This window comes from Oratosquilla oratoria, chromosome 4 (genome assembly GCF_046742065.1).
Source record: "Oratosquilla oratoria isolate Oo_2021 chromosome 4, ASM4674206v1, whole genome shotgun sequence".
Lineage (NCBI taxonomy): Eukaryota > Metazoa > Arthropoda > Malacostraca > Stomatopoda > Squillidae > Oratosquilla > Oratosquilla oratoria.
The window spans coordinates 4,192,697-4,245,196 of record NC_134780.1 but is presented as its reverse complement, the minus strand read 5'-3'; the positions used below and the strand labels follow the sequence as shown (position 1 = coordinate 4,245,196).

The window sequence follows — 52,500 nt, the reverse complement described above, 5'->3', positions numbered from 1 at the left end:
ATATATATACAGTGCTCGTCACGGCATTACACCGTCCGCCCCCCACACACTAAAACACAAAGACATACCATAAATATTTGCACACTTGCCGGGCCTCTAATGCTTGGTGCTGCCTCCCTTACGCTTCACCAGGTCCCTGAGCCGTTTGGGAAGACTCTGACACAAATTCCTGACGGTCAGGGGAGGCATATTAATCCATGCCTCATGTACAGCAGACTCGAGCCGTGGAATAGACCTAATATCCTCGCCCATCAAACTTTGCTTCACTATTGATCACAGTTTTTTCAATGGGGTTCAGGTCAGGAGAATTCCCTGTCCAATCATTGAAGAAGTTCACATCACAGTCCTTAAGTCACCCAACTGCAGATCTGGCGGTGTGACACGGTGCGTCGTCCTGTATAAATGCCGTAGCCCTACGCTTGTCAAATGCGTCAGGTATATTGTCACACAACACCTGCAGATAATTATATTGGTTCACATACTTCTTTTTTTTTGGGGGGGGGGGCACTATGAGTTCACCAACACTCTGAGCATTGAAACACCCCCAAACTATGAGAGATTCTGTGTGTTTGGTGGTCCCACAGATGTACTGGGTCTACCTCTGGCCCGGTACACATATTCACCACGGTTACAGGTGACGGTGAATGTGGCTTCGTCATTCCAAAGTACCTCAGACCGCTGTTGAGGAGTCCAGTTACGACATTTAAGTGCAAATTCCAGCCTACGTTTCTTCTGCCGCTTGGAAAGGATGGGTTTCTTTACCTGTCAGTGGCTACTATATCCCAGCTCGGCCACCCGCCTGCTGACTGTTCTTATGGACACCTCAGAATGCAGAAGTGGTATTTTTTTTCTATAAATTCTCTAGCAGTTATGGTGGGTGTACTTTATAGCTTTTTTTTATAGCACAGTCAAAATACATACAGATATCTTCTTCGAGGAGCCAGGCCGAGGTTTAGTAACTCGACACTACAGTTGGCCTTGAAACGCCTCACCCAGTTCCTCACAGATCACTCGCTCAGACCAACATTCGCCACCATTTCTTTTGCCTAGAGCCCAGCTTTGGGAAACCCTATGATCTGAGTTATAGTTACAAGGTAACCCAGGCAAAAGATGGGGCGAATGAGAGAACAAGATATGTTTAAACTCATTCCATAAAAGGGAAACCCAGACAAAAGATGGTATGTGGTGTTTGTTGGGAGGTAGTGACGTCATGCTAATGACTGGTACCCGGCATAATGCCTTGACGGGAAAAGACTCCCTTGTACGGTAGGCCATTGTTCTTCGTCACGGCATTATGCCGGGGTACTCACCCGGCATAATGCCATGACGAGCGTTATATATATATATATATACATATATATATATATATATATGTATATATATATATAATATATATGTATATATATATATATACATATATATGTATATATATATATATGCTAATAAGAACACGGGTACGTGTGTTCACTTATGCAAAGTAGACCACTTGGAAGAAAGAAACTAACGAAGCAGAGCGCTATCGTATATTACATCTTCAGTGCAACAAGTACATAGTGATAGGAATACATAGAAAATATATACACGATACAAAGGAACAAGGACAGTTTGAATAAGCGTAGCGACCAATTACCCCCTGGAGAGCGGAAGGTCATTGTCAATTATCTTAAGATGGTGGGGCGACATCAGGTCACAGTCGCCAGGGTCACTGTTTCTACTAATGATATAGGGCGACATTAGGTCAAATCGTTGGGTTACATTTTACCTGATATTATCTTACTAATTTCTTGACAAATGAAATTATCAAGTTTGTAAGCCTTTATGTAGGTTGGTATTTTGATTACTGGTGGTATGAATAAAAAAAAAAAAAAAAAAAAAAAAAAAAAAAATATATATATATATATATATACATATATATATATATATATATACTGTCTGTATAGACACCTATACTCGACACCTCAACACAACCCGGCTGATGAATCAAGTCTGGCAACATCCTTACAAACTCAATACTTATTTACTGCTATTTTCAACTTTTCGGAGACGCCTCTAACAAATCCAATAACAAAAAAACAAAAAAAACAAAATACTAGTGGGTTTGGGGCCCCACTAGGGAAACCCTCAGGAACCCCAGGGGTCCATAGACCCCGGGGGAAAACACAGTAATGTATTTGTCATGACTTGCAACCCAAGCAAACTTTCATTACTTGCCTGTAAAAGATCATAGAGGGTGAGACTCATGGAATATTTAAGAACTCAGGAATGCAAATAGTAAATACATAAATGAATATGTAAACAATTAAAGAAATGAATATTTAGATAAATCAATGAATTGATAAATAAACAGACAAGTATATAAACAAATAAATTAATAAGTAAATGAATAAAATATAAACAAATAGGATAAGTATGTAAATCCACAAATAAGTAAGTAAATAAATGAAGGAAACAAAAAGACGAATAACAAATGAATAAACTATAAGACCAACTTTGAACTTGCTTGCCCCGCCGTCCTCCATGCGATACTGATTCATCCGAGGAGGCGAACTCGGGACAAATGGGGTCTACGTGGATCGTTTGGTCTTACCCTTCCACCATTAGATGTAGTTTACAAAGGCAAAGGCAAAGGCAAAGCATGCCGACAGGAGACCTTTTGATCCATATCTAGGTCGGATGAAAAAAAAAAAAAAAAAAAAAAAAAAAAAAAAAAAAAAAAAAATTAAAAAAAAATAAAAAAAAAAAAAAAAAAAAAAAAATCATATTAATAATAAATTAAAACTATATCAATGTAAATAACAATTAAAATACATAAATAAATGCATTGGTATAGTTGAATAACAAACAAACAGGTAAATAGTAAATGATAATAAATTGACATATAACTAATAATAAATGAAAACCAGACAGACAAATTATAACAAAACAAAAACAAATAATATAACATAAATTATAATAATTACAGCATCTTACTTAGGTATTTATCTAAATGATTCTTAAAGCTTCGAACTGAACTACATTGCACTACCTGTGCAGGAAGTTTATTCCATTCATTAACTACACGGTTGGCAAAGTTGTTTCTACCTACTTCCAAATTGAATCTATTTCCGGACAGTTTGAGACCATTGTTTCTTGTCTGATTCTCATTCAATGTGAAAATTTTGTCACTTTTGATGTTGTCAATTCCCTTTAAAATCTTAAAGACCTGTATCAAGTCACCTCTGAGTCTACGCTTTTTTAGGGAAAACAGATTCATGTGCTTAAGTCGATTTTCGTATGATTTATTTTTGATATTTGGAATCAGTTTTGTGGCTCGCCGTTGTACCTTTTCCAGTCTGTCAATGTCTTTAATGAGATTCGGTGACCATACGGAAACAGCATATTCCAAATGTGGACGAACTAACGATTTATATAGCTTGTTAATGAGTGATGGACTTTTGAAATCAAAAGATCGCGCAATCAATCCCAGAATCTTATTTGCTTTCTCAGAGGCTGAAATACACTGCTTGGATGATTTGAGGTCGTTACTGATAATTACGCCGAGATCTTTTTCACTATCCACTTTTGTTAACGAATTTCCAAATAACTTGTAATCGTACTTACTGTTATTTTTACCTATGTGCATTACCTTGCATTTACTTGTGTTAAATTTCATTAGCCACTTTTCAGACCATTGCTGTAATTTATCTAAATCTTCTTGAATATCTAATTGGTTTGAGTGATCATTTGCCACTCCGCACAGTTTTGTATCATCAGCAAATTTGGAAACAGTAGATTTTAGTCCATTGTCTATATCATTTATATATACTATGAATAGAAGTGGCCCAAGAACGGAACCCTGAGGAACTCCACTTGCAACATTTTTCCATCCAGAAGTTTTTCCATTTAAAACAACTCTCTGTTTTCGACCTTTCAACCAATTACTAGTCCAACCTAATAGGCTACCACTTATTCCATGCAAAGCTAATTTAGTAAGTAGTCTTTCGTGTGGGACGGTATCAAAAGCTTTTGCAAAGTCTAGATATATTAAATCTATATTGTTTCTTTTGTCATAATTCGAGATAACTGTGTTGTAGAATTCGAGTAAGTTAGTCACGCAAGAACGTTTCCGTCTGAAACCATGCTGGCTATCATTTATCATCCTCAATGGTCCACTGCATGACCGGTCTATCCTCTGAAGAACTATACAGCCTCTGTACTACCTCACCACGGTGGCAAAATCCGGATTGGTAAGGTTGTAGGTATGGTGGGAAGTGTATGTGAATATTTTTTGGTAATTTGGGGATAATGGCTGTGGTTGTGAATAAAGTCTGAAATCAGGTTGACCATACTGATGGGGTGCTGTAAACATATACATTGAACACTGACCTACTGCACCTCTGATGCCCGCCGTTTGGAGTGAGCGTGGTTGGAAAACCATGAAAGTGCTTTCCACTTACCGGTGATCGAACCCGGAACATTCATGTTTCGAAGTTGATAAAACCACCTGTCGACAACTAAAGTATAAACAACAAAGCTCATCACCGTATTTATTATTCCATTTGTTTTATTTTATGTTATTAATTTATTTATTTGTCTATTATATATACAAATATAAATATATATATATATATATATATATATATATATTTTTTTTTTTTTTTTTTTTTTTTTTTACAGACCTCCCCAGAGGGATGGAAGCGCTGGTGAATTGTCAGCGACAGTACCCTCCCATCTTCTGACAAAAACTTTTACAAAAATCTTAGTTTCCTTAATTTATTTGTATTCTAATCCGTTTTTATTGTTATTATTTTTTTAATCCTCATTATGGTTCTTCAATTAATTATGTGAATTTCGTTTTTTCAATTTCTTATTTGTGTGATAATTATATTAATCATGTTTATAATTTATATCTTCATTTATCACTTACATTCTTCAATTATGTAATATTTTCTAATCTTTTTAAAACATCACTAATAAACACGCACGGGTGTATGTCTCCTCTTAATTGGATATTGATTCCTTGGTCAGGATGTCGATCAAGCGGAAATGTGCGTGACATCCCACAGACCAAAGGTACCTGACCTTTGCATCACGTGACCACTATCCTGCACCTCTCAAACCACGGCCGGAACCCCCCTAGTTTTATCTATACGCCATATTAAACATTATATATATATATATATATATATATATATATATATATATATATATATATATATATGTATGTATGTATGTATGTATGTATGTATGTATGTATATATGTATCAGTAAATTTAGGGAGTAGGTTTTCTTGAAGACATTTTCTGTTGAATAATACAGCATACTCGGCGTTAGTAATATTGTTTTTGATACTTTCAATCCTTTTCGCTTTCTGTAGGGGGAAGGGAGAACACTACATTACCAAATGAATCCATGGTAAATTTGGAAATAAAAACAAATACATAAGTTACAACATTTTGCCTATACTTTAGGCATCTTCTGGTAATTTTATTTTCATACATTACAGACTGTGATTATATATGACACTACATGAATCAATGGGTGGAGTGCCCCATATATTTCCGAGGTTCCACACATACTTTTTTGTATATCTATTTCGAGCAGAAGATATCTTATCAATACTGCTTCCATACATTTTAGTTTTCTTTTATTGTTGTCCTTTGCCAGTATTGTTGTGTTTTCATTCAGGTCCTCCCGCGAAATGCTAGTTTTATGTACTTTTGTGATGTGGGATTTTATTGCCCCGTTTTGCCTATGGTATGTGAGTCTTTGTGATAAAGTTTGGGTTGTGTGGCCAATATACTCTTCATTACAAAGTGCACCGTCTTTGTTAAATTTACACGAGTATTTGTACACGACATTACTATGTTTTAATTTTTCTTTGACTCCTGCTAAGTTGTTGACACGAGATAATATATATTTAATTTCAAGGTATCCTCTTGTTTCTTCGGTTTGCAAATCTTGTGTATAATTTCTTTTAGTATTTTCTCATCTTTTTTGTAAGCGGATGACAATATATTTTGATAAAAAAAAAAAATGTTAATGTAATTCTTGGAAGCTTCTCTTTTACCCTGACCAGTGTGGAATTCCTCCATTTTATCTCAAATTTCTCTATTAATTTCTCCCATGAGAAAGCCGTTATTTGTTCAAATTTGCCTGACTCTATTCAATTCTTTATGGAGAAGTTGCCAATTTGAACATATTTGGAATGCTCTTGAAATATATGCGCGTACTACACTGGATTTATATTCTAAAGGACATTCGCTTAACCCATTTAAACATCTTCCAGAATTACTAGGTTTTCTGTACACACTTGTATTGAATTCCCTTCTGAAGCATCTATCAATACATCTAAGAAGGGGATTTTGTTCCTTATAATTTACTGTGAAACGCAGGCAAGGGTTTTCTTCCATCATATTCTTAAGATTTATAAGTTGTTCTTTTAATTCAACGTCTACGAAAATGTCATCAACGTATCTAAAATATATATTTGGCCTCGGATCTACGGGATCAGAGACGGAATTCTTAATGTGACACATATATGCCCGGGCAAATAAGACACCTAGGGGGCTACCCATAGCTACACCATCGATTTGAAAAAAAAAAAAAAAAAAAAAAAAAAATGCCTGAGGGGCATCTGAAAGGTGCTTCTTTTGTGCAGACTCTTAGGATTTTCTCATGGGTAGGACGTGGTATTCTTGGTGTAGGCAAGCTGTCATGGTGAAATACACTGTTGAGAATAATATGAATAGTTTCTTCCACAGGAAGATTTGAGAAAAGACTTTCTACATCAAGGGAAGCTAAAAGTCCTGGAGGAGATGTGCTCCTGAGTATATCTACAAATTCATTCAAAGGATTACAAAGGATTACAAAGGCGGAGCATGCCGACAGGAGACCTTTTGGTCCATATCGTAGATCTGAAGGTACGGAGAGTTGGAATGTACGGAGTAATGAGAAAGTTGAGTTACTTTGCCAGTTGGTAAGTGAGAGTAGGTATCTATGATATGATGGGTCCAGGTTTGGGAGTTTTGACATTACCATAAAAGTATCCTGGTTCATAGTGTCCTTGTAATTGGTGGAATTTTACTCCGTTGATCACTGCATTTGCGTTGTCTATTAAAGCGGTAACTTTTTTACGGATTTCGTCTACTGGGTTCCTTTTAATTCGTAAGAACTTGGACGTGTCCTGTAATAGATTATCTACCTTGTCTAAGTATTCTGAGAGGTTGAGTATAACGAATAAGTCTGATTTATCCGCCCTACGAATCACAGTGTCTTTGTTTTCACGGAGTTCTTGAGCTGCATGACATAACTCCGCTGTGAAAAGGGAACCACATCAAAAAAGCTATATACTTGGTACTTTCAGCTTCCAATTGTTCCTTCACATTTGGGTTCGTGTCAATTTTAACTTCTTTTTCCAGTTCACACAAGTTTCTGTATAAGTATTCTAATTCACCGGTTTTCTCGGCTTTCTTGAATTTTGGGCATGTAATTGCATTTCAATCCTAACTAAAGGAATTCTTTCTGACTGTCGGAGAGAGGGTAGTCTGAAATATTGACTCTCAAAGTTATGTAATAATACAGAGAGATTAAAAAAAAAACGAAAACGACAATACGAAATGAATATCACTGATAAATCCAAAGAGAATCCCAAAGAATTCTATAGTTACATTACAGGTAAAAGGATTATTAGGAATCACATTGGCCCACTATTATCTGCTGACGGTCAACTTGAATATTCAAATGAAGGAATGTGTGATATTCTAAATAACTATTTTAGCTCAGTATTCGTGAACGAAACACCTCAAAGTGAACTCCAAAATGAAACCTGTGAAAAATCTAGAGTGAACTTACTACGGTAAATATAACAAAGTAAAAAATTAAAAGGTGTATAGAGAAACTCAAAATTAATAAAACGCCAGGGCCTGATGGTTGGCATCCAAGAATCTAAAAGGAAATGAAAAATGAGATTGTTGTTCCATTAGAAATTATCTTAAAGAAATCCATTATATCCGGAGAAGTCCAAAGAGAATGGAAGCTAGCTAACGTTACTCTTATATTCAAAAAAGGTGACAAAAAGAAACCAAATAACTACAGGCCTACAAGCTTGACTTTAATCGTAGGAAAAATGATGGAAACTGTCATCAGAGATGCTATCGAACATCATTTAGAAAGTAACTGTTTGATAAATGATAGCCAGCATGGATTCAGACGGAAACGTTCCTACGTGACTTACTCGAATTCTACAACACAGTCATCTCGAATTATGACAAAAGAAACAATATAGATTTAATATCTATTCATAGTATATATATAAATGATATAGACCACGGACTAAAATCTATTGTCTCCAAATTTGCTGATGATACAAAAATGTGTGGAATGACAAATGATCACTTAAATCAATTAGATATTTGATAAGATTTAAATGAATTACAACAATAGTCTGAAAAGCGGCTAATGAAATTTAACACAAGCTTAAAGATTCATTTAGATAAACACCTAAACAAGATACTGTAATGCCTGCCATTCATTTTATATTATTTGTTTATTTGTTATTATTTGTTTGTTTATCATTATTTCCTTCTTTTTCATTTATTGTTAGTTATCTGTCAATTTATTATAATTTACTATTTTCCTGTTTATTATTTAACTATGCCTATGCATTTATTAATTTTATTTATTATTATTTATATTATCATACTTTTTATTTATTTTTATTTTTTATTTATCTATCCTTATTATGATTTTCTCCGCATCCGACCTAGTTATGGACCAAAAGGTCTCCTGTTGCCATGCTCCTCCTTTGTAATCCTTTGTATAATAGTTTCAGAGGGATCAGCTTAAGTGACGTTGGGAAGGCTTATGGGAGGGTCTTGATTGAGAGGATCAGGAGAGGAACAGAGGGAGTAATTGGTGAGGAACAGTGTGGGTTTAGGACAGGTAGGGGTTGCGTAGATCAGATTTTTGTGGTAAGACAGATATTTGAGAAAGCTATAGGAAAAAGTAAGGATGTTTCTGGGCTTTTATGGATCTGGAAAAGGTTTATGACAGGATAGACAGGAAGGCACTGTGGGAGGCATTGCAGATATATGGGATAGGAGGAAAGCTTTTGATAACAGTCAAGAGATTTTACGAGAGTAGTAGAGCATGTGTTAGGATTAGAAATGGAGAGAGTGAGTGGTTTGAGATAAAGGCGGGACTTCGTCAGGGATGTGTTATGTCACCCTGGCTGTTCAATTTATACATGGATGGGGTGGTGCGAGGGATTTGAGATGGTTAAAGAAAAAGGAGAAAAGTGGGAGATAAGCCAGCTGTAGTCTTCTGACGACACTGCGCTTGTAGCAAGATCAGAAGAGGGGTTGAGACAATTAGTGACAGATTTTGGGAAGCTGTGTGAAAGAAGAAAGTTGAAGATAAATGTGGGTAAAAGTAAGGTGTGAGATGTACAAAGGGCAGCAGACTGGAAGTGAGCATTAAGGGAGAGAGACTGGAGGAAGTAGATAGTTTTAGATACGTGGGTGCGAATGTTGCAGGAAAAGGTGGAGTGATGGTGGAGGTAGAATGTAGATTGAGAGAAGCGAGTAAATGCCTTGGTGGATTAAAAATGTAATGAGGAATAGCCGTTTGGGAATGGATGCTAAAAGGAGATTGTATGAAGGAGTGATTGTGCCGACAACACTATATGGGGCAGAAACATGGGACATAAGAGAGGAAGAGAGAAGGAGTTTGAATGTGTTTGAAATGAGGTGCCTTAGAAGTATAATAGGTGCCATTAGGCTGGATAGAGTGAGAAATGAGGAGGTGAGGAGAAAAACGGGGTTGGAAAGAGAGTTGGGAGATAGGGTTGATGAAAAAGTATTGGAATGGTTTGGACACATGGAAAGAATGAGTGAAGAAAGATTAGCAAAAGAGGTGTGGAAGGCAGAGATAGAAGGAGTGAGCATGAGGGGTCGACCTATGATAAGATGGATGGATGGGGTAAAAGGGGCAATGGGAAAGAGGGGGAATGTCTGTTGAGGAAGGACGGGAGAGGACAGAAGATAGGGGTGAATGGAGAAGGGTTGTGTATGGATGATGTTGTGATGCATGAGGAGTGGGTGGGGGGAGGAGGTGAGGGAGTATGTATAAGAAATAAATTTGACGCAGCCCGAAGGGATTTCTCCCCGTCTTCTCCTTTCCTGCATGAAGGGACGGAGAGGGGGGGGGTCGCCGATTTAATAAAGCGGTTTTGCTGTGGATGTGCTTTGTCTTGCGACACTGCTTCTAACCCAGGGCAGTGGGCGAGATGCAGGGATGACCCGTCATCCAGGAGGTGCCAAGATAAAAGGGAGGGAAGAGGGTAGAGGGGAGTGGAGTATGTTAGGGAGATGGAATGGGAGGGAGTGGTTTTTATGCCCTTTTTTTTTTTTTTTTTTTTTTTTTTTTGCTACCTCTATTGTAAGGTGAAAAAAGCCTTTGGTATATGTATGCATAATTATTATTATTATTATTATTACTATTATTATTATTATTATTATTATGATCATCATTATTACTATTATTATTATTATTATTATTATTATTATTATCATTATCATTATCATTATTACTATTATTATTATTATTATTATTATTATTATTATTATTATCATTATTATTATTATTATTATTATTATTATTATTATTACTATTATCATTATCATATTATTATTATTATTATTATTATTACTATTATTATTATTATTATTATTATTATTACTATTATTATTATTATTATTATAATTATTATTATTATTATCATTATTTTTATCATTATTATTATTATTATTATTATTATTAATATTATTATTATTATTATTACTGTTATTATTATTATAATTATTATTATCATTATTATCATTATTACTATTATCATTATCATTATTATCATTATTATTATTATTATTATTATCATTATTATTATTATTATTATTACTATTATCATTATTATCATATTTATTATTATTATTACTATTATTATTATTATTATTATTATTATTATTATTATTATTATTATTATTATTATCATTATTATTATTATTATTATTATTATCATCATCATCATCATCATCATCATCATCATCATCATCATCATCATCATCATCATCATCATCATCATCATCATCATCATCATCATCATCATCATCATCATCATTATCATTATTATTATTATTATTATTATTATTATTATTATTTTACAAAGGAGACAATCGTCATGGATGAAGTTATGTATGTTTTCTGATACTTTCTTCCAGACGATTTCATGCATGTGAAATCAATAAAGCCTCCTAGTCCCGGTGTCAACCTTATCGAATTTATTGTGGTGGGTACTGGATTATTTGATTATTCAACTGAACAGAATAAAACAAATTCAACACCATCATGAAGTTGTGAACACAGAAAGTTGTTCTTCTCAGCTGAATATATTCACCTGACGGCGCTCTAAGTTGTATCAATAATCAAGATATCCGTAATTTGTAAATGGCATATATGATATACAAAAATAATATATGAATAAATTATGATTAAGTAAAGAAGTAGAAAAAATCCAAATTTTGTGTCGCTTAGGGAATCAGAGATCAAAGACTGGAAATTCGTCTAATAAAATAATTTGTAGACATAAGTACAACATACAGAAATGTTTCACATGAAGGCTGAAGTGATTGATGAGTTACATATGTTGATGTCGTGTCTAAAATGAATTTCGTCCATCCCTTGACCTTGTATATACACTTGTTATTTGAATGTGCAAGATTATGCCGCATGCTCATTTAGAAAATGAATATGAGCTATACAAGGAAAATCTATGTAATTGATATTTTCATTCATAGAAAAAATACAATCGTCCCTCGGGTATCCGAAAGAAGATTGCGTTCAGGGTCAAATTTAGAAAAAAAAATGAATAAACATTTTTAATTTTGTAATTGAGTATCATCAGTATAAATGTAACTTTAGCTACAGGCATATTAGACAGATAGATATATCATAACATTCTATGACTAGATACGTGTAAATTTCCTTATACTGGATGTATTCCATATGTAAACACCTAATGAAACTTGTGTACATTCCCGCTAAATACATAAATATAGTCGCCCCTATCCAATAAGAGAAAATGCGTTTAAAATATTATGGAACCATGGCCATTTTTATAGAATTTTAATTTATCTAATATATTTTTCGATATTTATTTTGGTAATGACGTGAATGTTATATTCATCAGAAACAAACTGTACTGATCAGTTACCGGTGATCCTGCCATCTGTCGGCCGATTAGAGTTGCGCACCAAACGAAGCACAAGTGAAGTGGGTCGATTATGATAGTGTTTGTTGATATTGGCATAAACGTAAGCATGGACGTTGTATGTGGAGATTGAAGAAAATAGACTCTAGGCAGACTGTTATTGTGATTTTTTGTGCAAGAATCGTAGTTTAAAAGGGACTTATACCAATGTGGAAGCAACTCCAAATGGGCCTTCGCGCTTTCCTTCTCCTGGCCCAAAAGATATGGAGCTTCGTCTGCTATGTTTTAAAGAAGCAAGCTCGCACGGTAAGGCAGAATTCTGAACCTTATGCTCAAAGTACAAGTGCTGACATATCTTTCGTGCAAGATGTCTAGGTGAGGTGACAAATATTTGTTGCACATAGAACAGTTTTTGACTGTTGCATCAGTGTGTGTTTATGTTTTGTTGACACGATCAAGGAGTTCATTCGCGGACGACTGAGGAAGATTGAACAAATTTACTCGAATATTTTGTGTACTGGGAATAGTTTTTTAAAGTTGTCCTGATTTATGGAAGTATCGGGCCATTTTGTCTGTTGATACGCGTATTTTAGGCCTTTTAAGATTTCTAAATTTGACACCAATGCTGTTCACCCGTGCAGAGCAGTGTTTATTTTTTTATTTATATTTTTTTTTAGAACTTCCCTTGCTTCAAGATAAGACTTATATGGGCTGTTTAGGAATTGGGTAGAGATCCTTTGTTATTATGTCACGATTATGGATATGATGTTGAATTATTGCATGAGGTAAATTAACCATGTTTTGTATTTTATATTAAGAAAATATGTGAGTGCAAGATTGTACTTTCAAAATTTATGAAAGTTTTGCCATATTGAAACATAGAAATTTGAAAGGAACTTCAATCTCTCATAGTTTTTCATAACATGTCATAATTATGAAGGATAAGAAATAGCCAAGCAATTGTGAATTGGCTTATTGGTGCTGTGCTACCATAACTGTTAATTTACTACATCAAAAATAATAGAAAAGGTACTGATTTTAGTAAAGATTTTAGACTTGTCATTTGATGAATAGAATTTATTCTAACCCAGCTCCAAATAAGAAAGCATGTTCACATTTGTGGGGCTCTCAATTATATTTTGATATCTAATTGTGGGTTTTCCCGTAGCTGAACAAAATCACCCGAAGATGAATAAAAGAATATCAAAGGACAGCAGGAACTGTTTAAAGGTTTTAAGATATATTTTAACTTTAATGAAAATATTAGGATTTAGTAAATAAAATAAAGAGATATGTTGATAGAAAAACTATTTGATCTATCTCATTTGGCTTAAACAATTGGTGTCATAGAAGTGTTAAGAATTGCCATTTCCTTTAGCACTCAAGAACATTAAAAGTGCCATGACTATTTCCACAACATAGGATTATACGAGTTTATTTTATTTATTTATTAATATGTTTTTTTAATACCAGCATATATACTGATCAAGAAAATTAAAAAAGCCTTGTTATATGTAGAAAAATATGACATCGATGTCCCTGTTGAATTTTGTGCTATAACTGTATTGTGAGCCATTATTTTCTCTGAGAGGAAGTTAGTCTTTTTATTGTTAAAAAATTATGTGTAGCTCTGGTCTATAGAAGTATCATTAAAGTCCCTTAAATACTTACTATATATGATTCAGTATACAGTTAATGTAAAAAGATTTTTCTCTCTCCTCTCTCCTCTCTTTTTCTCTCTCCGGAAACTGTCATCACATCAGCAATGTTGTCATCTGTGGTTCTGGTTAAAAATAAGTGATCAAGCTGTATTCGGACATGTGGAGATGGTTAAAAAAAACGGAAAAGGTGGTCATTCCTTCACACAAGGGAGATGATGCCTGACAATCCAATGCTTTTGGATTGCCATACAAGCAATATAATGATTGTATGGGAAAAGTAGTGTACCAGTCTAAAATAACCATACAGAAGTTAAAAAAATATATATAAAAGATGGAATCATCTTATTAAGATTAACAGAAGTGAAGGTGATTTTTACATCCATGATGTTATGTATATCCTTTTTCAGATCTTTTTCAGATTTTATTTTATTTATTTAATTACTTTTTTCCTTAACAAGCTCCTTCAATTGAACAGTATTAACAGGCAGCAGTCTTTATAATTTATTGTATGTTTTACGGGCAGGTAACAGTCGTTGGGTACCTCCTAGATCACAGAAAAGGAGTTTTGGACTGTTGTCTGTGTTGTATTAGTGTGGGACTATGTCTATGCCATCAGCTTCTGTTAGTAGGATCTCTGACCCTGACATATTTCTCCACTAGCTTGCAAAAATTGTCCGTCTAGTGGAATCTCAACCTTTTGTAAGCTTTGTAGGACCATGACCGCTCACAAAGCCCTTTCTATTTCCACATTAGTAATGAGTGGTGTCATATCAAAGCTGCCCATCTTATTACTTTCAAAATCTAGTACATTAGTGTGTCTGATAAGGTCACAGGAGTTTGGAGAGCAAGCCTCATGGCCATGAATTGAGATTTGAGCCAAATTATTTGCCAGTGTGTGCATGTGGGGGCTACTTGTAGTAGCTGATGTAATTGGGTGGAGGGAAATGTTTGATTTATGTGTCTTGGGTAGTTCCTTCATGTTGGGGTTCCTTGAGTTCTCCAGGATCCACATTAGCCTCTTGAATACCTATTTATGCATCATGAGCCATGAGTGGAGTATAGAAGAATGCTGGCATTGGCTGATTATATTTTGTTGTAGCTGAGTGATCCCCGTATTCTGTGAACAGGATTGATCCCATTTTCTGTGACATTATGTTTATTCAGGGTGAAAAAATGAGTATAACAGCAGTAATTTTATATTTTGTAATGCGCATATTGTGATGCATCATTGTACATCAGGCAACCTAATGTATGTGTGAATATTTGACTCGTATTGAAGAGGTTAAACTTCCTCCAGATGATCTCATTAGGATAGAGTGTGCTCCCTTGTTGCACTTGGCTGCCACCAGCTTTGCCATCTTGGTGAGCATCTTAGTGTAGGTCTTGGTACTAGTCAGTAGGTCTCTGATTCTGTCATGGTAATCCTTTATAATTCATGACAACTGTTACTACCTGTGTCAGGTGTCGTCACTACTATTTCTTGGTTATGCCCTGATTCCTTAAGGATCTCAGTGTACCTTCACAGGATGGTAACTATCATCTGGAGATTATGTGCTCTACAGTTAGGATCACTTTGTGACCCTTTCTTCCATGTTATCATTGTGACAGACATTCTTGGCCAGCTAGGTGATGTTAACCTTCCTGTCTATGCCTCTCTTGAATTTCAACCCATGGAAAAAGAGTCTGAGAGCTGATATTTTGAGTGGGTGTGTGAAGACATGAACAAAGCCAATGAAATTGTCAGCAGGGGCTCCAAGAACAGAGGACACCAAATACATCATATTATCATATGGCACATTCAGAGGCACATGTTTCCCTGTCCTATTCCTACACCTGTTTGTACAGTGTCTTAAAATTTAATTGTGAAACTTGCCTATGGTTCTGCTGATATAGAAATGGCCCAGGAATTGGTGATGAATTACAAATGTACAGTTTCTCTCTCTCTCTCTCTCTCTCTCTCTATATATATATATATATATATATATATATATATATATTGCCTATAACAATTTGTATTCATATAATACATCATAAGCGATAACTGTATTCCTGAATATTATGGCATGTCAAGTATTAATTAGCTCATTTCCAAAGAAATTTTTACTGATTAGAAAAAAATTCAGAAAGTAAATGACATGTTATAAAGTTGAATACCAGTCAGTTGTTATTGTAATACTTTTGTATTATAATCATTTGTTCACATTAAAACTATGTTATTGTGGTTTAACCATATGAACTGATAGACCTGAGCCCTAAAAATAACAACAATCTACGCACTACTTCTGGGCAGGTGCTGTGCTTTTTCTGGCATAAGTTGGCACTCACAAGCTCTGATGACATTCTTAAGTCTCATGCCAAAGTTAGGCTCAGTAGCCTATCATATCATTACACATAGTTGAAGATATATACTGCTAAAGCATTGTGTTTGACTGGATATATATATATATATATATATGTTTGTGTTTAAAACATGTATATGTGTGTGTGTACATATATATACACACACACACATATATATATATGTATGTCTATATGCGCCCACATATGCATGTGGGCAGATGGGTGAATTGTGAACCTATTTTGTCAGCACTATGCTTTGCCTCTTTGTGAAGGACACTCTTCCATTGTCACAAGTCTTGGCAATGCGAGAGGGAAGCAAGAGTCTTCTCCTACCACATTAGTGGACATTGCCATGAATGCCCACCTTACATATATACAGTTTGTGAGTTACATACATATACCAAAGACTTTTTCCCCCTTGCACGGGGGGTAGCCAAAAAGAAAAAGGCATAGAAATCACTCCCACCCATTTCATTTCCCATATATTCCACTCTCCTCCACCCTCCTCCCTCCCTCCTATCTTGGCACCTCCTGGGGGGATGGGGTTAGGAATCCTACTACCTGTAGCCCCAAAAGGGGACATTACTAAAAAAGAAACTAAAGGCATAAGGGGGGTTTGTGAGTTAGGAGTGTAAAATAATTACCCAGTTCACATAAGATCACCACTTTTGAGTCCTGGGAAAGGGCAAATGGTACTGCCTTTGTAGAATTTTATGCCCTTGTCAGTTTTGAATTTACATACATACATATACCAAGGCTTTTTTCCCCCTTCCAAGGGAGGTAGCCAAAAAGGGAAAGGCATAAAAACACTCCCACTCATTTCATCCCCAAATACACTCCACACCCCTCCCACCCTTCCTCTCATCTGAGCACCTCCTGGATGACGGGTCATCCCTGCACCCCGCCCACCGCCCTGGGTCAGAAGCAGTGTCGCAAGACACAGTACAAGTGCCAAAGAGGAACATTGTACCAAATGAACTTTATTTGCAATTATGTCTGTAGCAAAAGCTCCTTTATGCAACATCCAGAGAGTTAACACTGAAAGAGGGAAAAAAATACATTCCATAGTTTGAATCCCTTTCATTGTATTATAGTTGCTTTGGTGGCTTTCAGTGGATGTCTGATCAATACTTCTTCAGTCTGCTATTACTTAAATTGTTTCAGTCAGCTTCTGGTGTAATAGCCAGTCTGTATCACTATTTAACCATCAATTTTTGTCATGTCAAAGGAAGTGGTACAGATAAGGATCATCCTAACTCTTATAGACTTTAAAAGATGTCAAGCCTCAAATATTTGTGTATTGGTTGTATAAACTCAAGCCCTTGGTAAGATCAGCTACTGGGGAAGGGCAGGAGTTTTGTGGTTTCAGAAAAGGTGAAATGAAGTAGACATTTGTCTTTGAAGTACTAAATGTGTTGGGTAATTCAGGCAAATAAAGAAGGAGCAAACAAGGAGTACATGACTGGATTAGCATTGGTCAAAATGTGCCGATCACTGTTAAAGGCCTCACAGCTTTCATTACGTGTGGAAAGCAATCCACCAATGTGAACATCCTTTGTTATCAGTCTTCACTGGTTAAAATGAGTTTTTGTTGCTATGAGGAAGAGGAAAAGTTAAATGATATGAAAAGTAAATGAAGCAGTTTCCCTCTGGTTTCAACCACAGACCATTCAACCTGTGACCTCATGTTTTGTCACTCACTTATTCCCTCAACTTGTAACATCCATCCATCTGTTGCCTACACCAATACAAAAATACATTTAAGTCACAAAACAAGCACTTCAAGACCAACCAACAAACGTCTTACTCCATAAACCCCTCTAGACATTATCTCCACAGAAAAATCCCTCCCAAGAGAAGCAAGAACCATATTTGCTAGAATTCATTCAGGTTGTCATGATGCACATTGCCAAAACAGTTTACACCATTACACAGAAGACACTGAAAACACCTCATCTTACATTGCCCCATCCCACCCATACCATAACCATACAGCACAATATTTCTCCCTTGAGTGACTTATGGGTCAGTCTGGTGGTGGTTACTGGTTACATGAATGCTTTGGGTCTCCTGCAAGAGATATCTGGGGCAACAAATTGATTGATTGAACTTTTGTGGTGAACTGCAGCTCCCAAGAAGTCAGCCACAGCTACAAGTGAAGAGGTTGCGTTGCTGTCAGCATATTAGTTTTCCTGCAGTTAATCATTATGCCATTATATCTATGTTTATTGATTACCTTTGTATTGTGGTCCATGGGACACTGTTGATGTAATACAACTCTACTGCAGAATGGTATGGAGAGCAGTTCTGCCCCATAATCTTAAAATGTGACTTTAGGTGAGTTGCAATTTTTCGTGAATTGAGTATTGATTTGTTGTTTTCTATTTCTGCAGGTTTTACAGCACCAGCCTGTCAAATATGAAGTTCTTCCCCTTTCACCTTTATCCAAACATAGATTATGTAAGTCTACACATCATCTTTAAAGATAGCATTTTGTGCATTATAATTTCTGAGATATTGTTTATTCTATTGGTGAGTGTACTTAGTGTTTATATGTTCATTACAGGCCTAGTGAAGCGGAAAGTGCTGGTATTAGATTTAGATGAAACTTTGATCCATTCACATCATGATGGTGTTATTAGGCAGATGGTTAAACCAGGCACACCACAAGACTTCATACTTAAAGTCACCATTGACAGACATCCAGTACGTTTCTTCGTACATAAACGCCCACACGTCGATTATTTCCTTGATATAGTAAGTAATGGTTCTTTGTAGACTTTTTACATGTATAATTTATTTTCCTTTGGTTTATGGTTAGCTTAGGTTCTTTCAGAAACTGGTGCATTCAAATAACTGTGTTTCTTGGTGTCCTTTAGACTTTTCAATTTGCACCCAGGACCTCTTGCCTCCTTCCTGCCCCAGATTTTGAAACTTTCTCTATAAGTTGTATCTATTCTTTCTAACAAGTTGAACATTACTATCAAGATGTCTCCTTTGCTTCTTTCTCATAATGATCTTTTAATCTCTTTATTCTCTCAATCTTGTGTACATTCTATATAGACCAGGGGCAATGGATTTATCATATTCTAATCAAGGGTGAATCAGACGTTCACACTGTATGTATAGACAGTGGTATCCCTATATACACATATATATATATATATATATATATATATATATATATATATATATATATATATATATATATATATATATATATAAATGGTGTGCTATATAAACAAATTTAATGGTAGAATTTATTTCTGGAAAATTAAATTCATGTATCAAGGTGAAATTTGAATTGTGATCCACAATTAGACTGCACATGCATTTAAGTAGCTGGGAGCATTCTCCCAAAATTCAGTCATAATATCATACTTATACTGTGTCATAAATCATGAACTTAGCTCACAAATTGTCAAGATTTATACTGAAATTTGTTATTTTTTCATTCATACATATACCAAAGGCTTTTTTCTCCCATACAAGGGAGGTAGCCAAAAAACAAAGGCATAAAATTCAATCCCACCCATTCCATCCCCACATATTCCACTTCCATCCACCCTCCTCCCTCCCTCTTATCTTGGCTACTCCTGGATGATGGGTCATCCCTGCATCTTGCCCACTGCCCTGGGTCAGTAGTGTTGCAAGATACAGCACATCTGCAGCAATATATATATATATATATGTATGTATATAATGTATAATATATATATATATATATTTTGACATTTACTCAGTCACTTGTGTAACAATCATTTTGGTTGACAAATAGGAGGGGTAGAATGAAATTGAGTAACAGAGATCATAGGCCCAGTCCAAACACTGAGTGTCAGCCCCTCAGGGCTGCACCTCCAGACAGAATTGAGGAAGTTGATGGGATTTGAAGACTGGTGTCAAGAAAATAGGGACAGTTCTATTCCAGTATCACTCAAACACATTTTTCACTTCTTTCTTTATTGCATTTTAGAGATCTATTTCTTCTATGGAATCATTGTTAGGTTGGGAGCTATTGGACAAAGCAAATTTCATGTTAAAAATCTGTGTTTGCGTGATTCAGGAATTTGACTGAAAATAGGTCTCTGGTGTCCTTGGAGGACCACTACCAGTTTTTGGTCCTTCTTTAGATTATTGACATACATGAAACTTGTGCAGTTAAATATCCATAGGATACTTTCACATAAGGATATTTGACAAGTAGTGACTGCTCCTCACCTACTGTTAGAAGCAGTTGATACATTGCAAGCCACTGTGAGGTTCCATGTTTCCAGTTGGTGAAACTCAAGTCAACACTTATTATAAATAGGTGCATGGTGATGAGCATTGGGAAGTGGGCATTATACAAATTGAAATACAGTTTTAGCATTGTTGTGGAGTTTGGATGTTATGGAAAGACTGGTGTCCTGTCCAGCCCACCTTTATTGTTTTATTGTATTTAAAAATAGATAGGGTGCATTAAGTTTGACATATTTTGAAGTGCTCATGTTTATTAACCTAAAGTGAGTGAATACACATGCATGTGTAAACTCAAAAACACAAATTATTCCTCTTTTAGAGTAACCTTAAAAATGAAATGGTAAAAAAGAAAATTATAATAATACATGAATATAAATCCAGGTTTAACAGGTAGAGACCAAGATATGTGTAACTTTTTCTTTTACATTACAATTGGATAAATATATACATACATACATACATATACCAAGGCTTCTTCCCCCTTCCAAGGGAGGTAGCCAAAAAGGGAAAGGCAATCCCTAAATACACTCCACACCCCTCCCACCCTTCCTCTCATCTGAGCACCTCCTGGATGACGGGTCATCCCTGCACCCTGCCCACCGCCCCGGGTCAGAAGCAGTGTCGCAAGACACAGTACATCCACAGCAAGGCCGCTTCATTTAATCGGCGACCCCCCCTCTCCGTCCCCCTTTGCATATAAGGAGAGGACGGGGAGAAATCCCTTCGGGCTGCGTCAAAATCTACTCACACATACTACCACACCCCCCACCCCCCCGCCCATTTCTTCCCATGCAGTCACAACATCATCCATATACAACCATTCTCCACTCACCTCTGTCTTCCGTCCTCTCCCTTCCTTCCTCAACAGACATTCCCCTCTTCCCCAAAGCCCCCTTCACCCCATCCATCCACCTCATCCTAGGACGTCCCCTCATGTTCACTCCCTCCACATCTGCCTTCCATACCTCTTTTACTAGTCTTTCTTCACTCATTCTTTCCATGTGTCCAAACCATCCTAATATTCTTTCATCAACCCTCTCTCCCAAATCCTTTTTCACCCCTGTTCTCCTCCTCACCTCCTCATTTCTCACTCTATCTAGCCTAGTAACCCCCACCATACTTCTCAGACACCTCATCTCAAACACATTCAAACTCCTTCTCTCTTCTTCTCTTATGTTCCACGTTTCTGCCCCATACAGTGCTGTTGGCACAATCACTCCTTCATACAGTCTCCTCTTCGCATCCATTCCCAAATGTCTATTTCTCATTACACTCTTTAAACCACCAAGGCATTTACTCGCTTCTCTCAATCTACATTCTACCTCCACCTTCACTCCACCTTTTCCTGCTACACTTGCACCCAAAGTGTAAGGATAAAGGATAAATATATACATACTTTATTTGTTTCCTTCTTTAAATTTCTCTTGGCTACTGCAAGATACTCTTGTTAGCATTATGTCCATAGGTATTGTCAGTTGGTTTATCTTTTGTGCTGTGTCCTGCAACATTGCTTCTGACCCAGGGCAGTGGACAGGGTGCAGGGATGACCCGTCATCTAGGAGGTGCTAAGATGGGAGGGAGGGTGGAGGGGTGTGGAGTGTTTTCGGGGATGAAATGGGTGGGAATGTTTTTGTGCCTTGTCCTTTTTGGCTACTCCCCTGGTAAGGGGGAAAAAGGCCTTGGTATATATGTATGTATATATATGAATACATTGATAAGTTCTTCTAAGATGCTAACATTATTTTACTTTTATAGGTGTCACAGTGGTATGACCTGGTTGTCTTTACGGCAAGTATGGAAATTTATGGAGCAGCTGTGGCAGACAAATTAGATGGCGGTCGTGGTATACTTCGACGTAGATACTACCGTCAACATTGCACATTAGATTTTGGCAGTTATACAAAAGATCTGGCTGCAATCTGCCCAGACTTATCTTCTATATTCATCCTGGATAACTCCCCAGGAGCTTATCGAGCATATCAAGGTGTGTATTTGGGGAAAAAGCCTGATCTGTGATGTCGCATGCTGTGTAGATTTTGTCCAGGTTAACTACGGGCATTTTTAGTCACTTGAAAGGGACACCGTGGATAAAAGATCATATTTCCTCTAATAGGTTCACCCAACCCTAAGATTTATTAGTTTATTTATTGAATTATTTTTATTTATTTATTGATTGAGAGAAGCAAATAAATGCCTTGGGGGATTAAGGAAATGTAATGAGAAATAGACATTTGGGAATGGGTGCTAAGAGGAGATTGTATGAAGGAGTGATTGTGCTGACAGCACTGTATGGGGCAGGAACATGGAACAGAAGAGAGAAGGAGTTTGAATGTGTTTGAGATGAAGTGCCTGAGAAGTATGATGGGGGTTACTAGGCTGGATAGAGTAATAAACAAGGTGAGGAAGAGAACAGGGGATGGAAAGGGAGTTAAGAGATAGGGTTGTTGAAAGACTATTGGGATGGTTTGGACACATGGAAAGAATGAGTGAAGAAAGATTAGTAAAAGAGGTGTGGAAGGCAGTGTAGGAGTGAACATGAGGGGGACCAAGGATGAGATGGATGGATGGGGTAAAAGGGGCATTAGGAAAGAGGGGAATGTCTGTTGAGAAAGGACAGAAGATAGGGGTGAATGGAGAATGGTGGTGTATGGATGATGCTGTGATGCATGAAAAGGAGTGGGTTGGGGGTGGGGGAGTATGTGTGAAAAACAAGTTGATGCAGCCCGAAGGGATTTCTCTCTGTCTTCTCTTTTTCTGCATGAGGGGACTGAAGTCTTTCCACTTGAGTCATAAGAGGGAATAAAAAATGAGATGGTGATAGGACTAGGAATTTTGCTACCTGTAGCCCCAAAGGAGACATTTCTGAAATATGTAAAGGCATAAGAGGGTCTAGGAATTTTCCAACCAGTACCCTAAGGTTTAGGTCTTTTAATGTGCATGGATGTGATACAGATGAGAGTAAAAGGGAAGAGATAAGCAGTATGTTTGTGAGAAGAAAGATGGAAGTGTTGGCATTGAGTGAAACTAAGTTGAAAGGGAGGGGTGAGTGTGAGTTTGGGAGTGTAGTTGGGAGGTTCTCAGGAGTGAAGAGAGGACAAGGGAGAGAAGGGGTGGCTATACTAGTAAGTGAAGAGATAGGTAAGCATATAGTGGAGTGGAAGGAGGTTTCTTCAAGCTTAATATGGATAAAGGTGAAGCTGGGAAGGGAGTTGTGGGTTTTTGTAAGTGCATATGGGCCTGGTAGTGAGAAGAGTGTAGAAGAAAGGGAGGCTTTTTGGATGGATTTAAATGAGCATAGAGGGATTAGGGAGAAATGTCAATGTAGTAGTATTGGGAGACCTTAATGCTAGGGTAGGAAATGAACCAATAGACGGAGTGTTTGGGAAGTGTGGAGTTCCAGGAAAGAATCATAGTGGAGAGTTGATTGTGATGTGTCTTGAAAGAGAGTTAATGATAGCAAATACAGTGTTTCGGAAGAAAGTCAAGCATAAGTCCATATAGGAGAGGGTGGTGGATGGAAGGGTGGTAGATAGAGCATTAATGGACTATATAGTAGTAACCAGGAGTATAGTAGGAAGAGGATGTACATGTTCTAAGGGGAGAGAGTGGGGGAATATCAGATAATTTTTTGGTGGAAGGTAAGTTGAGAGTGGAGAATAGGTGGATAAAAAGGAAAAGGGCAGAAGGTAGGGAGAGTTCTTATGAGAGTAGTAGAGCTTGCATTAGGATTAGAAATGGAGAGAGTGAGTTGTTTGAGGTAAAATGTGAGACTTTGTCAGGGATGTGTTCTGTCGCCCTGGCTGTTCAATTTATACATGGATGGGGTGATGCAAGAGGTAAATGCAAGGATAGTGGGTCAGGGATTGGAGATGGTTAAAGAAAATGGAGAAAAGTGGGAGATAAGCCAGTTGTTGTTTGCTAATGGCACTCCGCTTGTAGCAGGATCAGAGGAGGGATTGATGAAGTTAGTGACAGAGTTTGGGAATATATACAAAAGAAGGAAGTTGAAAATAAATATGGGTAAAAATAAGTTGATGAAAAGTACAAGGGGAGAGAGTGGCAGTAGACTGGAGGTGAGTATTAAGGGAGAGAGACTGGAGGAAGTAGATAGTTTTAGATACTTGGGTACAAATGTGGCAGGAAAGGGAGGAATTGGGGTGGAGGTAGAATGTTGATTGAGAGAAGCGAGTAAATGCCTAGGGGGATTAAAAAGTGTAATGAGAAATAGACATCTGGGAATGGATGCTTAAAGGAGATTGTATGAAGGAGTGATTGTGCCGACAACACTGTACAGGACAAAAACAAAGAACTGAAGAGAGGTGTCTGAATGTGTTTGAGATTAGGTGCCTGAGAAATATGATAGGAGTTACTAAGCTGGATAGTGTGAAAAATGAGGAGGTGAGGAGGAGAACAGGGGTGGAAAGGGAGTTGCGAGATAGGGTTGATGAAAGAGTATTAGGATGGTTTGGACACATGGAAAGAATGAGTGAAGAAAGACTAGTAAAAGAGGTGTGGAAGGAGTGAACATGAGGGGTTGACCTAGAATGAGGTGGATGGATAGGGTAAAAGGGGCATTGAGAAAGAGGGGAATGTCTGTTGAGGAAGGATGGGAGAGGACAGAAGATAGGGGTGAATGAAGAATGGTTGTGTATGGATGATGCTGTGATGCATGAGAGGGAATGGGTGGGGGATGGGAGTGAAGGAGTATGCATGAGAAATAAATTGATGCATCCTGAAGGGATTTCTCCCCATCTCCTTTTCTGCATGAGGGGATGGAGAGGGGTTGTTGCCAATTTAATGAAGTGGCCTTGCTGTGGATGTGCTGTGTCTTGCAACACTGCTTAGAACTGACCCAGGGCAGTGGACAAGATGCAGGGATGACCCATCATCCAAGAGGTGCCAAGATAAGAGGGTAGAGGGAAGTGGAGTATGTAGGGGATGGAATGGGTGGGAGTGGTTTCTATGCCTTTCTTTTTTTGCTACCTCCCCTGTAAGGGAAAAAAGCCTTGTGTATATTTATGTATCTTATTTTATTTTATTTTATTTATTTTTTAATGGAAAGAACCGTGGCTGACTACTTTCCTTATAAAGGGGAGAGAGGCCCTTGATGTATAGATAGACAAACATTCTTTCCTGTTCCTGGTTCTCATTGTCTTCCACTCTTGTTACTCTTTGTCATCCTTCTTCTTCACTCACTATTCAGGAGGACTTCTTCATCCACGCAGACCTATTTCCTTCATAAATACTCACACAAGGGATTAGTAGAATGGGATTTCTCATTATATCACCTTGTTTTGTGGTAAGGTAATAATATGGATTTTTCTTTCTTATTTTTCCTCACAGATAATGCTGTTCCAATTAAATCATGGTTCAGCGATCCCCTTGATACCTCACTGTTAAATCTGCTACCCGTCTTGGATGCCCTACGATTTACAGCAGATGTACGCTCGGTCCTTTCCCGTAATCTTCATCTCCATCGACTATGGTAGCACCGTGGTAAGTTTTATTTAGCCTGAAGGGATTTCTCCCTGTCTTCTATTTTTTAGGCATGAAGGGATGGTGCAGGGGTGGGGTCTCCGATGAAATGAAGTGACCTTGCTGTGGATGTGCTGTATTGCTTCTGACCTAGGGCAATGGGCAGGATACAGATGTGACCCGTCCAAGAGGGTGATTCAAAGAGCTAAGCTCTGAAAGTGAATGTTATAAGAAGAGAGAACAAATATTAGTTTATCACCCAGTACAGAGGCCAGCAACCCTTATAGCTAGAAGAGCATTTTCTCAAAATTTAATAAGAATGTATTTATAGGAAAAACATTCCTACTAATCGTAATAATTGATGGCCACAGATCTTTTTGAGGTTGAATATATATATATATATATAGTTTTTCCTGAAATATTTTACATTTTTACAATATATAACATCTTTATCCACATGGAATGATTATTTTGTAAGTAGCTTCTGGAACCACACAAGTAGACTGAAAGAGCTGCAGGTTGCCAACCACTGACCAAATAGAAGGGAAATTAAGAGATGATGTACAGTGCTACCTCTCATTAACAGACTAAAAGGGGGGTAACGGTGTCCATTGATGTGAATAATCCGTTGATTTGGAGTGGTTTTTGGGTGGCATAGTGATTGCACGTACTAAACAACAGCACCAAAAACACAGCGAAAACACCGCAAACACAGGTAATTAACATCGTTAATGAGAGGTCTCACTGTGCATACATGCATCAAAAAGTCGTTTCCCCCTTATATGGGGAATGGCCAAGTCAGAGCATACATTGATCATTCACCTATCCCACACCTATCCAAAAGCACTTTTGTTGTCTCCCCCATTTCAGCAGCATCCTTGTCCCTCATCACCCTGCTTGGGTCAGAGGCAGTATAGCAAAGCATGCACTTCCACAGAAGGGTCAGATGGCCAGAACTGATTTATCTCTACTGCTTTATTATATACGTACATATATCAAGGCTTTTTCCCCCTTACAAGGGAGGTAGCAAAAAAGGAAAAGAAAAAAAACAAACATGAGACACAAAGAACATCTCATTGGACTTAGGGGGAAGAAGCCGTTGGTATATAATATGTATCTACAACCAGTCCTCATTCACTCCTATCTTTTGCCCTTTCCCTTCCTTGCTCGACAGACATTACTCTTGCATCGCATACCACCTTCACATAGTGGCCTACCTCGTTCTCAGTCTTCCCTTCAAATTCCTTCCATCCACTTCTGCTCTCTACACCCTTTTCTCCTGCAGGAAGTCAAAGAGTAGATTAAAATGGAATAATACAAGAAAGGAGAGTCAATGAGTTGCTGAAAGCAAATCGAATGAAATAGGGAGGGTCATAATCCAGCCAGAACTGACATGATAGTGGAATCTTGTGAATGGATGAAAGGGGGATTAGAAATAGAAATAAAATTTAAATATTTCAAGGAGGAAGTATTAAAGTGTGCAGAATAGTGTGTGGAATGAGGAGAATGGGTGGGAACAGAAAGAAGGGAATAGTGGGATGAGTAATCAGTCATTCCATTTCCAGGACTCTCATGTAGGAGGCTCACATCACCATCACTCCTTGTACATTGTATCGGCTTATTTTGTCCAGGTTTATTTCCCGATTTCCCTCACCTTCCCAAATTCCACCACCAGTGTATCTTTGGTCACAAGTGCATTATTGTTCGCAAATAATAACTGGATCACTTCCCTCTCCACTCTTACTAGAAATCCACTCTGCAGAGATCTCTCTCCCTAGATGAGCAAGAACACCTCAACATTGCCAACTGATATCAGTTGCCCCAGGTTCATCCACCATGATGAAGACATAGAGAAACTTATTCTTTGAGAACCTACACTTGTATTTTCCAGACAGTAACACAAAATCTCTTAACTGAGTGACTAGCTGAAACTGGTGACCATGGCCAGTTTCTTGGGGGCTGCAAAACTTCACTAAGAGAAGGATGAGTGTTGGCTTGAGTTGCACTGACTGGAAACCTGCAATTTACAGTAGTTGGCAGTGGTCTTTGGGCTTTCCTGAAGACCTCAGGAAAGAAACTTTCAATAGTTGTCTGTTATACTAGTGTGAGACTTTGTTTCACTAACTGAAAGAAGTAGGAGGAGAATAATCACTGGTCATCAGTGTTCCACTATTCACTGTCTTTATTTCTCTTTCAGTCACATCTCCATCACTCTTGTATTTACTTAGTATTATATGGGAAGGGAGCTATGCTCGCAGTGACCCATCTTTGTATCTCAGCATCTAGTTTGTTCTTAAATTCTTGTATGATTTTTGTGCATACTATTTTTTCATCCAATTTGTTCCAGACATCTATCACTCTTGTGTGGAAAACTATTCTTTTTCGGATCTCTTCTATAACTATCCTTTTTGAGTTTCTTTTCATGTCTTGTTTTTCTTCTGCCCCACTTCAATAATTTTTCTCTGTCAAGGAGTTCCATACCTTTCATGATTCTGTAAATGGCCAGTAGATCTCCTCTTTCTCTTCTTTGTTCCAGGGTTGTTAGTTCCAGTTTGGACAATCTTTGTTCATATGTCAATTTTGAAAGTGTTGGTGCCATCTTTGTCATTGCTCTTTGGATTCTTTCTTCATACATATACCAAAGGCTTTTTTTCCCCCTTACATGGGAGGTAGCCAAAAGACAAGGCATAGAAACCACTCCCACCCATTCCATCCCCTACATACTCCACTCCCCTCTACCCTCTTCCCTCCCTCTTATCTTGGCACCTACTGGATGATGGGTCATCTCTGCATCGTGTCCACTGCCCTGGGTCAGATGCAGTGTCGCAAGACAAAGCACATCCACAGTAAGGCCACTTCATTAATTCAGTGACCCCCCCCTCTCCGTCCCCTCATGCAGAAAAGGAGATGACGGGGAGAAGTCCCTTCGGGCTGCGTCAAATTTTTTCTCATACATACTTCCTCACCCCCCATCCCCCACCCACTCCCTCTCATGCATCACAGCATCATCTATACACAACCCCTCTCCATTCACCCCTATCTTCTGTCCTCTCCCGTCCTTCCTCTTTTGTAATGCCCCTTTCACCCCATCCATCCATCTCATCCTAGGACACCCCCTCATATTCACTCCTTCCACCTCTGCCTTCCACACTTCTTTTACTAATCTTTCTTCACTCATTCTTTCCATGTGTCCAAACCATCCTAATACTCTTTCATCAACCCTATCTCCCAGTTCCCTTTCCACCCCTGTTCTCCTCTTCACCTCCTCATTTCTCACTCTATCTAGCCTAGTAACCCCTATCATATTTCTCAGACATTTCATCTCAAACAAATTCAAACTCCTCTCTTCCTCTCTCATGTTCCATGTTTCTGCCCCGTACAATGCTGTTGGCACAATCACTCCTTCATATAACCTCCTCTTAGCATCCATTCCCAGATGTCTATTTCTCATTACACTCTTCAATCCACCAAGGCATTTACTCGCTTCTCTCAGTCGTATGTGCAAGTGGTGGTTTGTAAGATGGACATCAGAGGGAATTGTCATCCTTGTTTTAAAAACCAGTCAACACCATCACCATCTGGAGAGGCTAGTTCTTTGCCTTAAGACTGGGCCAAAGATCTCTCTGTCGGCTTTAGCTGTACTTCTTCCACTTTTGTATATAAGAGGAGCTGATAACTGGTTTCTATCCTCTACTAATACATACATATGCCAAAGGCTTTTTCCTCTTTACAAGGGAGGTAGTCAAAAAACAAAAGCATAAAATCCACTCCTACCCATTCCATCCCCACATATTCCACTCCCATTCACCCCCTCCCTCTTATCTTAGCTCCTCCTGGATGATGGGTCATCCCTGCATCTCACTGCCCTGGGTCAGATGCAGTGTCGCAAGATGCAGCACATCCACAGCAATGCCGCTTCATTAAATCTGCAATTCCCCTTCTCCATCCCCTCATGCAGAAAAAGTGAAGACAGTGAGAAAGCCCTTCAGGTTGCGTCAAATTATTTTTCACACATACTCCCTCCATCCCCCATCCACTCCCTTTCATGCATCACATCATCCATACACAACCAATCTCCATTCACCCCTATTTTTTGTCCTTCCTCAACAGACATTCCTCTCTTTCCCAATGCCCCTTTTACCCCATCCATCCATCTCATCCTTGGTCATTCCCTCATGTTCGTTCCTACCTCAGCCTTCCACAGTTCTTTTACTAATCTTTCTTCACTCATTCTTTCCATGTGTCCAAACCATCCCAATACCCTTTCATCAACCCTATCTCCCAACTCCCTTTCCACTACCATTCTCTTCCTCACCTCGTTTCTCACTCTATCCAGCCTAGTAAACCCTATCATACTTCTCAGGCACCTCATCTCAAACACATTCAAACTCCTCTCTTCCTCTCTTATGTTTCAGGTTTCTGCCCCATACAGTACTGTCAGCACAGTTACTCATTCATACAATCTTCTCTTAGTATCCATTCCCAAATGTCTATTTCTCATTGCATTTTTTAATCCCCCAAGGCATTTACCTGCTCCTCTCAATCTACATTCTACCTCCACCTCTACTCATCCCTTTCCCGACAGATTCTCACCTAAGTATCTAGAGCTATCCACTTCCTCCAGTCTCTCTCCCTTAATGCTCACTTCCAGTCTGCTGCCACTTTCTCCCCTTGTACATCTCATCACCTTACTTTTACCCACATTTATCTTCAACTTCCTTCTTTTGCACACCTTCCCAAACTCTGTCACTAACTTCCTCAATCCCTCCTCTGATCCTGCTACAAGCGGAGTGTCATCAGCAAACAACAACTGGCTTACCTCCCACTTTTCTCCTTTTTCTTTAACCATCTCCAATACCTGACTCATTACTCTTGCATTTACCTCTCATCCCTATCCATGTATAGTGCTTGACAAGGAAGTATGAATGGTTAGCGAGAATGAGTGATGAGAATGAATGAGTCATAAATCAATAAACAAAAGCTTACTTCGTACCTCTAATACTTTGATGGGTGGCCTTTACGTGCAATGATCTCACGAAGGTGGTTTGGAATGGAAGTGGCGTACTTGGCAAGATGTGCAGGGGTTATACTAGCCCAGGATTGGCGAATGGCTGCCTCGAGCTTGGGCACAGAGCTCATATCTTTACCATGCAGGTCTTGTTTAATGTGGTTCCACGGGTTTTCTATTGGGTTAATGTCAGGACTATTGCCTGGCCAGTCTGCCTTGTAAGGTATATGACAGTCTTTAAGCCACTGAGTAACACTACAAGCAGTGTTGGCTGGGGCGTGATCTTGTTGAAAGATGTTAGCACCTGAGCTATTGAAAGAATCCTCCAGGTGGTCATTTAAGAGTTCATGATAAACATATTGGTTCACTTTTACATTTTTCGGTAGTACAACAAGGCTCCCAAGTCCTCTTCCACTAAATCTTCCCCATACCATGAGAGAATCCGGGTGTTTCACTGTTTGTTGAACGTACTGGGGGTCAAGAGGTTCGCTACCCTCACGCCGATACACGTTTCCACCCCTATTGCCAGTCACAGTAAAGGTGGACTCATCAGTCCAGAGAATATCCAGCCACTTGTCATCATCCCACTGAAGATATTTCTTGCAAAACTTGACCCTATGGCACCTCTGGTTAAGAGTGAGAAGAGGCTTCTTCACCAGGCGGTGGCTTCTGTACCCAAGGTCGTGAATGCGGCGGCTAACTGTTCGCACACTAACCTCCCCAAAGAGTCCCAGGTTACTTTCTTTAATTTTTCTGGTGGTAACACATAGATTATGCTCTAACTGTCTCTTGATAACATTAGTAGCACAAGGGGATGTCTTTTTGGGGTACTTTTTCCTTGGTAGAGCTTGTGTCAGGATTAGAAATGGAGAGAGTGAGTGGTTCGAGGTAAAGGTGGGACTTCGTCAAGGATGCGTTATGTCGCCCTGGCTGTTCAACTTATACATGGATGGGGTAGTGCGAGAGGTAAATGCAAGGGTAGTGGGTCAGGGATTGGAGATGGTTAAAGAAAACGGAGAAAAGTGGGAGGTGAGCCAGCTGTTGTTTGCTGACAACACTGCGCTTGTGGCAGGATCGGAGGAGGGACTGAGGAAGTTGGTGACAGAGTTTGGGAGAGTATGTGATAGAAGAAAGCTAAAGATAAATGTGGGTAAAAGTAAGGTGATGAGATGTACAAGGGGTGAAAGTGGCAGTAGACTGGAAGTGAGCATTAAGGGAGAGCGACTGGAGGAAGTGGATAGTTTTAGATACTTGGATGCAAATGTGGCAGGAAAAGGTGGAGTGAAGGTGGAGGTATAATGTAGATTGAGAGAAGTGAGTAAATGCCTTGGTGGATTGAAAAGTGTAATGAGGAATAGACATTTGGGAATGGATGCTAAGAGGAGACTGTATGAAGGAGTGATTGTGCCAACAGCACTGTATGGGGCAGAAACATGGAACATAAGAGAGGAAGAGAGAAGGAGTTTGAATGTGTTTGAGATGAGGTGTCTGAGAAGTATGATGGGGGTTACTAGGCTAGATAGAGTGAGAAATGAGGAGGTGAGGAGTAGAACAGGGGTGGAAAAGGAGTTGTTGTTGTTGTTGTTGTTGTTGTTGTTGTCGTTCCCTAGACTGTCTGTCCGAGCAGTCCCGTCTCCTCAAGGAATGCCACAGCCGAAACTGGGTTTTCCCACAAATCCTTTATAGAGTGTATGTTGTGTTGTTTGCGTGCATGATTGTGTATAATGCAGTCTTCCATTATGTGTTGTATGGTATGGGGTGAAGTGTTACATCCTGGGCAGCTGTTCACAACACGGTCGTCCAGCCTCTTCTGGTAGCTTAGAAGTGCTGGGTGGTGACCGCATCGCAGTCTGGCCAAGTGGACTCTGTCCTTACGTGGGAGAGAGGATTCAGAAGGGTGGATATCAGGGGGTCTGGCATGCAGCAGTGTGTTGTCTTTCAGTGTGTTAATGGAGCGGTGAGTGATATGATTATGAATATGTTTCCGGAGGCTGGTATTTGGTGGTTGTGGAGGAAGAGAAGAGAGTATCTGTGTGTAATAAAGGTCTTTGGGTGTAGTTTTAATGTTTCTTGGTGTGTGTGGGTGTTCTGCTATGTAGTGTAGCGGGTGTGATGTGTTTGTGGTGGCTGCAGCAAGTGTTTGTGTGCCTCTCATGTCGAGGTGGTCCTTGACTTTGAGGACTTTTGTTTCATGGTGTAAATGGTCTGTAGGTGATGTATTTGTGCAGCCTGTAATTGTTTTTAGGGCTTTGTTTTGTATGATTTGAAGGGTGTTGTGGTGTGTCTCACTGAGATTAGGAGCCCATGCAGGACTCGCATAATTCATCACTGAGCGTATGCATTGTTTGTATATTGTTATATTAGTTTCTTTGTTTTGTCCAAATGTTGTTCCAGTGATTGACTTAAGTGCGTTAAGTCTAGGTGTGCATTTGTTTTTTATGTTTGTGAGGTGTTGTTTGAAAGACATGGATGTATCGTATGTTACACCAAGAATTTTCGGTGTGTTTGTGTGTGGTATTAGAGTGTTGTTGATGTAGAGATGAGGTATGTATTTGTGTTCTTTTGTCCAGTTGGTGAGAAGTGTTGCTGTAGATTTGGTTGGAGCTATTTTGAGTCTGTTTGTGATGAACCATGTGTTGAGTGTGTCAAGGTAAGGCTGGATTATTTCTGCAGCTTTGTCTGTGTTACGATGTGTGCATGTGATTGTCATGTCGTCTGCGTAGGAAGAGATTTGTATTTCTGAGGTGTCTGGCGTGGGTAAGTCATGCATGTATAGATTAAATAATGTGGGGGATAGAACTGAGCCCTGTGGTACTCCGTTCTTAATGTTTCTGATGTGCGATGATTGGCCATTATATGACACATGAGCATTCCTGCCTGCCAGATAATTGGCCAGCCATCTTTTGGTGTTATTGTGCATGTCTGTGTTATATATTTTATTTGTTAGGTTGTGGCGGGGGATAGCATCAAAAGCTTTACTAATGTCCAATGTTATAAGAAGTGTTCTGTGGTGGGGCCTATCTGAATTGATGCCATCTAAAATTCTTTGTGTGAGGTTTGTCAGAAGAGTGTTTGTGGAGTGTAGTGGCCTAAAACCGTGTTGTGAGTCAGCAAGGGGAATATATGGTGTGACAAGTTTAAGTATTAGGCGTTCAATGACTTTAGAGGGGGTGCAGAGAAGTGTGATTGGGCGGTGCGATGTTGGGATTGTTGGGTCTTTGTTCGGTTTTGGAATGGTGATTATTTTACCATGCTTCCAGATGTCGGGTATTGTGTTGTGTGAATAGCTGTAGTTTGCAATGTTTGTGAGTGCGTGTATACCTTGTGGTCCAATGTGTTTTAGGTGGATGTTGCTTATGTTATCAGGGCCACAGGCGGATGAGTGCTTGAGACTATGCATTATGAGTTTTGTCTGACTGTCTATGAAGGGTGTATAGTCTGAGTCTGTGGGAAAGTCTTTCTTACGTCGAATGGTGCGTCGGTCGTCAGGGTGAGATGTAAGATGGCTCGTCTGTGCAAAATGACGTATGAGTGCGTTTGCTTGTTGTCTGTTTGAGGGTAGATTATCTGTTGTTGTGATTATTGCTGCGTGAGAGCGTGTAGTGTTAGTGTTGGATAGTGTGATGCTGTTGAGTGTTTTGTACAATTTGCTGGTGTTTGTTTTGTGATCAAGTGTATTGATAAAGTTTTGCCAATTTTGTTTTTTGTTCATGTATTTTATTGGCAATCACAGTGTTTAGTGTTTGTATTTGGTCTGCTATGTTTTGAGGGATAGGTGTGGGGGTATCGTGTTTAAGTGTGTCACGTTGTCTGATGAGGCCTTGGATTTCTGGTGTGAAGTTGGGGTTGTGTGATTTTCTGTTGCCTCTAGGGATGTATCTCTTGTCTGCGTTTTGTATGATTGTATTAAAAGCGTGCACAGCATTGTTTATGTTTGTGATTGGTGTACTGTTAAGTGTTTCAAAATGTTGTTCTGTCTCTTCATTAAAGGCTTCCCAGTTAGCTCTCCTGTAATTGGTGTAAGTGTGTCTGTGGCCAGCTGGGGTGCATCTTGTTTTGGTGGTGATGATGATTGGAAGGTGGTCAGAACCAAGGGCTCCGACCACTCTCCATGATGTTGTTGGGGTTAGGCAGGGGGAGCAAAAGGTGATATCAGGAGAGGAGGGAGTGTAGAGGGCTTGGTATGGGATATGTGTATGATTATGCGTGTTGTTCATGATAGTCAATGAGTCGAATTGAGTCTGTATATCAAGCCCTCTGTCTGTGTCAGGGTTGTCGACAAACCAGGCAGACGACTTGGCGTTGAAGTCACCACCCATGATCAGGTTGGGGATTGAGGTTAGTTGGCTGAGTTGAGGTCTGAAGGTGTTTGGAACTGTGGGGGATGATTGGGGGGGAATGTACATGTTAACTATTGTTAGTGTTGAATTGTTGCCTGTGCGGATACGAATGGATTGGGTTTCTGTTGTGTTATCTGTGGTAGGGAGGAGAATTTTGGTTGTGGCACTTGTGTCCACAAAACAGATGGAATGGTGGATCAGGGTGATGAGTCCACCGCCATTGCCGTCAGTCCGGTCTTGTCTGATGGTGGTGTAATTATGAAATGACGGTGTTTTGTGTGAGTGTCTTAATTTTGTTTCTTGTAGAATTGCAATGTGTATGTTGTGTTGTTTAAGAAAGTGTTCAAGTTCATGTTTTTTAGTGTTTATACCGTCAATGTTGTGTTGTAATATGTTGATGTTGTGTGTTTTGTATGTGTTGTATGTTGCCGTTTGGGGTTGAGGTTGGGGTGGTAGTGGGGAAGGTGTAGGATCTGGGTCAGAGGGGGGGAAAGGAGAGATCGGGGACAAAGGAAGGGGAGTACTAATCGGGGGTAAGGGCAAAGGGAAATTGGGAGAGGGTAAGGGTGTTGGCTGTGGTTGGGGAGGTGGGATTGGGGTTACTGGAGGGCAGGTAGAACATGTCCAAGTGTTTGTGTATTGGTTTGTGTCAGCAAGTGTTGTACAAGTGAGGTGGGCCCAGTTTTTGCACATATTGCACTGAACTGAGCCCTTTGTCTGTCTGCTCGAAGTAATGGGTTTAGAGCATGTTGGGCATGTGTATTTTGTGGTGGGCCCAGGATTGCTCTCTACATCTCCGGCTAAAAGTAGAAGAAGAGGGGTGATCGCCGGAAAATGACCCCTCAGTGCAGAAAAAACGTAACATTGTGTGTTGGAAAAAAAGGATTGTGGTACTCCCCCAGGTAGGCGTAGCTCCTCCTTGGGGATCGGTGCCATCTGCGTAGAGCTGATGGCCAGGGGTAGTTGCTGCTGTTTGGCCCCCAACTCTTGGGGTTGGGGGGTGGTCCCACGACGTAGACGTTGCAGCTCCAGGACCTGGAAAGGGAGTTGGGAGATAGGGTTGATGAAAGAGTATTAGGATGGTTTGGACACATGGAAAGAATGAGTGAAGAAAGACTAGTAAAAGAGGTATGGAAGGCAGATGTGGAGGGAGTGAACATGAAGGGACGTCCTAGGATGAGGTGGATGGATGGGGTGAAGGGGGCTTTGGGGAAGAGGGGAATGTCTGTTGAGGAAGGACGGGAGAGGACAGAAGACAGGGGTGAATGGAGAATGTTTGTATATGGATGATGTTGTGATGCATGAGGTGGAATGGGCGTGTGGATGGTGGGTGAGGTAGTATGTGTGAGCAAAATTTGATGCAGCCCGAAGGGATTTCTCCCCGTCTTCTCCTTTTATGCAATGGGGGGACGGAGGGGGGGGTCGCTGATTTAATGAAGCTGCCTTGCTGTGGATGTGCTTTGTCTTGCGACAATGCTTCTGACCCAGGGCAGTGGACAAAGTGCAGGGATGACCTGTCATCCACGAGGTGCTAAGATAAGAGGGAGGGTGGAGGGGTGTGGAGTGTATTCAGGGATGGAATGGGTGGGAATGATTTTATGCCTTTTCCTTTTTGGCTACCTCCCTTGTAAGGGGGAAAAAGCCTTGGTATATGTATGTATGTATGTAACCTGGTGTGTCACAGCCACCTTCCTTCTTAAAAATGGCAACCCACTTGCACACAGACGTCTTGCCAACCCCAACCTGCTTTATTATTTCCTTTGGTGACCAAATATATGTAAAGCTATGATCTGGGTTATTGTCTCTTGTGATAAATATTTGTTCTTGCCCATATTAAGGCTAGAAAGCACTTCTGACTGCAAAAAACACTGACTGCCTAGAAGGCATCACCAGAACACTCACGGAACAAAAAGCCCCCCCACGAAGGCTAAGAGGCAACTGAGGGTTGATTGATAGCATGCGTCATAAACCCTACCCTTAGCTCTGCCCACTTGTCCATTCGCACTTCCTTGTCCATATCATTTACCCCCCTGCTAGGGTCTTTCCATTTTGGACAAAGAAGTACGAATGATGGCAGCCCCGTCCGTACTTTCTTGTCGAGTACTGTATAAATTGAACAGCCAAGGTGACATAACACATCCTTGATGAAGTCCCACCTTTACCTCAAACCACTCGATCCATTTCTGATTCTGACACATGCTCTACTACTCATGTAAAAACTCATGACTGTTCTTAACAACTTTCCTCCTCTCCCATATATCTGCAATACCTCCCACATTGCCTTCCTGTCTACCCTGTCATAACCCTTTTCCAGATCCATAAAAGCCCAAAAAACATCCTTACCTTTTCCTAAAGCTTTCTCATATTTGTCTTACCACAAAAATCTGATCCATGCAACCCCTACCTGTCCTAAATCCACACTGTTCCTCACCAATTATTCTCTCTGTTCCTGTCTTAATCCTCTCAATCAGAACCCTCCCATAATCCTTCCCAACTGCACATAACAAACTGATCTCTCTGAAACCACTACACTTACACTTGTCCCCTTTTCCATTGTAAAGTGGAATTATACAGGCTCTCCTCCAGTCCTCTGGTACTCTATCCTCTCTTAAACAAACATTAAATAACCTCACTCCAGCCAGTACACCAATGCCATCTGTCCAACCCAGGTGCTTTACCTGCTCTCATCATCTGAACAACTGCCTTCACCTCATGTTTCCTTATTTCTCTTCCATTTTCCTCACGCATCACTGTCATTTTCTTTGCGCTTCCCACCGCAACTACCTTTCCCTCCCTATCTTCCTCCACATTTGGCAACTCCCCAAAATACTCTACCCATCTTCTCCTTACTGCCATCTCTTCCATTATCATCTCTCCATCTGCACCTTTTACCCTTTCTTCTCTACTTGATTTGCCTCTGCTTCCTCTCTTAATTTCTTTCCAAAACATCCTTTTGTTACTTTTAAGATTTTCTGTCATACTCTTACCCCATTTCACATCTGCTATCCTCTTTGCCTCCTTTACCTCCCCTACTAATACTATAAGTTAATGACAAGCAAACAGTCACACATCGGTACCACACAGACAATGGTCCTCAGAGCTATAAGGGGACTTGAGGACCATTTCCACCTACAAGAACTGTGGGTTCCCAGTCACTATTTCTCATAACAATTGTTATCATTATTTAATTTTTCTCCAACCAGATTGGTCAGACAAAGTGGCCTGGTGCTGAGCTGCTCTTCCATTGGGTTCTGATATTGACTTTTCTTTGATGAAAATTGTACAGATATTCATCTATTTATGTGTGTTCTAGTAACATGTTTTCACTTGAGCAGGCTGTGTAACATTAGAAATCACATATGCATTCCAGGCCAACTGCATTTTCAAATTGTGCTCCACACTAACTGCTCCCACCATTTTCTACTACTATTATTGCATGAGGAGGAATGGGCGGGGAAGTGGGGGGTGGGGTAGTATGTGTGAGTAAATTTTGACGCAGCCCGAAGGGATTTCTCCCCGTCCTCGCCTTATATGCAAAGGGGGACGGAGAGGGGGGTCGCCGATTAAATGAAGCGGCCTCGCTGTGGATGTACTGTGTCTTGCGACACTGCTTCTGACCCAGGGCGGTGGGCAGGGTGCAGGGATGACCCGTCATCCAGGAGGTGCTCAGATGAGAGGAAGGGTGGGAGGGGTGTGGAGTGTATTTAGGGATGAAATGGGTGGGAGTGTTTTTATGCCTTTCCCTTTTTGGCTACCTCCCTTGTAAAGTGGGAAAAAGCCTTGGTATATGTATGTATGTATTATTATAGTAGAATAAGAATGTGTTCATTCCTAATACAGTATATGGTTATTTGCAAAATAGATTAATTTTCATGACAAGATAGGTCATGCCTCATTCACTTCCTGTATCCATGGTAGGTGTAATTCTAGGGGAGTCCACTTCATTTTCTATTTGAGTGATTTTCTAATTGCGTGATGGTCAGAAGAACTTGTATGTTGCATATATAGATGAATACCTGTACTTCTTTTCCTGCTTAGATTTAGACTCGGATATTTTTAACACAATGCTTCCTTTGTCTTTTCCAGGGTGGTAATGCAAATAGTGGTGTGTGAGTTTGTGCACATGGATATTGGTGATCATTCAGGCTGACTAAACAGGTGTGGGGGTTCGGCAACGGCTTCAACTTCCTTTGTGTGCCGCACCCAGCGAGTGTTTTGTGGCAAGAGTACACACAATCTCCTGCACAACCCCAAGTGACTGAAAGACACAGTCAGCACTTTGTCAAAATGAGCAGTCAAATAAAGAAGGAAAAAATGAATAGTAATTGACTGTAGTGTATTGATTTAGTCTAAACAGAATATGTAAAGTATTAAGAAGACTCGCAAGGTGCTCTTCCGTTCTTTAAAAGTGAATTTTATTGTCATTTTTCTATCTTTGGTTATTAATATAATTGTTTTTATTATTATTTTTATTTTATCCTCTGAGGGTGGGGTGGGTGTTTGTTATTTGATGTCAAACAAAGAAGGACAGGAGAAGAATTTTTGCCCCAAGGTTGTAGCAGCACATGAGGCGACAATGGCTGCAGATCTCAATGCGACATATCAATCTACTTGTGTGGTCAAGTGCAGATAGGAAGTCAGAAAGCCTAAATAGTCCATCCACCACATCCTGGATAGAACTAAAAGAATGCACCGTGCATGAGTGTTTTTATGATTGGCTACAGTTTCTAGCTCGGATTTACCTGACAGCCTCATATTTTTTTTCTTCTATTATTATTATTTATATATATATATGTATATATATATATGTATATATATATATATATATATATATATTTTTTTTTTTTTTTTTTTTTTTTTTTAAAATTTTATCCCTTATATTTCATGAGAGGCCTTGCACCTTTGTAAACTAGTGTTATGTGTGAAAGATGTTCCCTAAGGACCTTTATTTTTCATGTGGATGTAACTGACTATGGTACAAAGGTTGTATGAAACCAAGATTGCTAGACTCCTCATGTAGCGGTAGGCATCTGCTTCACTGTCTTTGCCAGTATACTTGGCCCTGTAGTGTGACAGGCAGAATTAATTGTATCAGCCAAAATCCTCACCAGCATATAAAAAAAAAAACAGGAGAGAGATTTTTTTGACTTGCATGTCAAAAGTACCATTGGTGGTACTAGTTTGCGGAGGTGGATAATTGTCCAAAAGCAAATGTGACATTCGAGTGCATGACGTATTTGCACGTGTGTGAATGTGTATGAAGTTATGTGGTAGACTGACATATTTCATCTTGTAAAAAGTGCTGAGTCATTTTGGAGTACTTTGACTCCATACACTGTACTTACTGTTAAAAAGGTGGTTTCTGTAAACTTGTGGCATGCGAGAATTTTGGAGCGAGTTTTGCACAAACAATTCCTGATTTAAAGACATTTGTTATAAAAAGGCATAGGCGTATTGGTTCTAGTCCATTTTGGAAGTGTAGAAAATTTTTTGTCTTCTTTCTTGACTGACCAATATGCTGTGCAAACTGGCATGGGGGAGCTCAAATAGATACTGTACTGATAAAACTATAACTATGGAAGAAAGATGTGTGCACAGAAAGAAAAAAAGAATAATAGTAACATCCCTGTGTGTATAACTGCTGTGTATACAATACTCAAACCATTGTACTGTAGTCATCCAAGGTTTACTTGAGCACTAAACCAGAGTTGACTAAAAATCAGAATCAGCGTGTCATGGTACTTGATGGCAAATTGTACTGTAGCCAACAAACTTGACAAAAAAGGATGTGTTGGCATCGCGAATTTTGTCACATTTAATTTTGCCTATGTAAACAAACTCTGATTTAGAGTAAATTATTCTAAAACCTTGTTTCAGTTCAGAATTGTAATTATTGACCAGCATTTATTAGGATAGATTATGATAGGCGAAAAGCCGTATGATGTTGAAGAGGAATGTTGTACATTATTTTTTCAAATTGTTCTAAAGAAGATAGTAAACTTGAAATTTTGAATCATGGGGGATTATTATAGAATAGCAAATGTTTCTATGTGCTTGTTATTTTATTGAAGAAATGTTTCTTTACTGTTCCATCACTGCTCTTATATTGAACAGTAGTTGCAAGAAATAGCGGATAGAGTAAATGTTTGTGGTTTTATTTTTTCATTGTATATGTTTATACAAATTATACATATGAGTGCACATATACAAATGTATACATGCAGTTTTATATTTACATTATATGTATATACTCACACATATATATTTATTTACATATATGTATATATGATATGTATATATACATATAAACACATATGTAAATGTACACACACAATGATTTGTATTAAAGTGTAGATCCATGAGTGTTTATGAGCGTGTATGTAAATATAATAATCTGTGTTTATGTACATGTGTGTATGCATATATGTGTGTGTGTGTGTCTGTGTGTGTAAGTATTTCTATATACATACCTTATGTATGTATGTATGTATATATATGTGTATATGTGTATGCATGTATTAATGTAATAGAAATATACATATTTAAATGGTATGTACAAAGTACAGTTTAGTGCACAGCTGTGTTTAATGCACAGATGACAACTTCAATCTGAATAATTACCATTTAGGCTGTTACATTGCTAGAAAGCACTGCAGAGGCCCTCAAGATTGTAAAGTAGCTTCCAGTTGTGCGGGACTCCAACCCTATGGTACAATGGAAGTATTGAGCATTACCTTAGTTCTCTGTTTCCCTGTGAATGGATACCGGAACTTTAAAAAGTTATATCAACAGTGTGTCATTTTCAGTAGCAAGTCCAGTGCAAATTTTCTTGGATGTCAGCAGCAGTTCAACCCTGGCGACTCTGGGAAGTGCTTTCCAGATTTTGTTTGGGCTAATGTGAAATTGTTTCATTTAGTTGAGTGGTAGATTTAGGGCGTGATCTTGACAGAGCAGTCCTCTCATCAATCAGAATTTGTCACTCAGCTAGATTAAATTTGTCATATGTCCATCAAAGTATAAACTGTTAATCACGTCAAGTCGAAAGGGGATTGGGAAAGGAATAATTATACAGTCAGCTCTCTGCCAGTTACACAAAGGATGGCTCTACCTAGACTGTTCTCAAACCTTTTCCACAAGACCAAGGAACCATCATTGTGTGTACATGTGTTGGTGTGGATGTGTATATATGCATGAAAGTGATTTTTTTTTCTCTCTTTCTCTCTCTTTCATTCTCCAGCTCTTATCTGGCATTGTAAGGGTAGCCTAAAGAATATGGGCAAAACAATCCTTTTACTATCCAGTAGCCACCTCTTCTCTGGACAGACAAAGGGAGCCTGATTGTCACACATCCACACCTATCCAGCTCTTCATGTCTCATCCGTAACATCTCAGACAGTGTAATTTCTTTGTCAGATACGTTATTTTTCATGAAAGGGGACCCGAGACAGGTGCTAAGATTCATTCGTTGAATTCGCTCATGGCTATTCAAGGGGATGTCACCCTGGTACCCCCGGATAGCCCATCACTGCCAAACCAGCAGCAGTAAGCACACATGCTGTTCATGGAAAACAACATTCTTGCCCAGACAGAGGAATAAACTGCCTCACATTTAGTATACATACACTTTAATGTAGCGAGTACCAGAAAATTTTATTTAGTCCAAGATTGTTCCTCAGCTGATCAGAATTTGGTATTTACGACAAAATCTATACAAATGGTAATGAAAAGCTTAATTAGGAGCCTTCCATATTGTTCATTATTTATTCACAATGATCTTTTACTTCAAGTCTTGTCTCATCCATATTACTTATTTAATTCTGTGCACATTTCTTTTTTTTTTTCTCATTTCATTAATTTCATCAGTATTACATGTGCATATCTCGCTCTCTCTCATATATACACACATGTATGCACACACACACATTGCATCTAGGTCTAGTTAGAGCATTCCTCACACTTCATTGACTAATTATTATTATTTTTATTTAATGTTATTGTAATTATAATTTTTTTTACTGTATACTCATTTACTATTCTTTCCATGTGACTAAAACATCTGAATGTGTTATGATCTTACCTGTTTTAGTTTCTAACTTATTACCGATATTAATCAGCTTTGTGCACTTCATATGTATTCTGCAACAGACCATCATCTCAGTTTACTTATTAGTAGTTTTTGCTACTTAGTGTCCGTAATTCAGGGCCATACATCAGTACTGAACATTACAGTGTTGTAGAAAAAAAATCTAGTTTTATTTGCTGGAATGTGTGCTTTCTGCTCTGCAACTTTTCCAAGGATCCTGAAACTCCTTTTGCTACAATGTATGAATTGTTCTGTTCTTGTGTAAATTTCCACAATTACCCTAATACATACATGTGCGCGCACACTCTTATATACACACACACACACACACACACCCTCTGCAGCATCTTGATATTCATCTCCACTCTATGGTCTCATTTATGTGCACAAAGTTGTATTCAACAGGAAGTTCTAACTGACTCATCAGGAACAACTGCTTCTACCTCTGTAATCTTTCATTACTTGTATCCATGAGTACCATATCATCTGCACTCTTCAAACAATGATGTCCACTTCCAATCTAACAAAGGGTACCATCTCATGCTGCAGAATAGTGGGATAATTCTCAAAGTTCACTTAACAGGCAGTTCATCATAATTTGTAAACGTGTTTTGTCAGCAGTGTCTATTGTCTGATTTTTTGTCTATTTTTACCTTCCCCCCCCCCTACAACACTGACATACTGTGTAGATTTTATTCTGGATGGGGATGGGTGGGCTTCAGCTTGAAGGTGTGGAAAACCCTCATTAAATCAGAAGACCACCCCTTGTCTATATAAAACCAACTATCCTTGTACTTATCTGGAATAATTTGTCGGGTCTGACTGTAGGCTCCCTGTCTTTACCCTTAGGACTTTCCAAACTCATATGTGCCCTCCCAATACCCTTGCACTTGCTCCTTTGATAACCTGATCAGTGTATAGATATCAAACAATCTTGAAGACATCCAGAGCTGGATTAAGAGCTGCGGGGGCCCTAGGGAGGGGAAAAAAAAGTTTTGTCGGGGCCCCTGGCCCCATGCCCTTACAACTTTATTGTTTAAATTGTATCACACAAGTTGAGTCTCGACAGCTATTACTTATTTGTTTAATGAACTTGTAATATAAAATTCATGCATTTTATTTAGTAAATGATATTTAGAATGTGCCTGTGTGTGTTTTGTACCCCACTTGATTGTACATTTATGCATGTATCGTAAGAGTATAGGGCCCTGACTTGGGGGGGGCCCTTGGTTAATTCTTAAGCTGCCCTCGTGTTAACAAAAAAGAGCTGAGTGATCATTGTCCATAGTAGCTAATTCTCCTGTTGATATACCAATGTAGATTTTTTTCTTCCACATTGGTCTTTTATTATGTACTACTGTATATGTTAAACATATTTTGACTTGGTGGAACACTATCCAGTCAGATATTAGCTTGGAAACGGGATCCTATATCTCATGGGTGATTCTCATTCAAGAGATTGGGTTGGAGACGGTGGATAGGCTCTTCTCCCCAGAGATGACTAATTGTTGCTTCTTGACCTCTATATAGTCTACGTCTGTGTCTACAGGTATATACCAAGGGCTTCTTCACCCTTATATGGGAAGTAGCTGAGTCACACACCCATCCCACGACCCTCGTTTCCTTCTCATCTTAGCTCTGGGTCAGAAACAATGCAGCAAGACAGCACATTCATAGCAGGACTACTTCAGTTAAGCAGCAACCCCCTCCCCTTCCTCCTGCCCCCTCATGCAGAAAATAGAGAAGATGGGGAGAAATCCCTTCAGGCTGCATCAAAATATCATCAACACAGCCATCCTCCACTCATCCCTATCCCCTGCCTTCTTCCTTCTTTGCTCAACAGACATTCCCATTTTGCTCAAATCCCCTTTCACCCCATCCATCTATATCATCCTCTGTTGTCCCCTTAATTTCACTCCCACCTTCCACACTTCTTGCTAATCTTTCTTCACTCATTCTTTCCATGTGTCCTCATAGTACTCCCAGTGATTGACCCCTACCAGGGAGCCATTGGTAAAAGACAGCAATTGACTAACACTATAGTCAATGTCAGAACTTCCTTGAACTCTGTAACAAATAACTTCATTCTTCCCTTTACGAATAAAAATCCTGGGGGTTGTGATGGTAGGGGAGCAGAGGACAGTGACCTCGAAGCCCTCTAGTCACTACTGGGGCTTCGGGTGACAGGACAAGAGATAAACAAAGATTATTTTACCAACAGTGGTCAACGAATGGTATCGACTTGGTAAGCATGTAGTGAGCACTGAAAATATTGGTTTAAAGAAGATTAGATAACCTTATGGATAGGGAAGACAGGTGGCAATGGATATGGAACTGCCTAGTGTAGGCCTTTAAGGTTAACTGAAAAGGTTTTGGGCTTATTTTTTATTCCATGTATGAAAATATAATTTAGAAGTTAGAACACTAACATGCACGTTTCTAGCTTTTTATAGTTTTGATTTTATCCAAATAGCAATCTTAGTAAGTGCCTGATAGCAGACGAGCTTTTCAATGTATTTACATTTTCCACCACTAGGGTAACCGATGAAGTCGGTAGTGTTGTTTACATTCTCGGGCATGGCCACGGACACAATGGGGATTTCACATCGAGTGAAGAAGATTTATCGGATTTGGAGGCCCTCTCGTGTTCCAATGTGGGTGCGGTACAAGGATACATATACGAACCAATTCGGATATCCAAACAAAACTCAACTGACGAAGAACATGTCGACTGCGAGGAATCTTCAGAGGATGAACACCCAGAACGAGCAGGGAATAAGGCCTACCATTTCATGTCTTCAAAACTTCATAAGCACGTCTGATGACAAACCAACGAAATCATGTGTCTGGTCAGGTGTATGATCGTTGGTGTGTATTTATGTATGTATAGCGTGCATGCAGTAACGCATTCTGACGAACTCACTCGGTGGCGCAGTTGGTAGAGCGCTGGACTGGGAAGTACGATAGTGCTCGCAGTATCCAGTTCGAATCCTGCCCAGGGCCGAAATTATTTCGGTATCGCTGTGCTTCGGGTCGTTACTCTGACTCTCGTGGGCGGGGAGTTGGGTGTGTGTGTGCGCGTGTAAGGTCATAGCATTACCCATAGATCGGTCATACGAGCTCTGAGCTCTCTTTCGGGAGGGAAATAGCTGTCGATCACGAGTCCAACACGTGATCCAAAGACCAAGGTGAATACCAGTCCTTGATTCCCTGCTCGTTCTGGGCGTTCCTCTGAAGATTCCTCGTTCTCGACATGTTTTCGTCAGTTTGGATACCCGAACTGGTTCGTACATGTATCCTCGTACCGTACCCACATTGGGACACGGGAGGGCATCCAAATCCGATAAATCTTCACTTGATGTGAAATCCCCATCGTGGCCATGGCCGAGAATGTAAACAACACTACCGACGTCATCAGGTACCCTAGCGGTGGAAAATGTAACTACATTGAAAAGTTTGTCTGCTGTCAGACACTTACTAATAAGATCATGCTATTTGGATAAAATCAAGACTATATAATGCTAGAAATGTGCATGTTAGTGTTCTAACTTCTAATTTATATTTTCATACATGAAATAACAAAAGATAAACACAAAACCTTCTCATTTGACCTTAAGTAACGTCCACACGGTCGAGCACTGTCCGTTAGGCACGAGGGGTTTGCCCTTCTTAGTACATCTTTAGCGGGCAATCCATCAAACTGCCAGTTTCCAGCGCTATTAAGAGGGCGGCAGTGGACGAAAGTTTGACGTCACTGCCAAACGCACAAGGTGAGTTGCGGACAGACCCACTCGGTACAGAGTTAGTAGGACATGATGTCCACATCAAGTACGTACTGGTCGCGACAAGACACAGTAACATTAATTGATCTGTATAGAGCACGCGAATGTTTATAGAGTGTACAGTGTGGCACAATGGTGATCGTACCGTACCAGACCACTTGCTCACAGCCCCTGGTTATGGCCGACTAACCATCATAGCTAGAGACTTTACCCGGTTAGAGCATAGCCTGCCCGGCAGAGTTCGACCGTGTGGACGTGGCATTATAGTCTTTTGCACTGCTCCATCATGTTTTTATGTTAGTATACTGAGTGCAAATATGGGCAGCCCATTTTAGGATCCACTCTACTCACCCCACATGAAGATGGAGACCTCAACACAACCTACTCTTTCTTTGTATCACTGGGGGAGCTTCCCCCAAGTAAGGCCATCTGATCTACAGCTACAACAAATGAAATACGACAGAAGGAAAGAATGGAGGGAGCAGCCCTTTGAAGAGACTATATTGAGAGAAGAGGTATCTTAATTAAGGATAGAAGGGCTCTAAGAGGTCATGAGAACAAATAGGCTAAATGTCCAAAAAGATATGAAGAATTCAGTTCTTCATATGTATGCATAAACGCTTGGGACAGATGAGGTGATATAACCCAAGCTGGGACAATCAATTACTTCAAATGTGAGTATGACGATTGGAAATTAAAGATATCGACCACGTTGGAACCATACACAAATTGGAAGTTACGTAAATTGGAGAGCAGGCGACAAGTAGATAAATACAACAAGAGCGATGAGGACCGACACCCCAGACAATCGGTGACATAATGGCGGTTGCTTTTACCCTTCTCCGAGTCCTGCCCCCGACCAAGAGACAGACTTCGGCCACTGAGCCACGCCCCCGACCTGGTCCCCCGGGACTACAAAATGACATCGAGGTCTCAGGTCTCGAACCAGCTCCTCCAGTCCACGACCTGGACTGCCCAACATTTTTAAAATTGTAATTCAAAAATGAGGTGAGGAGGAGAGCGGGGGTGGAAAAGGAGATGGGAGGTAGGGTGGATGAAAGAATATTGGGATGGTTTGGACATACGGAAATAATGAGTGATGAAAGATTAGTAAGAGAAATGTGGAAGGCAGAGGTGGGTGGAGTGAACATGCGAGGTCGACCGAGGATGAAATGAGCGCTGAGCAGGTGGGGGGATGTCTGTTGAGGAAGGAAGGAAGAAGACATAATGTAGTGGAGAATGGCTGTGTATGGATGATGCTGTGATGCATGGAAGTGAGTGCGGGGGGTGGTGTTAAGGAGTGGTTATGTGTGAATGATATTTTGACGAAATGCAAATGGATTTCTCCCCGTCTTCAATGTTTTTGCATAAAAGAACAGAGGGGGCGGGGGTCGCCGATTAAATGAGGTGTCCTTTCTGTAGATGTACTGTGTCTTGCTGCATTGCTTCTGACCCAGGGTGATGGGTGAGATGCAGACCCAGGAGGAGCCAAGATGAGAGGGAGGGAAGGGTGGATGGGAGTGGAGTTATGTCTTTTCACTTTGGCTATCTTCCTGGTAAGTGGGAATTTTTCTTCATTATAATTATTATATTGTATTCATCTTATTTTGTTTTATTTCATTTTATCATGATTACTCATTTATTGTATTGTATTTCATTACAAAAATTATTTCTGAATTAAATTAAATTAAATTTATTTAATTTTATTTTGTCGCGCTACAAATAGGCCGCCCTTTGATGTACCACTTAAAGAGATGGATCCACTTTGATAAATAAAATATTTATCAATCTTGAATTCATGTATGCGTGCAAAGCAATATTTATGTATTTATGATTAATAAAATATTAATTGTGGGTAGGAGGTAAAGGGAACACGGGCTGAGGGAAATGCTTTTATTCCTGACTAGTTTCCCCTGAGTGGCTTTTTCATTCCTCTGAAGAAGCCACTCAGGCGAAACTAGTCAGGAATAAAAGTATTTCCCTCAGCCCGTGTTCCGTTTACCTCCTACCCACATTCGTCACAATGTTCACACAAAAGTATTTATTATTAATTAAGTTAGACCACATGAATTTACTGCCAATTGTGGTCCCAATCAAATGGATCTTCAATCCAAAATCCCCCTCTAACACCAGCGTGGGAGCATTTAATTCCCCACGACGACTGAATTACGCAGAATCGGAACCTTTATATAAACTTGGAACAAAAATAATTGTAAGTCTCTTGCAAATTAGATGAATGAATAAATGTATAATAATCACAGGGAGCTGGCTAAGAAGTCGTTGCCGATGTGTGAGACAGCGACTGACTTTATTTGTTGTCATAACTTTCAACTATCTTGCAAATAACTGCACTCTTCTTGACAGAATAAATACCAATGAGGAATGAATCATTTGCTAAACACACAAGCATAAATCGTTTCGCTCATTGTAACTTTTCTCAAATCAACGAGCAGGACTACATTTAGCAAATGCTTCGCCATTTGTAGACAAGTACCTTCAGCGTTGGTGCGTGACAGTATGGGTAGTCATCTCTAGACGGTTACATACATACACACACACACACACACACACACACACACACATATATATATATATATATATATATATATATATATATATATGACGTAAGTGGAGTAGGAAACACAGGAGTCTTAGTCTGAGTTTATTCCTTACTAGTTACGCAGGTATGCTTTGAAAAAGCATACCTGCGAAACTAGTCAGGAATAAACTCAGACTAAGACTCCTGTGTTTCCTACTCCACTTACGTCAACCTTACAGAATCTCTCTCTCTCTCTCTCTCTCTCTCTCTCTCTATATATATATATATATATATATATATATATACATATATATATATATATATATATATATATATTTATACATATATGGCTAGCGCTCTTGCTCTCATCTCTTAATATGAAGTCTATTTCGTTCTTCGTTCACGACTCATCTCTCATCTTCTTCCCCACTTTAGCGTTAAAGTCGCCTGTTACCAACGTGTACTTACTTTTTTTCTTGGTCCATTACCTGACTTACATCATCATAAAAGGATTCAATTTCATTGTCTGAACTCTGTGAAGTTGGTGCATAAACCTGAACTATTTTTAGAGTGTACCTTTTACACAGCCTAATCACAATCAAAGTTACTCTGTCTGATAAACTACTGAACTTGACTACGTTACCAGCAACTTCTCGGTTGATCAAGAATCCTACTCCACTAGATCTTTCTTTGTCCTTACCTCTATAGTAGAACAGGTGGTGACCATCTTGTAATTGTATTAGTTTTTCTTCCGCTATTCGGGCTTCGCTCAGTCCTACGATGTCCCACTTGATGTTGTCTATTTCTTCCATTAAACTCTCCAGCCTGTGGTCTTCTGAGAGAGTTCTTACGTTGTAAGTATAGATCTTCATTTTCTTCATACTGTTTAATGTCCAAGCCTTGGACCTGCTTGAATAGTGCTTACTTACATTCGGTGGCACATTACCCGTAAGCACACGAGGCAATGCGGTTGGACCTTTAGGAGACGATGATCCAACAGGAACGCCCGGTTTTGTTTTGTTTGTACTGTTCATGTTTGCTATGAAGGGCTTTTGGCAGTAATCTCACCTCCCTGCCAACTAGTTTCTGGTGAGATATTTCTCTGGTGTCACCTTATTCATTGTATTCATTATGACGAAAGATCATGATGATAAAACTAAAAGACGCATTACAGTTGGTTGGAAAGTGTTTGTTAAGTATAATAAAAGCATGGGAGGCTCTCTACCTTCATGTTTGAAACGTAAAGTTTACAATCAATGCATTCTGCCAGCAATAATCTACGGGTGTGAGACTTGGAAAATGACGAAAGCGATGGAAACAAAGCTGAGGATTGCACAAAGGAGAATGGAGAGATCAATGATGGGAATAACACTGAGAGACCGAAAGAGAGCAAGTTGGGTGAGAGAGCAGACTTGAGTGAAAGATATTGTGGAGGCGGTGAAAGAGAGGAAGTGGAATTGGGCAGGTAAGTTGGTGCGAACGACTGATGAGCGATGGAGCAAGTGTGTTACTGAGTGGACGCCGCGAGATAGGAAGCGTGGAAGAGGGAGACCAGACAGGAGGTGGAGAGACGAGATTGAGAAGTTTGCAGGAGTGACGTGGCAGAGGTTGGCGCGGTCGTGTGAATCATGGAATGATATGAAGGAGGCCTTTGTTCAGCAGTGGACTCAGGATGGCTGATTATATATATATATATATATATATATATATATATATATATATATATATATATATATATATTGGATCGACATATATGGACAATGCTGTGACCTTACACACACACACACACTCACACACACACATATACATACACACACACACACACACACATACGAGCTCTGAGCTCTCTTCTGGGAGGGAAATAGCTATCGATCACGAGTCCAACCCGTGATCCAAAGACCAAGGTGAAGACCAAGGTGAATCACACACACACTAACACACACACACACACACACACAAAACTATGAGGCTGCTCTCCGAGTAATCATCCTCAACCTGCCCAAACTCTCCGACCATCACAAGGAGACACTAAGAAAATTCGGCCCAAGAAAGACACTAAGAAAATTCGGCAGGCGAGAACTCTAACCACAGCGCCACGAGGTGGTGTGTATTCACCTCGGATCTGCTGCAGCCTCTTTTCGAGACAGCCAGACACCACCCTACGGCAGTGAGCTCAGAGCTCATTATTAGCAGATCTCTGGGTAGGTCTGAGACCACTCACACTCCACACACCGGGAATGCAAGGTCACAACTCCTTGACTAACGTCCCGTACCTACTCGCTGCTAGGTGAACAGGGGCTACACGTGAAAGGAGACAAACCCAACTTGTCTCCGCCCGGCCGGGGAATCGAACCCCGGTTCTCCGGCTTGTGAGGCCAGTGCCTTACCAATCCGCCACGGGGCCGTGTGTGTGTGTGTGTGTGTGTGTGTGTGTGAGTGTGTGTAATTCACCATAGTCTTGGATCACGTGTTGGACTCGTGATCGACAGCTACTACTCTCCCGGATTAAAGCTCAGAGCTCATGTATTATTATTAGGGTAACAATAATAATAATAATAGCAATAATAATATGCTAGATTTCGTTTTACATTTCTTATATTTCAGAATAGGTAACCTTATTTCTTCCAGTGTGAGGGATCTCGCTGTTAGTCTTTCCTTGCTGTTTGTCCACTGATTTCTATAGAAATCTGTAGATTTTCTGCAGAGATCAATGTATTTGTCGGACAAGCTTGGGATAAACTTTTTTTTTCTTTAACCATACCACTATTCTGTATTTCAATTTGAGGCGT

At 39.5% G+C, this 52,500-nt stretch overlaps 1 protein-coding gene across 1 annotated transcript; it reads left to right on the top strand.

The window, feature by feature from the left end:
* The first annotated feature begins 12,257 nt into the window (after window positions 1–12,257).
* Window positions 12,258–44,532, top strand: Dd (CTD nuclear envelope phosphatase 1-like protein dullard). The gene is made up of 6 exons (XM_076183434.1): window positions 12,258–12,550; window positions 18,639–18,705; window positions 18,812–19,002; window positions 22,240–22,468; window positions 25,828–25,980; window positions 39,394–44,532. The coding sequence occupies exons 1-5, from the start codon at window positions 12,452–12,454 to the stop codon at window positions 25,971–25,973; spliced, it is 732 nt and encodes a 243-aa protein (XP_076039549.1). The 5' UTR covers window positions 12,258–12,451; the 3' UTR covers window positions 25,974–25,980; window positions 39,394–44,532.
* Window positions 44,533–52,500: the final 7,968 nt, after the last annotated feature.

What these genes read in the sequence shown, in the direction of transcription:
- Dd (XM_076183434.1), top strand. Translation starts at nt 12,452, where the DNA reads ATGTGGAAGCAACTCCAAATGGGCCTTCGCGCTTTCCTTCTCCTGGCC. An exon ending in TCGATTATTTCCTTGATATA is followed by an intron (nt 19,003 to 22,239) that starts GTAAGTAATGGT and finishes TTACTTTTATAG; the next exon opens with GTGTCACAGTGGTATGACCT. An exon ending in AGCTTATCGAGCATATCAAG is followed by an intron (nt 22,469 to 25,827) that starts GTGTGTATTTGG and finishes TTTTCCTCACAG; the next exon opens with ATAATGCTGTTCCAATTAAA.